Genomic DNA, 72,089 nt, shown 5'->3' with positions numbered 1-72,089 from the left:
TGATCCCACTATGAGACACGCCATATTTTGATGGCCCAGGGTCCTAAGAAGGACAACACTAGAAACTCAGGGTTAGGACTGGCCTAAACTGATCCTATGACACCGAGGCAAACCACTAAAAGCATGAGGCAGAGCAACCATGGGGGCAGAGCAGGGAGTCCCAGAGGGATTAAAAAGGATAGACTCTGGGGCCAAAGCATGGTACCCCATTGGACCTGACTGATGGACACGCCTAAAGATAAAAAAATTATACCTTGATATATTTACAGGTTTTTCTTTATGAAAAATTTTTCTTTTAATTAATTTATTCTTCTATGAGTAATTGTTTTCCTTTTTTGTCATTGCTGTGTTCTCACTCATCGCCTATCTTGCTATGACTTGATTTTTGGTGTATATTATTATCTCTACAGATCTATCTAGCTAAGATAGACTGGATGGATAGTCTGGGGAGAAAACGGGACCAATGGTTCTGGAGTGATACGCGAGAGGTGGAGGAGAGGTTAAGGAGCTGGTGCTAACCAAGCCAGGGACAGGGGAGCAATAACTGATAGAAAATCAGTAGCAAGGAGGCTGTGAGAGGCCTGGTAAGGATTCAGCAAGGGCAAGATACTGAAACCCAAATGAAGGCTGAGCATGAATGTGGGACAAGAGGAAAGTAAAAGGAAAGAAAGGAAAGACCTAGGTGATAAAGGGTATTGATAGCAGTCTAAAGACTGGAATGTACATATGTAAATATATTTATATAAGAGTGTTGGGAAACAGATCTATGTGCATATATTTATAGGTTTCATGTTAAGGCAGCAGTTGGACATTGGGCCTCCACTCAAGCACTTACTCAATGCAAGAACATGTTGTTCTATTAAATTGGCATTCCAGGATGCACACCTTCCCAATACGATTGCTGAAGAAAAATGTGTGCATAAGCAAATGTGGTGGAAGAAAGCAGATGGTACCCGGCTGTCAAAAGATATAGTGTCTGGGGTATTAAAGGCTTGAAGATGAACAAGCAGCCATCTAGCCGAGAAGCATCAGAGCCCACATGGAAGAAGCATACCAATCTGTCTACACACACCATGAGGTGTAGAAGGGATCAGTTATCAGACATCAAAGAACAAAAAATAATATCAGAGGGTGCCCTACTTCCTGACACAATCTTGGGATTCAGTCAAAATGGTGGTGTTTCAGCCTCCTGAATGGTTGCCTGATTTTCTTTTTATTAAGCTGGGAAAGTATTCTCAAAGATTTCTCTTGCTATGTCCACTGTTGTCTTCTTCGTTGTGTCTTGTTCCGGTAGTCCAATTATTCTGATGCTGTTTCTCTTCATGGCATGAGACATGGCGCTCAGGCGTTCTTCAGCTTCTCTGATTGTCTTATTTGACTGTTTTTCCCATTTATCCACTAGGCCACTGGTGCCATTCTCGGCCTCCTCAAGTCTGTTAGGAAAGCCTGTTAATTTGCGGTTGAATTTTGTTATTTCATCCCTTAGATCTTGTATTTCCCTTTGGTATGTTGCCTTTATCTCCTATATAATTTCATCATTTTTCTGGATTGCTTCCCTCATATCCTGTAGGACTCCAATCAGCAATCTGAAAATTTCTTTCTGTGACAGGTCATTGTCTTCTTCTCCTATGCATATTATTCGATTCTTGATTTCTTTTGGCATTGTTTTCTGTTTATCCTGCTTTTTTGTTGAGGATGTTGGGCTGGATGCTGTTTACGTGTTGTTTTAGAGGAGTCTGGCACCATCTTCCAGAGTAGAAGAGCTCTGGGCTCTCTCTTGGGGCACTCATGTGTGTGCTTCTATGAACTACCCGCAGGTAGCTGCAATGGGGATTCAGGCTACCACTGTATCCACCTACGGTTTCACTCTTACCCTAGCTGACCAGTATTTCATTATTTGGAATGTGAGTTGGGCAGTCCCCTCACAGGACGCTGGTCGGGTTGTTGTGGGCTCATGAGGGTGGCATTTCACTTGCTGATCTCTCAGTGGGCTGAAGTGGTGTGCCCCATGGTGCTTGGAGTCCCTTGGGTGGCATGTGGTGTTTCCCTCTGCAACTGGAGTGCCACTGAGGGAATGTGGATGTACCCTCTTTGGTGTAGAGCACTGTAGATGGATGGCAGAATTACCATAGTTGGAGAGATTGCCCTGGAGTTTGGGCATACATTCCTCTAGCAGTATACAGCACCACCAAGAGTGGGCAGGAGTTCGTTCCCCAGTCACTTATAGGGTCTTGGAGTGTAGGCTGGGGCTCCCTCAGCCGTTTGAAGGGGAGATCCCACAGCTCTTTGGCTTATGGTGGAGGTGTAATTTCCCCAGCTATGCATAATGACAACAGGTGGAGGGGAGTGGCCTGGAAGCTGGTAGTGGCTTGAGAAAGGAAAGATAGGGAGAAGTGAAGAAAAAGAGAGAAAGGAGAAAACAAGGACAGGAGCAAATATTTAAAAAATGAACACATACACACAAAGTGCAAAGACAAAACAAAAGTAAAATCAGTCAAAAAATAAAACAACAAAAAAGGAAAACTGAATCTGCTGAGACTGTGGTGGGAAAGAGAGAAGAGGTGTGAGAAGTAGGCAGGAAAAAGAAGAAAAATAAGAGGAGAAAAGAATAAAGAGCTTGCTGAGCCCTATGCTGTGTGTAGCACCGTCTTCTACCATGTGCACCACTGCCACAGGGGACAGGTTGGAGCTCTCCCCACTGGGTGGGTGGAGTTGCCCTAGGCAGAAGGTGGGGAACTGGAAACCAGCAGTGGCTTGCAGAAGGAAAGAGAGGGAGAGGAGAGAAAAAGAAAGGAAGAAAACCGGAAGCAGAGGAAAAAAGAAAGAAGGGAAAATACACACTGTGCTCACTGAGTTTGACCGTGTCCAGAAAGAGAGAAGAGAGAAGAAAAAAAAATAGAGTAAAGAGATAGCTGATCCCGGATCACTTGAACGTGGGGCCGGAGGGGTTTAAACTCTGTCCCAAGGTGGCTGTTTTTTGTGCCTTTTTAGTGCAGGGTCCCACCCATGCTGGTCAGAATTGCCCTAGTTGTCGAGATCACCTTAGAGGCCAGACTGCGCTGTCCTCAGCTGCGTGGAGTGCCGTGGAGGGCTGTCACAGCTGCCTTGTGTGGTGTGCAGCAGTCCCACAGAGGGCAGGCTGGAGTTCCCCTTGCTATTTGGGTTGAGTTTCCCTAGGCAGAGGGTAGTGGCCCAGCCAGCAGTGGCGTATGAAAGAGAGGAAGATAAGAGGAAAAAGAGAAAAAGAAGGAAAATGAAAGAAAAAGGGAAAAAAGAAAACAAAATTGGGCCCATTGAGACCGACTGTGGTGGGAAAGATGGAAGGGCGGGAGAATAAAGAGAGAAGAAAAAAAGCAGTAAGTAAGGAGATAACTGAGGCTTGATCACCTGACTGTGGGGCTGGAGGAGTTCCAACCCTGCCTCAACGTAGCAGGGTGGCGTTCCTGCTTGGTGTAGGGTCCCACAGAAGTTGGGAGGAATTTCCCTTGAAGGCAAGATCACAGCAGAGGCCAGGCAGCAGTTCCCACAGTGGTGTTGAATGCTGGAGTTTACTAGTATGCTGTCTTATGCTGTATGCAGCACTGTGTGAGGGTGGTGGTGTTCCCTCAGCCCTGTGTAGGGCCCCAGGACAGGTAGTACCTCCCCAGCTGTGTGTAGGATCACTGAGAGTAGAGCTGGGTTTGTTGTCCTAGCATGTGTCAGGACCCCTGATGTCCTAATAGTAGCTCAGAGGTGTGTCCCCCCCCCCCCACCAGCTGGAATTAAATTAAGTTATTCTGAAACTGAGGCTTGCTCCAAAGGGTCTTTGTTATGTTGATAGCCTTTGGGCTCTGTAGCTAACTTCTGGCCTTCCTTAGCAAGGGATCCCTCATTATGCTAATGTATGTTAAAGAACTCCTACCAGTTGCCTTGGAGTTAAACAATGAGCCTGGGGTTTGCAGTTCTTACTGCTAGAATCTTTTTCCCTCTCTTTTTTATGGAGTGTCCTGATTTGGGGGCTGTCACGCTGACCCTTAGAGAAGGAGATCCAGCTTATCAGAAAGGTTGTTTTCTTCTCGGCCACCTGGAACTGAGTTTTCCCTCTGGACTATGACTATCCACTTATTTTCTGCCACACCACGACCTGACTCATGCAAATTTCCTTATTTCTTTTCAATTGCTCCAAATGTATGGCTACCTGCTCACCAGGTCCCCAGGCTATGAGCTCAAAGCAGCTAACAGCACGGGAAGCTCTGCTGTGGGTCCTGTGACCAGCTTTCAGAGGGTCTTCTCATGTCTGGGATTATGTCCCCTTTAGGGCATCAGCCTGGGGAAATAGCTACTCCCTGCCAAACTAGGGTGCAGGTAGATGCTCAGCAGGAGCCCAGGAACCCAGCAAGCCGAACCTAGAGGGATTTAGTGCATTCTTGGTTCACCTTGTGATTGGAAATAAAAAAAAGCAGGGTTCAGGACAGACCCTAGTACCCTAATTCTAATTTCAGAACTCTACCTCCCAGTCTCCTTCCCCTTACCTCCCAGTTTTCTGGCCTGGCAGCAAGAGCTCCAGGTGGCTGAATCTAACTAGAAGCCATCTTTTTCCATCCCTCCTTCACTCTTCTCATTGGCGTCTAGTTGATTCCAACTCACAGTGAGCTCATCGGATGGAGTAGGACTGCTGCCTAGGGTTTCCAAGACTGGAAATCTTTATGGAAGCATACTAGTAGTGTTAGGTAGCTTAGCCTAGGGAATTGGGAAGTCCATTTACGCATGCCCAGGAGAGCCAGCAAAGGACAAAAGCTGGATTTCCCCGCGGTTGGGCCCAGATGGGCGTTACACCTGGAGCAGCCCACCTGGGCCAGGTGATTGCAATTCAGCCAATGGGATCGACCTGGGGTCGCTCACCATGCCTCCCCCGGGAACCCTTGAAAAGGCAGGGACAGGAAGGGAGAGGCTCTCTTGGTCTTGGCTTGCTTGGGCGGTCTGGTCATCTTCGTGGGAGGAGAGAGATCCTTGCGTGTCTCGGAGCAGTCTCTGCCAGGCCATATGGTCAAAGGAATCCTATGGGTGCCGCGTAAAACCTGATGCTTCTTTGAACTTTCATTAAATTCACTTGGATCACGAGCCCGGCTTCGGCGTGAAATCTTTCTCGTGCAGAGCCAAGGACTGAGGTAGGGATCTAGGCCGGAGAGAGAGACCTAACAGTAGCTGGTGGGCTTGAACCACTGATCTTTGGTTAACAGCCAAGTGCTTCACCACTGCACCGCTTGGTTTGTAACATAAATAGTGCCAATCTATTTTAAGAGGTCTTAATAATCAAGTGACTCATTAGAGAAATCAGAGGATTTCAATGAACACTTTAAAAAACAGAACTAAAATTCTGGACTTAAAAGTTTAAAGTCACCATGTCCAGAAGTTCCTTTACATAAATTATCCTTCTGTATTATTATCAGAAGTGACTTTCACTGACAGTCACACTAAGTCCATGCACATACTAATGAAAGATTTAACAGTTAAACCAACAAGCTTATTCATGAGACATAATTATTGTCTGAATTATGTGTTAAGTGGTGTGAAACCTAATACTTCCTATAGTGTCTTTTTGGGTTTTTTCTTTGAAACACTACTACTAAGGTAGCACTTCAAGACAGATATTAGGACACACGGTGTTATGTTTTGGGACCAGGATGTGTTAAATAATTGATAATCGAACATTAAAATTTCTGATTGTAAAATGTCAATTGAACAAAATCCAAACATTTATCGTGCATCTCACACACATGATGGAGGGCTATTCAGAGTGGCCACACAAGCGGATGGCAGGCTATCTGCCCCTTAGAAGCTTTCAGTCTGTTGGTATTGAATGCATATGCAGACCTGTGATGTTAGCAAAACCACCCTAGTTGCACTTTTCGGAAATCATTGCACACCTAATGACAAAGTTAGTGGTTTAAACCCACAAACGATGGGGCACAGATAAGGATATGTACTTTGGTAAAGATTTACAGTTTCAGAAGCTATATACAACGTCACCGTGAGGCAGAATTAACTTAATGGCAATGCACTTGGTTTTGATGCTATTAGGAACATCAGGGAAGACTTCACATGAAGACAGTGTGAGCCAGATTTGCATGGAGAGGGCTTTGAAGCATGAAGATGGCGGAAGGGCATTTTACATGGGTTTGATAAGCTTGGTGTTAAATTGGTTGGCCCAGGATGCTCAGCAATTTGGCGGTTGAGGCCTCCTTCATGATGAGAATTTCCAAAATGGTAAAAACTCCATGATGGACTTGCTGTGAGCAGCCAAACATTTGTGGGAAGATTGGAGTGGTATGCAAATTCTTACTCAGGTTGAACCTTGACGCTGTCTCCTTGGGAAGTGTGGCCTACATGACAAGTAAAAGTAAATCTTGTCTGTCTTTCTTTTCTTGTTGCCTGGGTCCTACATCTGGCTTCTTGGGACTTAGGCTGGTGCTCAGCGTGTCAACTGTCTTCTCTGAGTCGTTGTGCCATGCGGTCTGCCAACCTTGGATTCGCCCAACTTTACCTCTATTGGTTTGTTGTATTTCCACTTCCTGCTTCATCTTCCTGCTTCTTGGTTCACTTCCTGCTTCCTGGTGCACCTACCCTGGCAGCTGCCTGAGTTGGGAAGAACCTGCAACTCAGCATCTGACCCATAGCCTTGAGTCAGATTGGGTCTGCCTGCTCTGTGGCTCAGTGAGCTATTCTCTTAATATCTCTACGTATACTTACTATATGTATATCTTATGCATATAGAAGTGTGACTAGGTTTGCATTTCTAGAGAACATAGCCTAATATTGTGGGCAACACTACAGGCAAAGGTTGCAGGTGGGAAAGGTTGCTGTTTCGAGAACAGTAACATTTGTCTCTTCAGCTGGTGCCAAATGGTACATGAGGGATGTCAGTCAAGGAAAGGTGCAATGATACAATGGGAAGCTTGTAGGACCTCACAGTGGAGACCCTAAAGTACAGGCGTCCTTATTTTTCTCAGTCCTAGAAGGATAAAAAGTTAATTCTTGCTGTATTTTCAGAATAAAATAATCATACTGCAATAATAAAGGAACCCTGCTATTTCAACCGCATGAAGCAGTCAAAATCAATGCTAACATGGCAGTCCAATTTGGTTGGTGAGTGGGAGAGGAGTGGTGGCAAGGAGCTGGATCGGGTGGGATTTTGGGTGCAGACTGAGTTTCAAATTCACTACAACTATCAAGGGGGAAGTAGAGAGAGAGCACAGGAGATATTTTAGGACCAAGGAATAAGTGAAACCTGCTTACCTTCCAATGGTCAGAATTAGATGGCAAGAGGCTGATCAATAGTTCATGGGTGGGGACTGGAGGCAAAGGAAAGGTTTGGGGAACACACAACTGTGCTCTGTAAATCTAGAGAATCATTTGATATCTCCCTTCCATCGAGGGAATGCCGGCTCCTCGCAACCCTATGCAAGATGCATACTGATTACCAGTTGGGCTGTAAACTGCCAGGTCAGCAATTTGAAGCCACTATTCAATTGACTAGAAAAAGAGGAGATTTTCTATTCCTATAAAGCAGTGGTTCTCAACCTTCCTAATGCTGCGGCCCTTTAATACAGACCCTCATGTTATGGTGACCCCAACCATACAATTATTTTCCTGGCTACTTCTTCACTGTCATTTTGCTACTGTTTTGAATCGGGCAACCCCTGTGAAAGGGTTGTTCGACCCCCAGGTTGAGAACCGCTGCTGTAAAGCATGCTGGTGTTGGAAAACCATGGGCAGAGTTCTACTCCGTCTTATAGATTCGCTGCGAGCAGGCATCAAGTCGATGGCAGTGCATTTGTTCTGTGGGTTGTCATCAATGTAAGCCGATCATCTGTTGTAAGGGCTGCTAGTACGAGTTGCCATGAGTGTGTCAGAGGAGAACTGAGCTCCGTGAGCTTTCTTATGGCTGCCTTTGGGGAAGTAGATCACCAGATCCTCTCTTTGAGGCGCCTTTCGTTGAACTTGAACCTCTAATATTTAGGCTTCACTTTCCAGGGACTCCATGAAGCAGGCAGTGTGATAACATTCACATATTAGTTTTGTTTCTTTAACACTGGAGAGATAGGTTGGGTATAAATGTTGAGCTCTTCAGATTATTTCCAATTAAGGACCTTACAAGTAATCCTTAAATTATGGGATTTTGAAGAGGGGAACTACTTGAACAGAAATTCGTGCTTTAGGAAAATTAAACTGTCTCCAGGCTGGAAAGTCTTGGGAAAGACAATATCCTGTGGTGGCTCTTGAAGAAATAGAGGGCCTGTAAGGAGTGTAATGTCAGAGGCACTACAATAGACGGAGGTTCATGTTCATCTTTGTATCCACAGTATCTTTCACAGACCCATAATTTGTGCTCACTACCTGCTGTGGCCTGAATCAGTGGTGACTCTGAATGGATGAGGAAAGCAACTCCATTGTGGACAAGAGTTAATATTGCATATAATTGTGGTGAGAGCAAAGAGAGATAGGAGAGAAAAAGAGAAAATTTAATTATACTGTTGAGAATAAGGAAAGAGGTGTCCTTCGGCCCCAGTTTTTCAGAAGGTACTTTGGATGATTTGTTGTTGTGCTTCAGCTGATATACTTTTGTTTTGTTGTTAAAAAAACATTCAAAGCAAACTACCTATAGAGTTCTATGAGTCCGAATGGACTCGATGGCAGTGAGCTGGGTTTGGCTTTATATCTCACACTGTGCTTGCCAATTCAGTGTATTACAGGTGTATGATTTAGTGACATCGTTTGCATCAACCAGCTGCGCGCTCTTTACCCTTAATCACAGTGATTTTTCCCCCAGCACCGTGAATAGAAACTCATTACACTGTAAAAACGGCTCTCTCCCTTTCTGCAACTCTTTGCCATTTCTGTTTTTGCAGTGTCTTTAGCAGATGAGTTCCTGGGTGTCCCAAAAGGTTAAGTGCTCAATGACTAATTGAAAGGTGGATGGTTCAAACTTACCCAGAGGTGCTTCAGAAGTAAGGCCTGGCAATCTGCGTCTGAAGACTCACAGACTTGAAAGTTCTCTGGAATGCAGTTCTGCACAGCAGATTGGGAGTTGGGAATCAGAAATGAATCAACAGCCGCTAACAACACCACACTCTGCTTGAACACATTCTCATCAATTCAATAATTAAACCTTTCATTTTCTTCTCTTATTATAGTGAGGCTCTTTGGGTTGGGAGTAGATTTTATTTTTAATTGTATTTTGCTGTGTTAGTCTGGGTAGACTAGAGAAACAAATTCATAGACACTCCCATGTGTGTATAAGAAAGAGCTTTATATACAAGAGCAATTGAACATTAAGAAAACAGCCCACCCCAGTCTAGTCCAGATCAAGTCCATAAGTCCAGTATTAGCCTATATGTCTGATACCAATCTATAATTTCCTCTTCAGACTCATGAAACATATGCAATGATGCTGAATGCAGAATGATCACAGGTCGCTGCATGGTTGGAAAGTCTTCTGGATCCAGTGGCAGTGTAAGTATCTCAGAGCTGGCAGGGGTCTCCATGTGGCTTCTCCAGCTCTGAGGCTCTGCCTACCATCAGCCTGTCTCCATGTGGCTTGTCAACTGCAATGTCTCCCAGGGAGTGAGCATGTGTCCTGCCTCCAGCGAGCTATTTATGTTCTTAGCATATCCAAATGAAGTCATCAAGCTGGGACCTGATTGACAGGCTAAGCTCCACTCCATTACCTCTCAATACTCAAATTGACAACAGATGATTTAACTACCACATTTGACTATGCTGTCTTATCATATAAAACCCAAATCCACTGCCACGGAGCTGATTCTGACTCACAGTGATTCTATTCCAAGTTTATAAATTTTTGCCAAAAACAGATAGCCTCCTTATTCTCCCTTACAGTGACTGGTGGATTTGAACTCCCAACCTTGCAGTTAGAACTCCCAACCTTGCTGGTGGATTTGAACTCCCAACCCACTATGTCACCTGGACTCCTTTAGCCATATGGGTGCTAAGATTTTTTAATTAAAAGTTTTATTTCAATAGGAAATATCATAATGGGTGCCTTATGTACGCAAATAACCTAGAGAATGTGCAATATCAAATTCTGATACTTCCAAATTGATGACAGGACTTTTGCAGTTGAGCATTATCCTCTTAATTCCAGTTAACAATCAAGAATCAAAGACCATGAATTTTGGGAGAGAGATAAGTCATTTTGAGACAGAAAAAAAATTTGATTACCTGACTTAGAATCTCTTATTGATTTCTAACTCATCATGACATTAAGAAATTTTTTCTTTGTTAAAATCCAGAAGATTATATGAGATAAATGTTACAATAATCCCAGAGCTCAACATAGCAATATAATTAAAAGAAAATATTCTGTTAGTGCAGATTTTACATTTAAATAAAAAATCAAATATAGCATTACAGTTTTTCTATATTTGATGGAACTTTATATTTATAATATTCATTTATTTTACTTCAAGTACTTATAATGTATTAGCATTTTAATTCATATTTTAAAGTTAGTTTTAAACAGAGAAAAGCTTTTTATATACCAAGTAAATGGAATTATAAAAAGTAAATGATTTTGAATTCCTCTTTTATAACTCTCATCATATAAAATTGAGAATCTTTTAATATTATTGTTTAAGTAATTATATACAAAGCAGTAATTGCATTCATAATTAGGGAGTGCTTCTGAGAACTCATTTAAATATTTATTTTACATTTCCTATTTTTCTAATGTACTTTTTATCACTTTGAATGGAAAAACATGGTGGTAGAGAATGTTGTAGAAATCAGACAATGAACTTAAAATTGTACTATGTAGCTAGATAGGTTACAAGATACAATTTTATTTGTGGATTCACAAAATATTTATTGAATGCCTTCTCTATGATAGCACTGTGATGGCTGTGGGGACTTTATGGTGAATTTACGGTTCTCAGATGGATCATAATCTTTTATCTCGAAACACCCGAGATCGAGAATGTTGAGGCTCTATACCTGAGGAGGTTGAACTTGATGGTAAAGTCCTCCAAATATTGTTGGTCAAGGGAACTTTTCAATGTGGAAATGATCATTTCCCCATTTAACCTTAAGGAATTCATTTTTACATTTTATTTTCATGTGTTTTTATAACAATGATTAAACCCTAGCTTCTGTTATGAAATTGCCAGTGGCCAGAGGGTTATCAACTAAATGTCTTTCCTTGCCTTTCTAATTCTTTTGGTTTAGAACTGAAGGAACTTGGGGCGTATTCTCCAAATACCATGCATAGAGGAAATGACCCCATCATACATACCCACTCTTCAGAATCATTATATATTGTTATTGCAACAGTACAGTCAGGTAAGTGTTACGGTGCATGACTGGCATGTTCCTGTGTGATAATAAAATGGTTGACGAATTGCAGGTTCTTAGAGCAGAGAACAGATGCACACAGGCTTTCATGGCAGTTGACTTTCTCCAGGTTGTCAAGGTCTAATGCCACAGACCCCAACCTCACAGACATACTTGAATCGTGAATCCAGCCAAAGATTGATTTCATTCCATTATAATTTCATTTGTTTGCTTCTAATGCCACAGTGATTTTTAAACGGATTAGACAAACATTGCTTATATCAGGAGGGGCAGAACAGCGATTCTGGGAAATGTTAATCAAGTAGCTTGGGCTAGGCTGTATGTGAAGTTTCCCCTGTGGGGATCCCAAATATTTATTGACAAGCTAATACATTGAGAATGACTTCAGTAAAAAGGACCCTATTGAACTTTGCTTGCAGTTACAAACCAACTTAATTGTTGTAAGGAAAGTCTATTTTTCTTGGCATACTGATTAACGCTGCACAGAATGGTTTTTCATTAACACCGGTCTGGAAAGCATGGCATTCGATAATTCACAATGGAAAGCCAAATTGAATATGTTTGCCATAGTTTCACAATTGTCTGCCAAGCCCTGGAGGATGCAGCCATCTTGTTCTACTTGAATTTGCCAAAATGCATTGTGTGGTCTTGTCGCCTGTGCTCTGCTTTGTGCCTTTTAAATGTCCTTCCTTCCTTTGTTTGCTTAGCGAACTCACACACAACATGCAGGCATTGGCTCAAATCGGTGTCAGGACTCAGGACCCATTTCCCTGACTTCATGTCCTTGTCAAGAACTATGAAGAATCAGAGAGTTTTGCTTCCTTGCAAGTGAACCACTTCATCTGCCACAGTTTTGGGATGCTGGCAGAAGACAAAAGGCTCCTGGGTGAGAGATAATTGACTTTATTGCTCCCTGCAAAGCCAACAGTTGTTCTTGCCAGTGCTGGCTGCCTCACAAAATCCCACAGCGGACAACCAGAGGGCATCCTCAGTGACTGCACGTGTAGTGGGTTTGCTCCAAATCTGAGGAAGTCTGAGCTTAGGAGATCCCAGTCTTTTATAATAAATGGCTGCCAGCAAGCTTGCTCAGTTGTACCCCAGAGGATGACATTATCTTTGTAATACTAGACAACAAATATTTTCCTCTGCTCTGGAAGAAGACTGTGTTCATATTTCTCTCTTGCGAGGCTGTACTGGCATCCTTGAAATGAGAAGGGTATTAGAGTTTTTACATATTTTCTGGATGGCTCTCCAAGCTTATTGTGCCAGCAACTGTAGGAAGAAGGTTCATCAAATGGAAAAAGCAGACTTTCACTAAAAGTCTCAAAAGGCTTTGATCCCCCAGGGGACATTTTTGCTTTAATGTTCAGGTGTTAAGCATTCTGGAAGCTTTGATGGCGGTAGCAGGACTTTGCCACCAAGAGCTTCCAGGATTGAGTGGGGCCATAGCAAGAGGAGTGTGGCAGTCAAACATCTCGAGAACTGGCAAGGGCAATGGCGCTCAGTCATTGAGTCAAGGACAGCACAAGGCCTGGCAGGGAGCTGCGATACCAGTGGTAGAGAAGAAAGAGTCTAAGCTACATGGAACAGGATTTCCAAAGAAGATTAAGGGGCTTGCTCCCACAAAAATGCATTGTGGGAAAGGGAGCCTGTCTGAGAAGGACTAGAGATAGGAACATTCTATATTGAGGGAGCTCCATTTTATATTATTAGAATAAAAAATTTAAAAAACCCACATTTTTTTCCCTCCTGTGTATGGTTTGGGTGAAAGTTTTACAGAGCAAATTTGTTTTCTATTTAATCGTGTCTACACATTTTGTGTCAGGATATTAGTTACAATGCCTTCAATGTAACAGCACACTTGTAACAGTGTACAATGTAACAGCACACAATGTAACAACACACATTGTAACAACACACTTCCTCGGTGGCTTCCTCTTTTCAATGCATTTTCCTTTCCTGCTGTCTGAACTTTGTTTTGGGGCAAATGCTGCCCTTTGGTCAGGGATGGCTGATTGTTTTGAGGAGCGCATTCCTGTAAGGGGAAACTGTGTACTTGATAGGCCTGTTTCTCATCCAGGTGAAAGCAGATCTGTAGGAATGGGGTCAGTTCCAAGGTTGGAGGGCATCGGAGGGCAATAGTCTCAGGGGTTCCACAAGTCTTTAACAGACTAGTAAACACAGCCCGCTCTATCATTTGGATTTTGTTCTCTATATTTTTCTCTCACTCTGTTCCGGCATGTAAGATATGAAGGAAGAGTTTTCAGGAGAGGTCAGAGAAGACAATAACTAGGACCTAGAGAGTAAAGACTCTCTGACAGCACTTCTCAAACTTGATTTGGGAACTTCTTGTCGTGGCTCATGGAAAGATGTGGACAGAAATTGGGACGAAGTATTGGGAAAAGTTCATAGCAAATAGTTATTTGACAGAGAATGGTTTATATTTTGTATATGCATTTTTGGCAGTAAATGTTTCAGTAGTTTATTTTTATTGTGTTTGGTGAAAAGTATGTTATGTTAATGATACCTGCTGTGGAAGTAAACAGACACTTCAGTCCAAATTCTTTAGAAAACAACTATAAGTAAGGTATTTTTGGTGCAGACGTGGACTTGGTGTGTAATTTGCATTGCCCCTGCCCTCCTGGCATCCGTGGGGAAAGTGTATTAGAAGAAGTGGCATTAGAGACTGAGGTGTAAGTTTGGCAGTGACGGCACTTGTATCAAAGAGAGACTGTAAGTGACTGAATTGTCACAGATAGCTGAGACAAGATAGATGAGGCAAGGAGTCAAGGGAGGTGAGGGTAATGCCAGTGAGCCCTGGGAGAGCAAAAATGGGTAAGGCCTTGACTACTAACTGAAAGGTTGTGGATTCAAGCCCTCCCAGAGGCCTCAGAACACAGGCTTGCAGATCAGCCTCTGAAGGCCCTGTGGAGTGCATTTCCACGCTGTAACCCTTGGCATTGTCGTGAGTCAGAGTAGAATTGATAGCAATTGGTTCCTGAGTTTAATCCATATCCACGTCGTTATTGGGAACCAGGCACAGTCCATGTACTTTCTGTACTCTACTTTTCCTTTCATCCCCCAACAGCTCGACAAGGTGGTAGCACGATGGCCACGCTTGGTTTACAGAGGAGGGAGCTGACATAGGATATGAAATAAGTTACTATATCACACAACTAGTGAAGGGTAGCCATTATGTTGATAGGCAAGCTCTTAACCACTACAGTACTTGGCCAAACAATGGATGAGCTGGGACCTCAGCAGAACAACGAAGGCAGGTGTACTGATTTTCCCAGTGCAGAAGACGAGAGAGGAAGGGCAGCTTTGGCAAGAGGTTAGGGAAGGTGATTGATTCATCCATGAATACTCCATGCTTGTTGAAGAAAACTGCAAAAATGGATTGAATTTAACTAAAAACGTTTTTATCTGTCTGTCTGTCTGTGTCTGCCTGTCTGTCTGTCTATCTAATCTATCCATCTAGCTATCTTTCCATCCAGACAGAGAGAGGACCATGACAAATAAATTGTAAAAAACTGCTAACCTAAGGCTTAAAGGACTGGATTGATCCAGCCGCTCCATGGTAGTATGGTTCCATGAAGATTAACCCTCCAAAAATGACCCATTGCCATCAAGTCAAATATAATGTACAGTGACCCAACAGAACAGCATGAAACTTCCCCATAGAAGTTTCAAGGTTGCAATTTTTATAGAAGGCGATTGCCACGTCCTTTTCCCACTGAGTGGCGAGTGTGTTCAAAAGGTTGACCTTTATGGAAGCAGCTACAATTTTTTCCACTATATGACCAGGGTTTCTTTGATTACAGTCAAGAAAAACCCATGGAGCAGTTCTACTTTGTAGCACAAGGGGATCCCCAAGAGTTGGGGCTGACTCAATGTCAATTAGTAACAGCATCAACATCAACAACATGACATGACAAAGACTTGCTAAGTGCTTCAGCACAGTTTTTCACTATAGCCCATTAGGTGGTCAGGTTCAATAGGAATGTGCAAAGGAAAAAGAAAATTTGAAAGTGACCATCATGCTTCTATTATCCCAGATGATAAGGAGCGTATAAAGAGAGAAATTCCAAAAGAGGAGGGGGTGGAGAACAACATGTGCTGACTGCTTACCGCACACCAGGCACTCACAGTACATGGTTTTGTTTCCATTGTAAACTTATCAGTTATTTGCTGTCATTTTTATTGCAAAAGAGAGGAAATCACACTCAGAGAGGCTAAGTAGTTGACCCAAACCTTATATTTACTGAAAGAACTCGGGTTCAAACCCAGAGATGACTCTGTTTTTATTGTGGTGTTCTGTCTATAATAGGGCTAATTTTATATACTTAAATTTCAAATTCAGTCAGGATAGCATGCAGAAAGAGTAGGACAAGCGATGAGTTAAAATGGTGTGGGTGTGGGGTGGGCTGTTCCCAGGGATGGCCATCAGCCCGCAAGCAGCTTCTAAAGGTCCTCCTCCAATGACTCTGGACTTCGGCAGATGGCACACTTTGACCAATGGAGAAGTACTAAGCATGACACGGGCAGATTTGAAATTTCAAAATATGTGCTTTGGAATTTGTGGCCCTGCTGTTCTTGGAAGCCTGGTCTGCTTGAAATGTTGATGAGCCATATAGCTGTCTGGACAGTAAGCAACATGTGCTTTGGTCTCAGCTGGCAGCCAGCTAATCCCCACAAGCAGAGTTCTTTTACTGACCATCAGCTGTCTGTGAGCATGAGGGTACATAGGCCAGTGTGACAGAAGAGTTGCCTAGCTAACGTCCTCAGAAACGTTTGACCTACAGAATCATGAGTGAATGGTTGTTTTTTGCTTGTTTTATTAAGTCTCTCTGATTTGGAGGTGATTTATCATAAAACATAAAATCACTGAAGCAGAAAGTCATTGCATAAATGGGAGAGTTGCAGAGTTGAGAGTGAATGAAATCATTAAAGGAGAAAAGAATTGAGATAAAAATGATTCATTTTATTAATCTTTGTTGTAGGATTTTAGTTATTTTAAAACACTCCAAACTCAAAGAAATATATAGTTTAAATATAGTTTAATATATAGTTTAATATAATTTAAATATAGTTTAAATATATAGTTGCAAATATAGTTTAAAGGACTTCTCTCTCTTGATTAATTTGATGTTCACTATTCCAAAATATAACCATGGATTTCAGGAAATTAACATTAACTCAATACCTCAATTTAATCACCAGACACAGTTAAAAGTTTGACAGTTATCCCAAGAATTCCCTTTAGAGAAATAAGATCCACGTTGAAATTCGAGGCTGCCTTTGGTTGCTTTGTCTCTGGACTCCTCTAAACTCTGGAACCCCTTTAAAATCTATCTTTAAAATTTGTAAGCTTAACTCTTTTTTTTAAAAACAATTTATTGGGGCTCATACAATTCTTATCACAGTTCATACATATACATACATCAATTGTATAAAGCACATCTGTACAGTCTTTGCCCTAATCATTTTTTTCTCTTTTCTTCTTTTACATTTTATTAGGGACTCAAACAACTCTTACCACAATCCATACATATACATACATCAATTGTATAAAGCACATCCATACATTCCCTGCCCCAATCATTCTCAAGGCATTTGCTCTCCACTTAAGCCCCTTGCATCAGGTCCTCTTTTCCCCCCCTCCTCCTCCCTCCCCATTCCCCCCTCCCTCATATGCCCTTGGTAATTTATACATCGTTGTTTTGTCATATCTTGCCCTATCCGGAGTCTCCCTTCCCCCCTTCTCTGCTGTCCCTCTCCCAGGGAAGAGGTCACATGTGGATCCTTGTAATCAGTTCCCCCTTTCCAACCCACTCACCCTCCACTCTCCCAGCATCGTCCCTCACACCCTTGGTCCTGAAGGTATCATCCACTCTGGATTCCCTGTACCTCCAACCCTCATATGCACCAGTGTACAGCCTCTGTCCTATCCAGCCCTGCAAGGTAGAATTCGGATCATGGTAGTTGTGGGGAGGAAGCATCCAGGATCCGGGGTAAAGCTGTGTTCTTCATCGATACTACCTCACACCCTAATTAACCCATCTCCTCTCCTAAACCCCTCTATGAGGGGATCTCCATTGGTCGACACTTGGGCCGTGGGTCTCCACTCTGCACTTCCCCCTTCATTTAATATGATATATATATACATATATATACATACATATATACATATACACATATATACACATGCATACACACACTTATATCTTTTTTTTTTTTTTGCATGATGCCTTATACCTGGTACCTTGGCACCTCGTGATCGTACTGGCCGGTGTGCTTCTTCCATGTGGGCTTTTTTGCTTCTGAGCTAGATGGCCGCTTGTTCACCTTCAAGCCTTTAAGACCCCAGACACTATCTCTTTTGATAGCCGGGCACCATCAGCTTTCTTCACCACATTTGCTTATGCATCCATTTGTCTTCAGCGATCCTTTCATGGAGGTGTGCAGTCAATGATATGATTTTTTGTTCTTTGATGCCTGGTAACTGATCCCTTTGGGACCACTCGATCACACAGGCTGGTGTGTTCTTCCATGTGGACTTTGTTGCTTCTGAGCTAGGTGGCCGCTTGTTTATCTTCAAGCCTTTAAGACCCCAGTCACTATCTCTTTTGATAGCCGCGCACCATCAGCTTTCTTCACCACATTTACTTGTTCACCCACTTTGGCTCCAGCCGTTGTGTCGGGAGAGTGAGCATCATAGAGTTCCAATTTAATGAAAGAAGGTATTCATGCATTGAGGGAGTGTTTGAGTAGAGGCCCAAAGTCCTTCCGCCACCTTAATACTTGACCTATAAATATAGACACATAGATCTATTTCCCCATCCTCCTATATATATTTGCATGTACATGTCTTTGTTTAGACCTCCATGAATGCCCTTTGACTCCTAGCTCTTTCCTCCATCTCCCTTGACTTTCCTCCTGCCCTACTACCAAGCTTCGTCGCCACCTGGGCTAGAGTATACCTCTTCTCTAAGCAACCTTACCCTTGATTGTTTCCCACCAGGCCTGCCACTCCCCCTTCTCTACCATTTGGGGTCCCATGTTTTTCCCTTGTCCCTGGGTTTGTTAACACCACTTCCTTACCCCTCTACCCCCCCCACCCAAGCTTAACTCTTTTGAAGATTAAGACTAATTATTTTATAGTGTGTCCCTCTGTGTGAATTATCTCATGTTTTCTTGTTAAATTATGCAATGTTGGAAATATTATGAAAATGATGCTGTCTTCTTTTCATTGAATCTTATAAGTTAAAGAGTGATCAAGATTTATCCCATTACTGACATATTCATTTTGATGAATTGACTCCCTTACAAACATGCGGATGGCCTCTCCAGATTTGACTTTGTTTATGGATACAGATTCACAAGGTTCCAAATGGAAATTTGAGTTTAGCCTGTCAATCAGGTTGCATCATGATCAGAGGTTGACCAAGATAAATGGCTTTTTGAGACCGCCTTCTCTCTATCTCTGCTTTCCCTACCTGTTGGTGAGATACATGGAGACCTGCTGGAGACTTGCCAGACCCCTGGAAAAGCGTCCACTGTCATTGGGTCCAATGTGGGATTCAAAAAGGCTTTTCCCCACGTTTTCTTCCCCAAATATATGTCAAACATAAGATACCACTTGCTAGCACACGGTGGGTCAGATGCTTGGAGATATTCTCCCTGAAGGCATTCAACCCTTTATAGCAGCGATTCTCAACCTGTGGGTGGCGAACTCTTTGGGGGTCAAACAACCCCTTCACAGGAATCTCTTAAGACCACTGGAAAACATATTTCTGATGGTCTTAGGAACTGAGACACCACTCCTCTATCCACTCCAAGCGGGTCCGCACACATGAAGATATGCCTACATACAAGTACCCGGCATGATGACATCATTGTGCCAATCCCATCACAGACCGCCCCCTCCCCTCTCCCCCACCCACAAATATGGGTGTAGGTGACAGGGTTGGTATCATGATTACTTATGTGGACCAGTCACACGTGTAGAGAGCAGCTTCTGTGGAGAGAGCAGCTACTGTGTAGAAAGCAGCTTCTGTGTTGAAAGCAGCTACTCTGTTAAAAGCAGCAGTATTGGAGGTAAAACGACATTTTGTGAATTATAATTACTTGGTAAATGTAAAATCATGTACAGTAAAATTATCAACTAATGCATAAAATATCTGTACCATGGCAATTTAATCTGGATGCTGCTTGGTCTTTTTATATTTAGCTGTGGTTGATGTGAATACTGCTCCCTTGTGATAGTAACAGGTATGTAAAAAAAAACCACCGAGAATGGTAAACCACAGGAAACTTTAATGAACTGTATCGACTGAATTATGCCATGTATCATCTTTTGTATTATTAAAGCTATTGTTATATATTATTTTCATTAGCAAACCATCCCATGACAATGGATCATGTATAGAAGAACTTTAAGAAAAGAAAATATAGTGAGAATTTTTCTCAGTATGGTTTTACCTCAATAATTACAGCAGGAATTGAGAAACTGCAATGTGTTATTCGCTGAGAAGTTCCATCAGCTGAATCTATGAAGCCGAACAAACTTAAATGCCATTTTGATAGCAAGTATCTGAGCTTTGCTGACAAGGATACCAACAATTTTAGAAGCAAAGCTGATGGACTCAAGAAAGAGTCCAAATTTGACATTGGTGGCAAGTGCCACAAACAAAATGTAGCAGCTGTTGAAGTTTCATATTTGGTGGCACTCAGAATCACCAGAGCTTTGAAACCTCACACCATTGCTGAGGATTTACTGTTGCCAGCGGCCAAAGACATTCTTCAAACAAGTTATGATTGGAGACGAATTTGTTACAAAATTGAGTGCAATTTCCTTATCTAATGACACTGTCTGCAGATGAATAGCTGCCATGTCTGCTGATATTCTTGATCAGGAAATCCAGGAAATTAAATCTGCTCCACTTCCAATACTTAGCATCCAACTTGATGAACCTACAGACATTGAAGACTGTTCACAGTTTACTGGTTTGTGTGAGGTATATTAAGGATGGCGACTTTAAAGATGAGTTTCTTTTTTGCAAAACTTTGAAACAACAACTGCTGTATGTGATGTATTTGACACAGTTGGTTCATTTCTGAAAGCGCATAAGCTCTCTTTGGAAAAGGTTTGTGGTGTTTGCACAGATGGTGCTCCACCTATGCTAGGATGTCGATCTGGATTTCAACGTTTTGTACTGAATGAGTCACCAAAAGTCATTGGAACTCACTGTATGATTCATCAGCAAATATTAACAACGAAGACACGGCCACAAGTGTTACAAGAAGTAATGAAAAGCGTCATAAATTCTGTCAATTTTGTAAAGGTGAGCACTTTAAACAGTAGACAGCTTTTGCAACTGTACAATGAGTTAGATGTGCTGAATAATGCACTGCCATTTCACACTGAAGTGAGATGGTTCTTGAGAGGAAAAGTTTTAAAACGTGTTTTTAAAATTTTTAAAAATACTTTTATTGTGGGCTCTTACATCTCTTATCACAATGTGTCAAGCTCATTTGCACATATACTGCCACCATCATTTTCAAAGCAGTCTCTTCCCACTTGAGGCCCTGATATCAGCTCCCCATTACATCTCCCTCCCTCCCCCATCCTCACTTCCTCACGAACACTTGATAAGTTAGAGATTATTTTTCCATATCTTATTTCGTCCTCCTTTGCCCCTTACCCACTTTTCCATATTTCATCCCACTGGGAGGGGGTTCCAGGTTGATTCTTGTAGTTGATTCCCCCTTTCTACCCCCCTCCCTCCCCTAATCCTCCTGGTATCTCTACTCTCATTGTTGGCCCTGAGGGGTTTAACTATCCTGGATTCCCTGTGCTGTGGGCTCTTATCTGTAGCAGTGTGCATGCTCTGGTCTATTCCGATTTGTAAGGTAGAATTGAGGTCATGATAGTGGGGTGAAGGAAGAACCAAAGAGCTAGAGGAAAGTTGTGTGTTTCATCGGTGCTATACTGCACCCTGACTGGCTCATCTCTTCCCTGTAACCTCTCTGTGAGGGGATGTCCAATTGTCTACAGATGGGCATTGGAACTCCACTTCATGCCTAGTCCCCATTCACCTTAGATATGGTTTTATTCTGGGTCTTACTAAAACGTGTTTTTTGAGTTTTGTGTTGAACTCAAAACGTTTTTTATTCAGAAAGCAAGACCACAGTTTGAAGCACTTTTCAGTGATAAAAGTGAACTTCAGAAAATAGATTACTTGGTTGACGTCTTTGCCAACTTGAATGAGTTAAATTTATCACCTCAAGGACTAAATGCAACATGTCTCAATTTGTCTGTAAAGGTCCAATCATTCCAAATGAAATTTCAGCTTTGGCTACAAAAATTGGATGAAAATAAAGTTTGCATGTTGCCTACCTTATCTGCTTTCTTTGAGGAACATGACGTTGAACCAGACAAAAGGATCATGATAATAATTTCTGTGAAAGAACACTTGCACATGCTTGCTTATGAAATTTCATCATATTGTCTAAATCTACCTGACACCCCATTTGCACTTGCCAGAAGCCCATTCACAGTCACAATGAAGATGTTTCTGAGACAGCACAGGAGGCGGTCATTGAATTTATTAACAGCGACGCAGCAAGAGCTGATTTCTCTACAATGTCAGTTACAAAATTCTGGATCAAGTGTTTGCAGTCATATTCTGTGCTGTCTGAGACAGTGTTGTGCCTTCTTCTTCAATTTCCAATAACACATCTCTGTGAAACAGGGCTTTCCAACTTGTTGGTTATCAAGTCTAAATACAGAAGTAGACTTGTGGAAGATGATCTTCATTGAGCTCTTGCGAAGACTGCTCCGCATACTGTCGCAAAATATAGCAATGTAATTTACTGTTATTATATTAAGACTGTTACCTATGCTACACTATGCTTCAAGACAAAATTTCATTTATTTGTAATTAAAAATAAATATTTCACAATATATAGTTACATATTATTTTTGTGATTAATCACTATGCTCTACTAATGTTCAATTTGTAACAATGACAATGTTTCCTGCATATCAGATATATATATTATGATTCATAGCAGTAGCAAAATTACAGTTATGAAATAACAACCAAAATAATGTTATGGTTGGGGGTCACCATCACATGATTAACTGTATTAAAGGGTTGTGGCATTAGGAAGATTGAGAACCACTGATTTAGAGTAATCAGTCTATTGTCTGTCAGTTCACACCTCACTGGGAGTGTTTCCCTGGAAGCCCAGAGTAAAGATCAAGCCAGCTCAAGGAAAACTAAGGTTAGACTGCTATTTTGAGTCTAGTGTCCGCCCACCTTGTCTCATGTGTACCCCTAGTCCCATCTCTTCCTATTCTGTGTACACCCCTAGATTGTCCCCGTCCCATTGCTATATTGCCTATGGTACAACCCCTTCCTGTGACATACATGGTTACCTGGATTCAGGAGGGCTTGCACTCCCCTAAGTATATATAGACCTTGGTCAGAAATAAAGAGTATACCCTCTCTCCACCATCCTCCTCCTCCTGCTCTCTGCATGGACCTGGCTGCTGAGATCATGACTGTCTAGGAGGTAAGCTTGCTACAATAAAATGTGTCTTACTCCTTTATTTTACCTTCACTCCTATCTTCTATGACTTTACTATGGTCTTTATATATTATAACTGTACAATTGCACCTATGGGACCCATGAATGTTAGAGGCTCATCTACTCTAACAGTTCACAAAACAGTTTACCCACCAGTCTGTGATCCTCCAGAATTTTACATCATTGCATGTCGCTGCATGTGTCTGAAGAGGGACTTATTAGTATCAGACTTATGGCTTAGTATCACACTTCTGGACTTGTTCAGCACTTTGCTGGGATGTTTGGTTTATATACAATTACTTCTTGATCTAAAGCTCTTTCTTATACATGTATGAGTGTCTGTGGATTTATTTCTCTAGATAAGCCTGTACAATAGATTATGGTACCTTGGGAGTGGGGTACTAGAGAAACAAATGCTGAAGATGGAGCGTGGATGCTTGTTTGACCTCTGCCATATGGTGATTTTTCTTTGGCAAGCCAGAGTTCAGATAAGGCCACACACTAATTTTTTCTGGAAACAACATGAGAAGTGAAAGCTTTGATACCTAGAAGTTGTCTTTGATTAATCCTGTCTAAAATAGCAAAAATGAATGCCATACATGTAAATTTTGAGCTCAGGGGGAAAATGACCCCTTGAACTTCTTTGATACCAGGCTGATTAGTCAAAATGTCTGACAGAAAGCCCAGCCATGACTTGAAGCAATGCAGCCAGAGGCCTAAGGTCGTATTGAGTATCAGTGGGGTAGTTTAGATAAGAAAGGATTGAATTTGATTTTCAAGTGCTTAGGATCGGATTCTACAAGGTTCATACTGATTTCTTCTGCCTATTGTTATTGATATAATGGCTGATAGAAATGATTAATCGGAAGTATGGAAATAGAGATTTTGTAAGCCTACTTCCTTCAGCCATTAAAATTGGAAACTTAAACGGGTATGGGACATGCTTGCAAAGAAGGTTCTGAAAACATAAGCCCCATCCAGTGCTTTCAGTGCTCATGGTATTTGCATTCAAAAAGATCTGCTGACAGGCAATATTTGTTATTGACAGGCTGAAAAAAAAAGAAATTTGGCTTTTTTGAATTTTTTATTAATGGTTGGTGTTTAAAGCTATAAAAATTCGGAGTCATGAAGAAACTCTCCTCTATAGGACTTAACATTAAAGGGAGCATGAGGGAAGCCTGAAATATTTGCTAGGTGACCACCTGGATCCACCTGTTGATTGGAAGTGGGAGAAATGCAGTAATAGAGTGGTTGAGTCTGGCCACTGACATCCATTGGCCTGGTTCACAGGGACTAGAGGAGAAGATGAGAGTGGGTTGGCTGGTCTAAAGTTTGAGCCATGGCATGACCTAGTCCATTGGGGTGGGGGGGGAGGGGCTAGTGTTGTGGAGAATTTGTGATGGGGTCCATGATGGAAAGGTAAGGTAGCCATTGGACATCCTGGTGAGGCTAAGCAAGGCAGTGGTTCAAAGTGAGTTGATCAGAACCTGGACAAGATAAGATTTTTGAGCCTGTGAATTGGTCCAGATTGCTGCTGACTTTATGGACGGCCTGTCTTGATTAAACCTAGCTTTTGGATGAAGACTCATAAGGTTCAAATGGAATGAAAATTCTTCACCTCGAAAAACATGCCTGTCTCCTCAGAGAACTAGGTTGATACAAGTGAGAAGTATAGATATTGGAGAGCCCAAATTGAGGGGATACAGGCATAAAATGGCTGACTTGCATTCATAGAGCTATTTTGATAGGATCATGCTGGAGGTGTTCACATAACTAATTGTTAGGCATAGAATATTTTTTGTTTCATTCACTTATAAAATATTATATTTAAATGAGGATGGTGCACTCTGAGTTGTATGAATTTTAGTTTTATCCTGTTAGGCACAAATAAGATTTTACTATTATCTTCATTTAAAAAATTATGTATACCAGCTAAATGCTGTTAGGTGTAAGCACAATTATGGCTAAGGAACTGTGTTTAAGTGCCAATTTGGCAAGGGGTGGACTATGGTAGTTAGGGTATTTTGTGCCAAAATGGCTCACATAGGATCATGTGGGTGAAGTTTAGCCTGTCAACAGGTTGCAGCTTGATTGGAGGGCAACCAAGATATATAGCTCTCTGAGGCTGGCCTCTCTCTCTGCTTCATCCTCCTGCTGGCAAGCCACATGGAGACCTGAACCACGAGACTTTTTACCCACTGGCTGGTGATCCTCCTGAATTTTACATGTATTGTATGTGGCTGCGCAACACTGAAGAGGGACTTACTTATGGGCTGGTATTAGACTTAATGGACTTGATTTGAACTGGGTCATTACTTCTTGATCTAAAGCTCTCTCTTATATAAGTGTTTGTGGATTTATTTCTCTAGTCAACCCAGTCTAACATACCTCCCAATACAGCTTGGGCTTTGATACCAAATTGTGGGCCTCTATGGTCATCTTTCTCTCTCCTCACTCAACTGAAGACACCCACCTTACTCTGCCCCAGCTAATTGCTTTAGGATTGACTTGGTTAGGAATGAATGGGGAAAGGAAATTAGATTTTCTGAAAACAGAAAATTACAGAATGGTGACAATAGAAACTGGAAAAGAAAATCTAAAAAGTAAGCCTTCTGCAGAGTGGAGACCCAAGGCCCAAGTGTCGGTCACTGAAGATCCTCTCATAGAGGGGTTTAGGAGAGGAGATGGGTCAGTCAGGGTGCGAGGTAGTACCGATGAAGAACACAGCTTTCCCCCAGATCCTGGATGCTTCCTCCCCCTAACTACCATGATCTGAATTCTACCTGCAGGGCTGGATAGGGCAGAGGTTGTACACTGGTACATATGGGGGCTGGAGGCACAGGGAATCCAGGGTGGATGATACCTTCAGGACCAAGGGTATGAGGGGCGATGCTGGGAGAGTGTAGGGTGAGTGGGTTGGAAAGGGGGAACTGATTACAAGGATCTATATGTGACCTCCTCCCTGGGAGAGGGATGGCAGAGAAGGGGGGGCAGGGAGACTCGGGATAGGGCAAGATATGACAAAATAACAATGTATAAATTACCAAGGGCACATGAAGGAAGGGGGAGCGGGGAGGGAGGGGAAAAAAAGAGGACCTGATGCAAAGGGCTTAAGTGGAGAGGAAATAATCTGAGAATGAATGGGGCAGGGAATGTATGGATGTGCTTTATACAATTGATGTATGTATATGTATGGATTATGATAAGAGTTGTATGAGCCCCTAATGAAATGTTTAAAAAAAAAGAAAAAAAAAGTGAGCCTTCAATTTCAGCTATCTATATGTGAACACCCAGCAGATTCTTACAAATCAATTCTTATAAGTTGAGCTCTTTCTAATTTCTATCTCCACCCCACTAAACAAAGGAGACCCCCCAAAAAACAACAGCATTTCAGTGATGAGTAGAAAGTTAAGCTATTTTGCTAGATGCTTGAAAAACAAAACAAAACAAAACAAAACTGCCACTATCACCACCACCAACAAAGTAGCACTCTTTAATTGTCAGGAAACAGTGGTTTTTTTGGCTTTGTTTTTTTGTGACTGCTTCATGAATTAAATGTCTTCCCTGAAATGGAGGCAGAGAAATGCCATTGATCAGACAAGTAGGAATTGCATTTCCCTTCAAGAATATCTGATAGTGGTTATCATCTCTTTGGCTTTTGTCCTGTGATTTATCTGAATGAATATTACCTTATCAATACTTTGTTGGTATACTTTGCAGGTACTTGCAGGTGTTTCATCAAACATCATTATACTTATGACATCCCTATAGTAAATACAAACCACTTTTATTATCAAGTACCCACAAAGGGTTTAGTAATGTTATAGAGTCTCTGATTGAGTACGGAAAATATTCTCCTGGTTTTCTTATGTGTTCAAGGGAGAACCAACAGAGAGAATGTACTTGGTCCCAAACACAGTTTACAACATGATTCTGTGTCCACTCAAGAATTATCTGTTGATTTCAATAAACGATATGGGCCTTTATTATCTGGAGGGAGTTCTATGCAATTCAAAAATAGCAGTGTGCGTGTGTATGTGTCTGTGTGTGTGTGTCTGTGTGTGTGTAAAAGAGAGAGTGAGAGAGAGAGAGAGAAGAGAGAAAGAGAGAGAGAGAGAGAGAGAGAGAGAGAGAGAGAGAGAGAGAGAGAGAAAGAGAAAGAGAGAGAGAATGAGTAAAATAGAGGGGAAATCTGTTGACTTGTATTTTCCCATTGGTGTTTACCTAACAGCACTTCATTGTGCTCATTATGTTATTACCACTCCCCAAATTCCTTCCATTTAAACTTTGTCTTCTGTATTTCACCTCAATTTAAGGAAAAGCAGAAGAGCTTGTGATAATTTATTTTTAGTTAATGCTTACATTTAAAAATGTATTCTGCTTTTCTTTGGGTATATCATGATTAGGTCTTAGTAATCACATTTAGAAAAATTACAGTGATAGATATTAGTGGTGTATTTAGTCACTGACTCTTTTTTATCATTTTTTAGTCTTCTTCAATATATTCTGATGACTGTCGCTATCCTGAAACGGTAACCCACAGAAAACCAATAGCATCACAAATAAGGGGGTTAAGGTTATTTTGTTATATATATATATTATATACAAATTTTGTATATATATATATATATATATATATATATATATATATATATATATATGAGAGAGATACAGCGTGAAGGACTATAACAGCTAAATTAATCCACACAGCAGTACAGAGGGATCAGTTCAACTCATTTCCAATGGACAGTTAATACACTCCTTCAACTCACGAGGGCTGCTGAGCCCAAAGTCAAGGATGCAGACTGCCGAGTCTTCACTAGGGCAATGCGGGCAGTCAGTCACCTACAGTCAGCAGCTCAGGAGCTTAGTGAAGCAGGTCAGGATGGGATATTGAACTCAAGGAATCCAAGATAACAGGATTCGCCAGCCTCAAGCTCAAGCGGTACATCCACCAGCAGCATGGTGAAGCAGGTCTTGAAGGAACCTCAAGCACTAATGACATGATCCACTGATTGACTGTCCCACAGGTAGTGTAGCTTACAAATTGAGTCAGACAACTAGCTAAAGTAGCCACACCCCAGCCTGATAAAGAGGGAGCAAGAGAGAGAGGGGTGGGGCTTGCTGAGCCATTTATCTCTGTGCCCTCCAATCAAACTGTGACCTGATTAATCCTATGTGTTCCTATTGGCAAGGTTGGCACCATAAAAACCTGTCACAGTGATCTTTACATTTTGCTGAATTTATTTCCAGGAAGGAGGAAGAAATCCTATTAATGTAGAGTATGTGACACCTGACAGTACTTTTTCTATTTCTGATCATGGTTGATGGCCAGACTATATTTCCTCCTAGAATCCATGTGAGCATCATTTTTTTTTTCATTTATTCCCATCAAACACCTGACTTGACCAGAGGAGGAAAGTTCGTGCCCAGACTTTCCAGTGAACAATCAAATCCAAGTTGCTATTGTTTCAGCTGAATAACATTCCAAGACTGGGTTTTTAAAGTGTGTTTTTTTCTTCCTGTATTAAAAATGGAGGTGTGTTGAGGTGGGCAAAAATACAGTGTACACATTCCTTGCGCAACTATATAGGTAAGGTTCCTCCTTCCACTCTTGCAAGGAAGAAATGAACAGTAAATAGAAAAAGGGAAGAACTCTACTGAGAATATCAGGTGGCTCCATTCCCCCCCCCCCCACTATTTTATATTGCTCTAGAGAACTGCTACTCAAACTTAAATGCACACATAGATGGCCTACAATTCTTGTTAAACTGTAGCTTCTTATTCAGTAACTTTGGGATGAGGTCTGAAATTCTGCATCTCTAGCAATCTCCTAGGAGATGCTGATGTTGCAGATAACCTTTAGTGTGAGTATTCTCAAAGTGCGGTCCCTGGGCCAACAGAGTCAATATCACCTGGGAACTTTTTATGAATGCAAATTCTGGGATTGCACTCCAGAAAGCTTGCGGTGGGCAAAATGACTCCCCAAAGACTTCCATGCGCAATCTCTAGATCCTGTAATGATATTATATTATAGGACCAAAGAGATTGTGCAGATGTACTTAAGCTTTACAATAAGGTTTTTATTCTGGATTATCTGGATGCCCAATCCAATCACAATGGGTCCTTAAAACAAAGACCATTCCCCCACCCTGGCCAGAATCAGAGAGATGTGGCAGTAGGGCACGTTGAAACCTCAGAGTGTGAGAGGGACTTGCCATTGCTAGGAGAGTCCACATGGGAAATTGGGAAGAAATGCAAACATCCTCACAAAGGAACGAATGGTTCCACTGGACAACCAGAGACCTCAGTCTGACAGTGAAAATGAACTGAATTTGGCCAACAACTGAATTGACCTTAGAAGCAGATCCTTCCCCAGAGTCTCCTGAAAGGAAAACCATCTTGCTCACACCTTAATTTCAGCCTCTGCCAGGCATAAGCGGATCCTGTTTCACTGAACCAAATATAAGTTAGTTCCTTTGATGCATTCTCTGGTTGTGCCCAATTTTTAGATAGCAAGAGCCTGAGCACATGCAAAGTAGACCCTATAGTTTACAACAAGAAGCAGACTGCACATAAGTGATGAGCAGTACCTACCAGGTGACCAGGTGAGGATGATGATGCTTCCATACACACCCCACTTTGTGTAATGGGTGAGGGACTTCAGTGGGACAACTATAGGATATTCAACTTTACTCTGCCTTCTGGAAATGGTGCCAGTAGATATCACGAACTCTTCCACACAAGGCTTCCATGTGGCATCCTAATTGAGGGCCACATTGGGCACCTGCCATCTATTGAACTACCTCTATCGAGGTAGGTCCACATAGGTGAGCTATATGCTTCTGTTACAAACACTGCCCTTTAGCACCATATCTGAGGAAATGAAGAAAAAATAGAAGCCTCTGTGACCTTTACACAGACATTAATCCCATGTGACCATCTCTGGAAGATGGAGTTAGATATCTTGATGCCAATTCTGACATGGTGTCTTTACTGCCTTGCTGACAATTGCTTAGGATTGGTGAGGGTAGGGTTTGGGTGTGGTTTTCCAAAAGCCAAAACATACAAGCAGCAGGGAGGAAGAGGGGTGTGTGTGATATGGCAGGTAGGCTTGTACAAAGGACAGCCTCTAAGCGCAGGAGCCATCTGAGCTGTGCGATATGTGGACTTCCCTGCAAAACGGTGACATAACACATTTGTGTCTTGTAAACCACTAAGTTTGTAGTGGTTTGTTATAGTAGAAAATGAATACATTGTCTGAATCAGAAACTCTGGTGATCGATTTTGTAAGTGTAGCAGATCTTTCGGCTGCCTGCTGTAGAAAGATTGAGCTTGGGAGTCTGACAGAAGTGGAATGAATTCTACCTCCTCATAGTTGTCGCAGCTTTGGCTTAGCTAGTTTCTAACATCCCAAATGCTTAATTTCTTATTTGTAAGATGGGGTTGATAACACAACTGCTTGATGTGACTCTTGCATCAGCATGTCTGCTAGAATATTTTATTAAACACTCTGTTTTAAAAGGTCCTCAAATATGCCTCCCCCCTTGCCTTTGTTCCATTCTTCCTTCTGATTTCCCTCCATAGACACACCAAGGATTCTGATCTCAGCTTCCCAAGGTTAGAACTTGGGACATGGCCTTGATCCTTACCAAATATGGATGACTGAAAAAGAAAAACAGAATTAGGAAGGTCTACTGGTCTAATTTATAAGCATTTGCCTTGCTAAGTTTAATTGTACACTTCAAAAAGACACCAATGAGCATGTTTCCCCTTGTTTTTAGAAAAAAAAACCCCCACAAAATCAAAACCAATATTATCCAAATCCAGATGTACAGTATTTGGTTCTAATATGACCTTTTAATCATAGCCAGGGGATAAGTTAGTTCTTTAGTTCATGCCATCTTTACAGTGGGACCTCAAGAGCCGAAATATGTTTGTATTCTGTGGGTTCTTAAGAATGTGCTGTACTAATTTTAAATTGCTAGTCTATTGGAGTGTTTTAAAGCTCATTAATTTTTAACATTTCAAATGCATTTTCTTTCATTTGTGTCCACCTCTGAACTGAAAATATTTACTAATTCTTTCCCTTTTATCCTCTCTGCGTGGTGAGATGCTTCTTCGGATGATTATATATTCGTCTCTCTGATCTCTACAGCTTTTCCTTTCTGACCATCAATCATGGTGGCATGACATTTGTTGATTGGGTGTATTTTGCAAATGATGCAGTTTGCAAAGTCCCAGGTTCATAGCCATTTCCCACTGCTGTCTACACGAGACTAAAACTCTCAATCAATCAACACTTCTAGATTAATTTTTCCCTCTCTGTGAAATAAAAAAGTGAATTAAGAGTTAAATTAGGCTTCATGGCTTATGTATTTATTAATCAATCAACCTTGCACATAATACTAAATTAATGTTTATGGTACAATATCCACATATCCGATTTCTGTGTCTGCCAGCCGGAAAATAGTGCTTTGCTGCACCAAGATTATATCTGCTATGAACACATTCATAATGAGCTGCAGCCCAGGACACAATGAACCCCATTTCAAAATGACCTGAATAATCTCTCAGAGAAAATTAAATGGGTAAAGGATCATGAATAAGAGGTAAGTATATGTTTAAAAAGCATTAAGATGGCATCTATTCTTTACGGTGCAACTAACATGAAACTGCACCTGGGTAATTTTAGGAAAGTCTGATGGGGAGTTTCTATGACTTGCAGATTTGTTTCCTGAACCATACAATTAACCCCCAACTCCCATGTCTACTTCACATTTCTTATTATTATGCATATTGACTGTCTTTAATACTCAGCTTAAGGACAGAGATTTCATCTCTATTTTATGTCTAATAAGGTTTGAGTTTCCCCAGTAATGGGATATGGAGTGGAGACTGTCTACTTGTGATCCGGGGACTAGAAGCTTGGCATCTCCTGGGGGCTTTGACGAACTCCCAGGAGGATCTCAGACCTTCCAAACCAGAAACTCCATTTTAACAATATCCCAGGCAAGTCAGAGGAATGTGTGAAATATACTGTAGTAAAACTAAGACTATCTGGGGTGGGTGGCGGCATGCAGGATATGAGAGCATGAAGGGCAATATTGAACAGAAATAAGCTATTTAGCTGCTTACCACCTACGGTGAAGGCTTTGTGGAAATCTCTGGTACTGTCTTTATTTCCCCTTTCTTTTTTTTTCAGTCTGGTGGTCAGGGAATACATGTGTGGAATGGTTGAGTAGATTTGAGAGTGTAGTTTGTATCATTATAAACTAGTAAAACAAGTCTATGTGGCTTGTATTCCAATTTAGCGTCTTCAAATTTTTAGCATGCCCTCGCATGAGGAACTAAATGGAGTAGTGGAAAAACCAAAGTGTGTTTTTTTTTATGACTAGACAGAAACCTACTGGCTTCTGATAATTTAACGTAGTAAATTATTTTTAACATATAAAAAACCCTATGCAAAATCGCAATGCTTGACACATATGGATTATAAAAAATGGTGAACAGGATGCTTGAAGTTCACCAACCAGAACAAAGGAAGTATTGGTCTTTTGATTCTTCATTTTTACTTATTATTCACAGGTCCACCATCTACCTAACCCATTTCTATTGCCATTTTAATTAATAAATGTTTATAAATTTATCGATCGATCTTTCATCTATCAGCGATCTCTCTGTCACCTGTGTTTATCTATCTATAACATTTAAAATATATCTTTCTACTTGCATTCCCTTTCTGTCTTTTAATCAGTAATCATCTTCTCTTTGTCTGGGAAGTTACCTCTACCATCCCTACTCCCTTTTCCACTTATGCAAAAGAAAACCTGGGGACAAATCAAGGTAACTTGGGGAAGTAGGTTTCAAACAGCTAACTGGCAGGTATGGGCCATATGGTATCGGTAGCCCATGAGGACCTTTTGGTTCGCAGTTTAACCTCATCCAGCCGCTCTTTGGGAAAAAGACCCTCCATGCCGATCTACTTCCATACAGACTTTAGCCAAGAAAACACTCTGGGACAATTCTAGAAGGCATGTAAAAACAATACATTCTCTCTGGCTTCCTGGGCGGGTAGCTGTCTTGTCTTCTAGCAGCTTTCCAGGGACCATCTTCTCCCTTCCAACATGTGCTCAAGGATCGCCTAGGAAGTGAAATAAGCCGTGCTCTAGTTTGGATCTTGCCATGCACATTTCTCTCATAGCCCGCTTCCGCGCCGCCTTTCCCCCACCCCCCCGCCCCTCACATACCTCTGGAACAGCGTTGGGCAAGCCTGTAAGTACAATGCTGGTGTGGAGGGTAAGACACCGTTTAAGCTCTTGCAATTCCCACTTTCTCTGAGGGTCTGAGGAGGAATGAGAACAAATCATACCTTATGTTTCTGTTTTGACAGGAAAGGTACTTGAGCCCTGGTGTCTTCAGGTAATTGGTATCAAGGATCCTGACATTGAGAGAAAGAGATTTTTGATACGGAAACTGATCCCTCAGTATAAACTCAAATTACTCCCTACTGAGTCAAACTGCTCATTTATCTTCTATGTGACAAAAATCTGCTTCAGCATATGGCTTCCTCTTCTTGATAGGGGAAGAAAAGCCATTTTAATTGCTAGTTAAAACTTCTGGGTTACTTTAATTTGCAAACTCTTTATTAACTGTGATCTATTCCATTTAAAGTAGCAATAAACGAGATTTGGTGTTGGCCTCCCCTTATTAAATGTCGCAGGCACTATGAGAAGGCTTGAGATCACCCTTTTGAGACTCGGAGCTGTTTACGTTTAAGGCACTTGAAGAGGAGGGAATAGGGAGTGCTTGCACGTAGTAGGATTTTTAAGAAATGGTGAAGATTCACAGGAGTACAGGTGTACCTCTCAGTTCCGTCTGTACCCTTGTTGACACAGATGGGGGTTAGGACCTAATAGCCCATCCTTAAATCTCGCCAATTGAAACATAGGGAGTTGCAATTCATTAAAATTTCTGTTTTAGATAGTGAGAGCTCTGCTTCTGCTCGCTGAATTCCTTATCCCCCATTTGCTCGGAGGAAGGCAGGCAGGAGCAGCAGCTCCTTCAAACAGCGTGCCTATGGAGAAAAAGAGGTTGAATGACAGGTTTTAGCCTGTGGGATGTAAGGTCTATTGAGCCGTTTTAGAAAAGAGACAGCACACTTTGTTGGCAAGAATATGGTGCTAGGATGCTTGAAACCTATATTCGTATTTCAATTCCTCTCTTGCATTGTGTCCTGGAGCAAGCCACATCTCTCCAGAACTCAATGACTTTACCTGCAAAGTGCAAGGTTGGAGATGAAAATATTTGCTTAGATTTCATTCTCAAACTCTCAGCATTCCTTTTCTTTAAATTTGGAATCTTACTTGGCTGATGGCAATGACTTGAATGTCTAGCATTAGCAGAGATCTAAGTAGAAGTGGGGGAAAGGGTTTCTTCTATTGGATGGGGGAGGCATACATATCTCTGAAGGCATGCATTCTGCAAATTCTGAACGGAGTGTCTCATTTTGGTTTTAATTCTTATTTGCTGTTTAACCCTGACAGCCTCCTTTTCTGTGCAAGTGCCTGCAGTTTCATGAAGAATATTCCTGGGTTTTACTCATTCAATAGTTATAGGCAAACACATTCTTTAAAAAAAGCTACAGGAATCTTAAATGTGTTGTGTCAATATGTGGCCTAAGTTACCAGAAGAAGTAGAACACAGCTTGCTTCTTTTTGATGAAATGGAGACATTCTTTGAACTTCAGACATTGGTCTGACATCTTTGATACTCACATGCCCTCAAGGTCATGGAGGCGCTCAAGTCCATTCACCTCAATCATCACAGGAGCGTCAACGTGTTTTATTTCTGTGGTTGTGTGCCTCTCTGCCAGTTGTCACTTTATGCTGTTGGTTACCAGGGGGATACAGATGACTAAACTTAACATCAATGTCTTAAATTTGTACAGCATCCTAAACCTTTGGTCTCTGACTTGAAGGTGACCTCATTCTTTTTCTTCAGAGCAAAGTACACAGACTACTTGACAAACATTCTGTTTGCAACTTTAGACCTTTTAAACAGACTTACTTGACAGTTGGCAATGACACGAAAGTTTAGAGTAGATAGCAATCTAAGTAGAAATTAGGGGTGAGTTTCTTATATCTGGTGACATGCAAATGGAGGAGGAACTCAACTATAAATGCATGCTAATACAGAAGACTAAGTAAACAAGTACTGCTATAATTTATAGAACCCTTTTTCAAACACACGGGAGCACCGTTTGTGCAGTGGTTACATGTTAGGCAGCGATCCATATGGTGAGCAGGAGAAAGACTGGGATTTTTATTTCTGTACACAGTTACAATCCAGGAAACCCACAGGGGGTTGCTATGAGTCAGCGTTGACTTCATGGCAGTGAGTTTATTAAACATAAACATAAAAATGCGAAGCCATTGTTTGTCCATGCACCCTGTATGTAGGTCTGTAGTGTTGTGAAGACAGAGTCTCTGTCTCTTTAAGCCATCCCCAAAGAATTCTGGGCTCTTCAATTTACACCATGTCAAAATAACAGTTTTGATATCCTAAAGGAACTCAAATCACATTGGCTTTAAATACTCTTTGAGTTTTGAGGAAAAAACACCCCAAAAAACAAAACAAACACCCGAAAACGAAGAGCAAGAACTGGTCAGTGGAGTGGATGGGGCCAGGCTTCCCAATGAAATTCTCATAGGACATTCCTTGGTATCCTGGAAGAATGAGTGGGTACATTGTCATAATGGGGAAAAAAAAACCACAGGCACAACATTCCTAGCCTTGTTTCCATGCAATGCAATTTTAAATTTTCTTAAAACATTTTCTGAGAATCTGAGAAGCCCTCATGAGTGTCCTGTGTCCTTGAGAACAATGAGCAAGATTACTCCTTTGGAATCCCCCTGCCCTCCCCCCCACCGCTTTAAAAAAACAGGTGCCATAACTTTCTGAACTGACTTCTTTGAACCAAATCGACACAAGAGATCTATAGTCACTGTTTTGATTGGTTCTTGCTCCCTGGATCATGTTGGTAAGTCTAAAACTATTCCTCGATGATAACACCTTCAATAAAAGTATCTTCATTTGCTTTGATCTCGTTTAAAAAATTGAATTGGGATAAGATGTTTGAGCTAGGTTGTTTCCACTTAACACTTTCTGGCAAACATAAAGCTGTCTGTCAAATATGTTGATTGAAAATTGAAAATGTGTGATACCAATTTGAGTAGCTGTCACAGCGATGACGACTCCATGGTGTTCTTCCACCAGTTTCCATGACGTCATCAATCAAGGTTGACTACCTTCCCTCTCTTTGCTCAGGTTTGCGGTCTTCCTGCCCTTCTCAGAATGCTTTATTCACCTGAAAACTGTTCTTTTCTGTGTAGCAGAATTGCTGTAAATTTGTTCTAAATCTTCAATAATTGGAGAAGAGATCCTTTTGAGTTTTGTTCGTAATTTGATATTAGCCTTGATCTCTAAATATTTTTTTTCCAAAAATATTTTTTTCCTGTGGCACAAGAAATATCCTTTCATGAAGGCACCCTAGTGAGACTAAGGCAAGTGTCTTACTGAGAGGACCTGTCTGCAGTTATCCACTGATCAGGAGACCATGTTTCAATATGTTTTATTTGGAATAAACCCACACATGTGTGAACTGGAACATCAGTACCAGTATAGCGGGGGAGGTATTGGATCTCCAGGGCACAGAAGTGGCATTACATTTTATTGTGAAGTAGAGAAGACTACTCTCCCATTTCTGTCTCATTATCTCTCCACTCAGATTTTTACTATTTAAAAAATTTTGTTGTGATTTCTTTTGGTATGGGGTTAGGTATGTTTATTTGAACAGTGCTACCTCTTTCTACTAGGTTTGAGTATTTGAAAACCAAGAACTAAGTCCATTGCCATCAAGTCTCTTCCAAGCCATTGTGACCCAATAAGATATCGTAGAACTGACTCAGAGGGGCTCCATGGCTGGAATCTTTCTTACAGGAGACTGCCACTCTTTTCTCCCACAGAGTGACTGGTAGTTGAAACCACTGTCTTCAGTAAGCAGCCAAGCATGTGAACCACTGTGCTCCCAGGGCTTGCTATGGTGGAGGAAAAGAGTAAACTCATGACATGAATTAAAATGCTTGATGTTAACAGAAGATTTTTGATTATGTTTTCACTCTTTGTTTCCTCAGAGGAAAGGAGTAGCAGCAGATTGAATGTATATGAATTTTATGTACACACACACACACACACACATACACACACACATACACACACACACACACTCACACACACACTCACACACACACACTCACACTCACACACACACTCACACACACACACACTCACACACACTCACACACACACACACGCACACACACACTCACACACACACACACACACTCACACACACACACACTCACACACACACACACACTCACACACACACACGCACACACACACTCACACACACACACTCACACACACACACAGACACACACACATACACACACACACACTCACACACACACTCACACACACACACTCACACACACACTCACACACACACACTCACACACACACACACTCACACACACACACTCACACACACACACGCACACACACACTCACACACACACACTCACACACACACACTCACACACACACACTCACACACACACACACACACCAGTTGTCACATAGAGCATGTTTTCTTCTTTCTCTCTCACATACAGTTGAAAAGTCAAAGTCAAGCTCTTGTTGCCTTTGCATTCCTCAATGGCTGTTGAGAAACTCATGTTTTCATTTTGCAGAATAGACGTTATACAATTTCAAAAGCAAAGCAAAAACATTCGTTGAAAAGATGTGCGCAAGTGTTTGTGTGAATGTAGGTTCTGCTTTGCAAAGATGTTCTTAAATGGCGCAGATAAACCCAACACATTGCCCATGATACACTTAGCCACATAGCCTTGAGCTATACTCAGTATGACCTTCCCAAATCCAATAAACAGTAGCTGTATGACTATTTTATTACATGCTGAGATGTTTACAATCCTAAGTGGTTACCTTGAACTTTAGCCCCCTTTTGGCTTGTGAAGTTATGAATCAATGAACTTGAGGTGATGTATATAGAGAAAGGCTGCTGTAGCCTGCTCCCCAAGTAGTTTGCCTTTGCACTATGTACTAAACAGAAGCAAAAACTTATTTTACAAGGTGGGTAGTGTTCTGATGTAACTAGTGGAGAAGAAAAGACAGGATAGAAGAATAAATGTCAAAGAATTATGTTTCAAGAAGGCATTTTGAATTCTTGTAAAAACGATAGATTTTCTTAGAATAATCAACTCTTTGAGATTAAAACAGCAGCATTTCCCCAAGGACAAAGTTCAAAGGAGTCAGGGAAGGAGGTGTAATGGAAACCGGAAATACAGGGAGGAAGTGGGACAAGTGATGTTTCATCGTGGGGATTGCAATCAATGATGCATACAAATCCTTGTATCAAAAATTGTCCTACTCTATTAACTTTTACTTATTTCAAAATACAATGTTTAAAAAATGGACCGTGAAAGCATCCTAGAAAAAAAAATTAGGGTTTTGTGACATAAATCAATGAAGGAGCAAATTAATCAGTTAATCTATCACTAAGAGTATTTGAGCACCTATAAAAAGTCCAGGATGATGTGATTTTTCTTAGATGAACTATCATCTCTGTATTCGGAATTAGCTACCACACCCAATCCACTGCCTTTGAGCTGATTCTGACTTATCGACTCATCGTAACTCTGTATAGGATTGCTGAGGTTTTGTGTCTCTTCACTGGTACAGGCGACATCGTTTTTTCTCCCATGGTATGGCTGGTGGGTGTGGTCTTCTTGGCCAGGAGCCCAACGCTTACCCGACAGCACCCCTAGGGGTCCTATCAGCTACCGTAAGTGTTGCAAATACACGAAGACAAACCATACCTAGACATTTCTGCTTTTAAGGAAGACAGAAGTGCATATATGCACCTTCAATACGATGTATTCAACAGAGTCATAGACATAGACATGTTTTCACTCATTTGCTTATTCGTTTAACTTCTGCTATGTTACAGTCATCATTGAGCTGGGACCTGAAGACAGCAATGCTGAATGAGACCCAACTAGTTGTTGCTCTTACAGAACATATATTTTCTTGGGAGAGATGGCATTAAATAAATATGTACAAGAATAATCACATAAGTAAAAGTTTGATAAATACTATGAAGGAAAAGCAAGCGGGTCTGTGAGAATGAGAGGCAAAGGCCCTCAGACAATGCAGCAATACTGGTGCCAAATATCCATGCGGTAATGTGTTCAGCTAGAAGTGGGGCCCTCGGGTCAGAAAGTCTATTAAGGTTCACCGAAGCTCTCGTTTGTTACTAGAAACAACTGGAGTTGGAAATGAGCTGTCACGGGAGCCAGGAGATCATGTCCTTATTCTTGGCTAGATGCTATTGACCTGCTGACATCATTGAACATTTCTAGGTCTCAGTTTTCTCATCTATACGCTGGAAACATTGGATGGTATTTAATCTTCCGGTAAGCTAATCTTTCAGCAAAACCTCATGTAATTGTACATCACTCTTCCTAGCAGGAGCAGTAAATCCCACCTATGCAAAAAGGGCCAGTTTCCACATTGAGAAAAGACCTGAGCATATGTGCACATGCTTCACAAAGCCTAGAGCACTCTACAGCACAGAAGGAATTTTACGAGACTGATTGATTTGCGTGTTCTCTGATCACATCTGTAAGGACCTGGAAACGGGTACGGGTTCACCAGAGGTGCCTCTGTTCCAAAAGGCATCTTCTTAGATGATTCAGAGTCCTGCCCACTTTTTAAAGATTTGTGCCTCACACCTTTACACATTTTATTTAAAAAAAAAAAGGGCTATCCCAGGAGTGTTCGTTTCTAGGGTTGCCATACTGAATGACCACAAATTGGATGGTTTGGCACAATGGACATTTATTGACTCCCACGTTTGGAATAAAAAAAGGCTAACATTAAGGTATTGGCTATCATGACCCTAATTCTCCCTTACAAAATCTGACTAGCTCGGAGCATGTACATGGGTACAGATAAAAACTGGAAACACAGGGAATACAGGACAGATAAACTCCTCAGGACCAATATTGAGAGCAGACATGCCAGGAGGGGAAGGGGCAGCATCAAGAAGAAAGGGAGAACCAATCACAATGACCTACTTATAACCCCCTCCCAGTGGGATGGACAGCAGATAAGTGGATAAAGGGAGACATTGGTCAGTGCAAGACATGAAATTATAAATTTGTAAATTATTAAGGGTTCATGAGGAAGAGAGGAGGATGGAGGGGAAAAATGAGGAGCTGATACCAATGGCTCAAGTAGTAAGGAAATGTCTTGAAAATGATGATGACAACAAATGTACAACTGTGCCTGACGCAATGGATGGATGTATCGATTGTGATAAGGGTTGTACGAATCCACAATAAAGTGATTTATTATAAAAAATTAAGGTATTGGCAGGGCCACACACTCTCCAGAAGCTTCGGAAAAGGGTCCTTCCTCGCCTCTCCCTATCATCTGATGGTGGCTTGTTCTACCTGGCCTTCCTTGACTTACCGCTTTATTACTCCAATTCCTGTCTCTCTTTTCACATAAGAGCTATCTGCCTTCTCTGTCTATAGATACGTTGTTTAACTGTCAGAAGAACACCAGTCATATTGTACACAGGCCCCCCACCCCCTAATCTAATATGATTTTATCTTAATTTGGTAATAACTGCAAAGATCAGGTCACAGCCACAGGTTCTTGTGGGCATGAATTTTGAGTAGCACCACAAGGCTGCTAGTTCGAATGGCTATGAGAACGGACTTGATGACAAAGAGATCTTAATTTTTTTTTTACCAGCCTACAGAGAGAGCAGAAAGAAGCAGAAAGAGAAAGAAGCAAAATTAGTGAATAAAAATTCAAGGGCTGGTTGATGACTGGGCCCTGGGCCAAGTATTCAAATATTCAAGTTCTAGTCTAGGTTTTTACTCTTTCCAGCTTTGACGACACTGTGTCATGCCCCCTTACCAACCGGCAGATAGAAAGGTGCAAGTTGTCCCAAACTACATTTTCAGCCCTCGATATTCTCCCTTCCCCATCAAATCGTGTATAAGACTGCAGCATGTTTATGCGATCAAAGGGGAGACACACTGGCTGAAGGACTATTTGAAGGCCTGCACTACCTGGACTTTCCTCATTCATAACTCAATCAAATCTGAGTCAGGAAACTGGGATCCTGGAAATTCAGTTTGCGAGCCACTCGACTATGACAAGAGGTATCTGTTGGTATCACCATGCCTTGGTCCATTGAGCCACCTTACTGTCACCAATACACTGTGACATTAAAAATGTTTTTCTTTATGAACTTACTATATAAAAGGACATTGGCAAGTTGAAGAGTGTTTCGATCTTGAATAGTTTCTAAATTCTAAAGTGTTTTGTGTTTTAAAGTTGTTGTGAAATTCCCTACCTCCCTGTTCCATATTCCAACCATGTTACTCTAAGTGCATGCTGGCTGGTATTTAGAGCAATCTGGATGGTTAATGATGATCCACAGTGGCTATTTCATCCTGCGTTAGGTAAGACACTGCACAGACTGTGGAACACTTGATTTATGCAAATATGACCTTACGCAGATTGTTCTATGAGGCCCAGAATAGCATCTTAGAGATGGAAATTTTCATTGTGGGCAGAGACACAAAGTCATGTGGCGTGTGGCTGATTACTGAGAAGCCAGGACGCTGGGCAGGCAGCAGCCACCACCAGGGCAAGACCTTTAGACTTTGGTTTCATGTGGTCCGTTTGCCTTTGTGTGTGTGCTATGACTGTATGTGTTATTTCAGTAGCATTTGGTTTATTGCAACTTTCATGGAGTTTTCTGACTGAATTAGAACCAGGAGTAAAGGCCGTCTCTGGATCACAAATGAGTTTATTTCCTAAATCAATCTTTCAGTGTAATTTGTATGTAAATTGGAGTGGTTAGGCCTGGTTTGTCATGTCCAACATCAGTTAGTCAGTTGCTCATCTTGCATTTGACTGACTGACTTTAGATATGAACGATACCTCTCCGTACACTATACACTAGATAGTGTACTTTTTTATAGAATGGGAAGTATTTTCTTACATAAATATATCCAGGTACACAAAACATCTTGAATATAATAATATAGTCATAATGATGGCAATGTCCCGGTGCACACTGCAGCCATATACCACCCATTTGTTATTAGGGACCATTGTGTGTATTTTGATTTCTTTCAATATCATATGCTTTCCAGGGGTTGGTTTTAACTGGATAAGTCGGAAGTTCATAGCGTAGGGACAACCTGTGATAGTAAATGGGGTAGACTGTTATACGGGAAATAAAAGTGTAAAGAAGTTTAAAACCACCAAAGCTTTGTGTGTAGGTTTAATTAGGCCGTCTCAAGAGATCAAATAGCACATTACATCCAGCAAATGGGTTGCACAAAAACTACTTAAAGTGTTAAGGACCAAAGCTTTCTCACTTTGAGGACTAAGGTAGGCTGGACGCATGCTTCAGTATTGTTTCAAAGGCATGTGAAATCTTGGGCATTCTAAGAAAGACCTGAGAATAATTATGGTGCTGTTGGAGGAACACCGCAGTCCATGGTAATTTCAACACTCGTCAAATTTAAAATTCAAAGTTGTCAGCTCTTCTCTGGTAGAGCCCTAGTAGCTCTGTCAGGTAAGTGTGGGACTTGTAACTGCATGGTCGGTGGCTTGAATCCAGCATCTGAGAAAGGCGAAAGATGAGGCTGTTCGATTTTCTGAAGATTCACAATTTTCGAAACTTTATACAGGGATGCTATGGGTCAGAATGGACTTGAATGGACCAGAAGGACCAATAAATCTGTTCTGGAGAAATTAAGTTATAATGCTCCTCAGGAGTGAGGTTGGCAAGGTGTCCTTTGTATGTCTTAACCGGAGAGACCTGTCCCTAGAGGACTAGCTCGGTAAGCAGCAGGCCAGTGCAGAAGAGGATACTCTCGGCGGTGAGGTGACTGGCACACTGGCTGCAACAATAGGCTCCCGCATGCCTAACACCCTGGTGAGAATGGCACAGGGTCGGGCAGCGGAACCTTTCGTTGTGCATGGGGTTGCTGTGAGTTGCAGCAGATTGGACAGTACTGAAAACAATAACGTTTCAACAATGAAAAACATTTTTAGCAAACGTACATGCATAAATGCACACATAAAAAGTTCGGGACATGGCAGAACACGCGACAACCCGAGTTCTGGACTTAGGAAGATAGTCTTTGGCATTCTGTCTCCTATTTAGGGATGTGCCCTTTGTCAAACTCTGTAGCGCCCCCCAGAGTCCCATTCTCATTGGTAAAATGGCTACAAGGACGATTGTTCTAAAGAGTAAGTGAGGTGATACAGGTAAAGAACGGAACATTCTGCCTGGAACTTACAGAAAGCTATACGTCACAATTGAATTTCATCTTCCATCCATATTGTTGGTCATTTTCAACTTTTAGGTAGTTCATTGGTTATATTCCCCCTTTTCTTTTTTTAAGATTAGTAAAGCAGCATTTAAATGGAACATTTACCTCTTATATAGACGAAGGATATAGTTCTAAAACAAATGCTATGCATGCAAATAATTCAAACAAAAAGATGTCTAGGGAAGATGAACCAGGTATCTTTCAGTTGATTCCAATTTATGATGACACCATGGTGTTCTGGGGGATTTCCAATGGCTGATCTTTCAGAAGTAGATCCCAACCTCTTCTTCCCAAGGTGCCTCTGGGTGGATTAGAACTGTCAACCTTTCAGTGAGGAACCTGTTTCTCATGCATAGCTATGGTTAGTCATGAATAGTCTAATAGATGAAATTTGCTTCAGTGTTCAAAGGGTAAAACTGAGAAGTGGTAAGGCTAATGCAGTTATAACCAAACCAGACCAAACCAAAACAAGCCAAGCCAAACCAAGCCAAGCCAAATTCAACCCACTGCAAAGGAGTCAATTCCAATTTAGCAATTCTCCATATGTTTCTGAGGTTGTGAATCCCATGAGAGGAGATAACCGCCTCTTTCTCCCATAGAGTGGTTGGTGGGTTTGGACTGCTGACTGTGTCGTTAGCAGCTTTCCGGGTTCTTTGGTGCAGTTATATAAAGGAGGATGATTTAAAAGAATAGCACACATTATCATACAATGTCCTGAATAATTATAAGGAGTATATGTTATTGCAAATAACAATGTTTATTTTGAGTGAACTGTTTTAGGGACTTGCCTAAGAAAGAATATTTTAAAGGTAGAAAAACATTGGTGCTTAAGCCCAGACAAGCTAGTCATGCATTTGTTTTTCTTAAGGCTGAATGTGTTAACTAGAGTAGCACTCATGTTTGCTTGCCGTTTAGATTATCCACATGTACTTGAAAGCCTTAGTAATCCTCCTAAGGTAAGAGAAGTTCTCAGGTACAAATGCCTGACTTGTGTGTGACCTGTAGTTAGAGCCAACCCCTGTAAGCTAGCATCTTAAAAATGTGAAGTACACGCAAAGGTTTGTAATAACAAATGGGTGCTACTTTGCTATGTGCACAAAAACATTATTATTACTGTGTTATGTTCAAAATGTTGTAATGTACCTGGGAGCTAAATATTTTTATGCATATATAATGTACATATTAAGACACACGTTTGACTGATAGTATATACCAACCATACTGAATATACAAGTTTAACTTAATGACAGATTTAGGAATGACATTTATTTAGAATCTAACGTACATTGGATAATGATTGGCAGAATGATGGCTATGGAACTGGTGTGAGAAAGGCGTGTGGAAGGAGGTCAGTGTTATTAATCTTACTACTGGGCTCGAAGAGATTGTTTTCCTCTTTTGAGGTCTTTGGAGACAGAGTAACTCTCAGTCCTCATGGTTTCATGCTGTCCGACGTGTTCTTTTCATGACGTGTTTCTTTTGTATTGCCTGACTTCAGATGCCTATGGATTCCCCCAGTTTGACTGCTTACAGTCCTGCTGGGATCATGTTCACGTGGAGTGCTGCCCATCTTGTCAGTTATCATCAGGTAGATCCCAATTCATGGTGACTCCAAGTGCACTGGGAGGCCTTGGGTTTGCTGAAAGAAGGATTCCTTTATTTACCTTTTTGTCAAATAAATCTGTGTTTTAATGTAGAAGTTGGGGAGGTGAGACCTCTGAAGTTGTAAAGTGATATGGGCTAAAGGCTAGTCCTTAATCAATCACATGGACCTTCCACCTGCCTCCTTGGACCACCTTGGTTTTAAATCTCTCAGCCTAGTAGAAAGATTTCACAAATAATCTGTGACTGGCTGGTGGAAAAAAAAAGATTTGGGTCATATACGGACATTTACCCAGAGAATCAATTTAGGATTAAATACGATAGAGTTGGTCCATAATACCAACAGCATTCATTTGTTGACCATTTCCTGTATGTTGGGCCCTGTGTCCAACGGCATATTCATTAAATACCTACCGTGGCCCTTAGAGGTAGGCATTATAGTCTTCTTCATGCGGATGAGTACCAATACCTTAAAGTGTGGAGAATGACTAGAAATTTAACAAGACCGTGGAGATTGAGTGGTGACGGCGTCATCAGATAACTACTACTTTGCTTTCTAGAGTGCCCCGAGATTCCCAGTGGACCTATAAGTAGATCGCCATAATCATAACCTGAACAGAATGTTCTCATAGAACACCATCTGATTTTAGTCTTACTGCTTGGGTTAATTGGTTATTTTAGAGATTTCTATATTTTAAGTAGACACCCCTTGATAAAGTGTTTTTCAACATGAATTTCATTTACCCAGACATATTCCTGCTTCTTAAGCATGCTTCCTTGCTCAAGTTCAACCGCTTCAATCTGATTTATTGCTGAACATGAATAAGCGACCTCTTGCTGAAGTAAGAATTTTGACTTTGTTCCTTGAGCAGTGCCCTGGGATGCCCTGGGAGACACGGTGGAGACGCGTTCTGCAGTGCGGGAGAGGCTTCGTTTCTAGTTCTGAGTAGTTTCAGTTGGAGTTTCTCTTTCCCTTGTGGTTCTCCCTCTCTCCATTCGATAAGACCCGCTGCTCTTGAGTCAGTGCAGACGCATAGCAATGCTCCTGGACAATGTAGAGCTTCTCCATCGGGTATCCGAGGTGGTCAATCTTTCATGAAGCAGACTGTGACCTTCCCCAATGGAGGAGCGGCACCCGGATTCAATCTGCCAACCTTCACGGAGCATCTGACCATGTCACTACAGTGCCACCAGTGCTCCTCATTTCTATTGGTAATGAAGTTCAATACCACTGGAAGCAGCTGTGGTCAGGTCACAATAGTGAGCAGCCCTTCCCGAGGCGCCACCACCTGCCAAAGCACCCAACCCCCTCAGCCCACCCCCGCCAGGGGATGGGGTTTTGCTCCCAGTGACCAGACTCCATGAAGAAGTCAGTGCTTTTCTAGTAGAGATGTGCAGTCGTCTGCTCCCTTCCAGCAGTAGGTCAACAAAATGTTTCTTTGTCTGTGATTTAAGTCAGCAGTTATTTAGAGTCACCTGTAAAAATCAGTCCAAGCCTCATCCTCAAAATTCGCCCTCCATTTGGGTTCCTGGAATCAGCTCATTTTCCTTTTTTCCCTCCCCCTGAGGGCAACGAATGTATAAGGGTGCTTTACTCAATTGATGTATGTATGGATTGTGATAAGAGTTGTATGAGCCCCAATAAAATGATTTATTAAAAAAATTAAATAAAGGATAGGTAAATCTAAAAAAATTCTAGAATTAATTGATACTTTAATTTATATATTCTAATACTATCCTTCTGGTTAAGTGTTTCATTTTGTAATACATTTATTTAAATTATTCAAATAATAAAATTAGTTTTAAAGTTACAAAAAAAAATCAGCCCAAGCCTATTTACTGTCATGCAGTTTAGGCAGCGTGTGAGTGCTTTACAAAAATCATTCTGAACTCTGTGACTCTGAGGAAAACCCAAACACAGATGTTCTGGGTCAGCTCAGAGACGGGAGGTTTCTGGAGAACGTGTTTCCAACAGTTGGCTCAGGTATAGGCACACCTTTTAATTACACTGCACTGACGATGGGTCCACATTTCAAGGTTTATCTCAAGTGTGTTACCTTAAGCCCTGTCATCACGCGAAGGGCGATCACTGACCTTGAAAGAAGAGGAGTTAATCATGAATGGCAATTCAGCAGTTGGCCGTGTCACTAAATAACCGAGGAGAGAGAGAGAGAGAGAGAGAGAGAGAGAGAGAGAGAGAGAGATAGATCATGGTGTAAAAAATGTGAGACTAATGATTTTGCTTCCTCCTGCTTTCTGCTTTTTTTCCACCGTGGGATAGGTGTGCCCCGAGCCACGTACATTTCTTCTCAGCTCCTCTTGGCTTATATTTAGGACGTCTGTTTCTGACCATTTCTCTCCCTGTGTGAAGGGAGCTGGCTGGCTGGGGCGGAAAGGCCCCAGCAGGGATGCTTGTGCTTAGTGACAGCAAATGAGCACTCCTGGAAAAAGTTTAATCTGTATCCTGCGCCAGAGAATGAGGCCTTAGTTGTGTCACAGAACCTCTATAGTGCTTTTGACTTTGCCGGAAGCTTGTGACAGGATAGCCCCTGTTTTGTTTTATTTTCTGATCCCCCTGCTCCCCACCTTTAAACAACCTGTCCTGAGTTTCTCTAGGATGTACAAAGCATCCTTAACCTAGAAAGATCATGATCTCATGTTGTTTTTCTCCTCTTCATCCCAGTGCTACTCCCTGTGGTGAAGAACAGATTACGTCAAAGGATGGATGAAGTGTCATTCTCGAGGAAGGCGCAAGCCCCCTCCCTCCCCACCCGCCCACCTTCTCCATTTCTCCTGAGAGTCTTAGGCTGCTGAGGCCAAAATGCACCTGTATGCCATGCGGATTTCTCCCAGGCAATGGCAACATATTGTCCGTCTCTGCTCCTCAGTCCACTAAAAACTCCCTATGAAATCTCACTCAATTCTGACCTCACCTCTCTGACAGGGCATCTGTGAAGAGAGACTTACTTGTAAGAATTCCTGCCAAGTATGCTACAGAATGTAAAGTGGTGTATGAATATGTAATAGCATTCATTATCAGTTGATGTCCCTGTCTTCGCCAAGAATCATTTCATTCAGTGTAGAGTGGATGAGGGGCAATTTGAAATGGCCTGAGGTAAGTGGCATTTCATATATTGCCAATCAAATTAACCTTGAACCTTTTGCTGTTACTTAGAATCCTTGTTCCTTTACTTCTTTCGCCGTCACTGAAAATGATGATGATGTGTATAAAATCACTCTTTGTTTTATAATATTGCACTTCAGCCTCTTCTCCCTCCCCAGGGACAAGAGAGATGACAGTCCGTGTGTCAATCACACTGATTGAGACTTTTATTGGGGGGGGGGAAATGCGACTCTGTCACTGAAACTGGAAGACACGGGGATTATGTCGGCTTCTTCCAGACTCCCCTTCCCTTGAGCGTCTGATCTGCCAAGGCAGCTGGATCTTCACAAGGAAGTGTCATCCTGAGATCAGAGCTACGCAACACATATGGCTACCATTCGACCAGCGTGCGGATCTGAGCTTCCCCATACCCTGCTTCCCTCAGGGAGGGGGCACTGGAATCATGATAAAACATAGATCTCTGCGGAGCATCTGGTTGGGTTTAAATTTCATCTGCGCAGTAAGCAGCCATTATGCGGATGTGTGCAGATATAGACGCTTTGTTTAGTCTCTGCCTTAAGTTAATGAGTAATCGTGCGTATTTTCAATGACATTACAGCCACACTTAAACCCACACAAACACTAAGCGTGTGTGCATTTTCTTTTCTTGAGTCTGATCCCTCCAGATTTAATAGGCATATAGGAAATCTACCAGTTTTCCGTAGGACATTATGGATCTTGTCTCCAAATAGTCAAGAAGCTGGGTTCAATGGCTGCTGTATTCTCATCACATTCTGTGTTTTCCAGCTCAGGGAGTTTGGGTTGTCTACCTTCATCTAATGTTCTCACCGAGACTGTCCCCCCTTTCCTCCTCAACCTCTCTGCCATTTTATAATCTTATCACAGAACGTAGGATCCCATTCCAATACTGTTGGCCGTCATTTTTCCTGCGGTGGGGCTCCGACAACAGAGCTCTCGTACTTCTCTCGAGCACAGTGGATTTGCACGGTCCCACTCATTATCTCTTAGTGTGGATGACAACTGTCTCTCTCTTGTTTTGCCTATTTTTTCCAAAATTTAACATCAATTCCGGCAAGTTTTAATAATTTATGCACTTTCTATATTGTGCCTGAAGGATTCAAAGAGGGCTACAAAGGGTTTGCAGCAAAAGAAAAGAAAGAAACGAACAATAGATGTGGAAAATAAAGACAAAGAATTGTTCTTACATTGTGACCAAGCCACAGAAGCAAACTCACTGCCATCAAATTCATGCCGACCCACCAGGACCGGATAGTTTCTGAGAATGTTCATTGTTAGCCGGAGGAGAAAATCCTCCCATCTTTCTCGCGCAGAGCGGATGGTATTTTTCCAAGTGCTGACGGTGAAGGTCATAGCCCAGGGCACAAGCACTATGCCACCAGGCCACCTTCCTAATTTGACAGTACACCTGTCAAAGTTTCTTCCATGCACAGTTGGGTTTTGGCAAGCCCACCGATGCAAGTATTCCCCAAATCTCTGTAGTTAGCTCAATTTTCTAAAACTTCTCAGGGTGTAGGTAGTGTACTCTTAGCATCTCTGTTAATATTGATCAATGTTCAACCCAACTTATGAATATTACAGCGCAAATCAAGATAATATGTGTTCGATAGGATCTGTCTCCAGGGAGGTTGAGCGAAGTGGGAGAAAGCAAGAGAAACTTGATTTCGGTTCTGGAGAAAATGATGCAGGGATTGGTAAAGAAGAGTCAGTGTTGAATTTGGGGATGGTTAAGGCAAATGTATAAAGCTAACACAAGAGAAGGTATGTGTGAGTGAGTGTGTGTGTGTGTGTGTGTGTGTGTGTGTGTGTGAGAGAGAGAGAGAGAGAGAGAGAGAGAGAGAGAGAGAGAGAGAGAGAAAGAGAGAGAGAACTGGGAAGTGTTTTATTTTGTTGTGCTTGGGATCTCCTTGAATTGGGGCCAACTTGGCAGCAGCTAGACAAGAATCAGGGTAAAAGTTAGGATTATGGTTCAAAGTGGGTCATTTTGGAGAGTGAAAGAGGACACTCTTGATTATTATTCAGGAGAGCAGACACAAGCCAGGACCATGCAAGGAAAAACAGACTCGGGGGGGAGGGGCCCAAAAAATCTGTGCAAAAAATGGAATGAAAAAGTCACGGAAAATGAAAAGATAATGAAAACCTATAACCAAGAGATGGTCATGATGACCCGTGTGTAACAATAATCAATCAATCAATAGTAATAAGAAAACCAACGTGGAGCTGATGTTTTGCCCATCCATTCAAGAATATTTGGGATTAAACTTTAATTGCTGCCTAAGAAAGGCTGCTTTCTCTTAACACAGAATTACTCCTGGTCTGCTCTGTGTTATTTCACATGTAGGGGAGGAGGTGCTTTCCGGATCTCCATAGGAATGCCCCACTGGCCCTTGGAGTTCTCACTCATTCCTCTGCCACTGCCTGCTCCCAGCTGACTCCCTTCTGGGTGACAGTTGCAGGAGTGTCTCTCTACTGTCCTTTTCCTCCACATTTCCATTTCAAGGAAGTTGCATTATGACAAGCATTGCTTTAATCCACAGCTGGGTGGTCGATGACCTTCTTCTGTCAGTTAAAATTCAGTAGGGCTGGGGGTGATGCTGATTAGGCTCATCAAGATGCTGCCTAAGGACAGGCCTCTTTCATGACCCAGAACAAAAATTAATAGCAACAGTGCATTAGAGTCCATTAGTTTGGTTTGGATAGAATATGCTGCTGGAAGAGTGGCAATTTGAATATCAGATATGTCCAATAAAACAAAATAAACCTTTCTCCCCCTTTTCTCTAAAGCTTTGTCCACAGTGACAGGAAGATGGAGTTATTTATTTAGAAAATTCAGGCTGAAAACTCTTACGACCAAGTTCTAAAATTAGACTGTCTTGAATCACTTATGTGGATGGCTAACATTGATTGCATTCCCTGAGATATTGCCTAAATCTTTATTTCATTTAGCGAGTGAGGGAAATAACGCAGAGCTTCTCTGTAATCTAATGATTGGCAGCATGACTAATGCTACTGACAGGGCTTCCAGCGTCTTAAATTTCTACCCTCATTTTGGGAACCGTCATCAAAAATCCAAGGATGGACTGGGGAAACAAAGAATATGATATTTTTTGTAACTTACTGGAATTTAAAACTGAAAAGCAGTTATCTGAACACCTGGGAGCAAGCGAGGTGATGCCAGACGTCCCATTGCTTTGTTGTTGTTGCTGGGGTTGCTTAGGAAAGGGGAGACAGCTGAGTTGATGTTCTGCATGTGAAGGCTACATAATAGTTTACAGATAAACAGCACATTAGCGGTTTTACAGTAGATAATAATCTGTAAATGGATACAGCTTTATTATAAAAACAATTATCCCTGTACAAAATGTTTTCATAGGTTTATTGTGGTTGCTTCGGATCAAGGATCAGATCTGGTTGCATAAGAGAGAGGGATGACTTGTCTGCATGGGCTATTGCCCTATTACTTCCTGACACTGGCCTTCACTAACTTCTAAATATTGGTTAATAATAGACACCTTAGAAATATGTCAGAAGGCTGAGAGAGAAGGGCGTTGACAGCATTTCCTTGTACCAGGGGTAAGACAAGAGCGGGCAGGAAGAATCCTCCCTTTTTACATAATTGTGTCTGAGCAGCTCTAGCAAAGCACAGCAATTTTGGTGCTTTCATTTTTAACAGCCAAATTCTCAGAAGGTTTCAGTTCATTATCAGTTTTCACATTTTCCATCGCTCAGAGGAAACAAGGAGCCTGGATATTAGATACTAAGATACTAGTATTAAAAAATGGCAATTTATGTTTCATGATGTTGTTCTCGAGTCTTGGTTAATATTGTTCAAAGCAAAGTGGGGAGAGCTGCAATCAGAAGGATGGAAATGGTCTAAAGCCGTGGTTCTCAACTTTCCTCATGCCGCGACCCTTTATACAGTTCCTCATGCTGTGGTGACCCCGCAACCATAAGATTGTTTTCGTTGCTACTTCATCACTGTCATTTTGCTACTGTTATGAATCAGGCGACCCCTGGGAAAGGGTCATTCGACCCCCAAAGGGGTCACAGCCACAGCTTGAGAACCACTGGTCTAATGGGTGCCCTCAGTTTGAGCAAAGGAAACACCTCTGCGTTTAATTGGAAGGAATACTGGCAAGTCTTTTGTCACTTGGTCAGGATCACAAGTCGGGCCTTGAGTTCTGCCCCCCCCCTCACCCCCCACCCCTCCAATTTCAATCGTGTAGCTCTTTTGGATAAGGACTGACTCCTGAAATGGGAATACTTAATTCTTCATAAATTTAGTCCTGTTAATTGTTTTACTCTGAGAAAACCCTGCTTTTTATAAAATATGAGGGAAATAAATACTTCTGATATTGATTGTTGCTTATGTACAGAGCAAAAAAATTGGAATTTCAAATAAGGGAAGGCTCTTTATTTTTGAAAATTTTCTACCAGCTTCAATTTACCTTTGCTTTTTATATACCTAATGCCTGTGAAGAGGGAATTCTGGCGCTGTGGTGCTTATGCAATGGCTGCATTCCACATGGTTGGCAGTTCGAAACCACCAGCAGCTTCATGGGAGAAAAATTGGGCGTTCTACTCCTGTAAACAGTTACATTCTCAGAAACCCACGGGGGGGTCATTATGAGTCAGGATCGCCTCAATGGCAGCGAGTGAGAATTCCGGTGAGGAGTTAATAAGAGGGACATTTTGGAACCAGTTCCTCAAGGAGCGCCACCTCCAATAGGTGGGCAACTCGTACAAGTCATTCCCGCCACTAGAGGAAATTCCACGAGGGAGGCGCAGACCCAACTCTCTCTGCTTTTAGACTCGATTTCCATCTACACTGACGAGGAGTGGTTTGTGTTGGGGGTTCAAATTCACGCGATTTGGAAATGGATCATTTCCGTGTCAGTGCATTATTCCTCTTTTAGTTGTTAGACTCTACATAGCAGCTATGGAGAGGAATGCATTTTTAGATATTGGTGCAACAGTTCATTGACTCTGCTTGTGTTGTAGACGCTGCTGCCCCCGGAGCTTTTACTGGGGTAGTGAGCTGAGCTGTGAGCATGATGCCCGACAGCAGTTCTTTCTGAATCTGTCTCTTACCTGTAGGAAGAGCCTGGTGTTTTTGCCATATAAAATCCCACGGAAGCGGAAATCTTCATGGCACACTTTTATCCCTTCTCTGTACTTACCAGCATCTTCATTCATTTGGAATGACGTTGTTCTTCCAGAAGCAGTTCATGCGTTTCATTGGCTGAACTTACATGTCCAGATCCTTCCACATAGAATAAAACAATGTCCGGGCCTTTATTATATGCGGAAGGATCCATTCCCACCACCCAGGTGATCTAGAGCATGGCAAAGCCAGCCACATAGCCAGTCAGAATTCCACATCTGACAGCTTTGTTCTGTGGGACAGTCCATGATACCAGATGATATGAAGCCTTTTATTTTCTAGGTGTTTATATGGATGCATATGTCACCAGGTCAGCACGTCACTGGTGTCCTAATGTTCTTCCCAGTTTAGCTGCACACTCACACAATGTGTGCACTGCTATAATTTTGTGCCTTGCAGTCTCTCACTGGGGTTGTAAGTGTTGTGCCCAAGACTCGGTGGGTTCTTAATGGATTTCCTGTACAGAGTATTACTTTGATGAAACTGATTATTTTACCTTGTCTGTATTCCCTTCACACAAGTACCTTTTCTTGCATGTGTGTGTGTGTGTGTGTGTGTGTTTCTAAAACTTAGCCACAGTTTACAGCAAAGTCTGTAATTTTCAACATCAACATCTGAGCTGAATTTTTGACCCTATGCAATAGCTGGATGGAAGCTTTGGTGACTTTAAGTTTCTACAATATCAATTTACATGTAGAATGATCACAATCACATCAATGTCTTCTTTTGAAAATATTTGTGAGCTCGAGTATTTGGTTATTTCTCTGCATTATAAGTGACACATATCGTCCATTCAGATGGGCTTCTCAATATCTTAGATGATTCTTGGGGTGTACAACAAGGTTTAGCAGTACAATAATATATTTTTAAAATATGTATTTCAAATAGCTTTATACTGTTGTCACTGTTCACCATCACTGGGGTGTTTAGGAGCTATCAGAACATTCATCTTGGTCTTAGAACATCAGCTGCTAAAAATTAGAAGTGAGTGGATTGTGACTGGACACATCTGGGCACTTGGGCCATTGCACAGAGAACCTGTCTAGGTCACCGGAAATGATGAACAACAGTTAGGTTCTGAGTGGAGTAGGGGGCTTTCCAAGGCAAATTTTAATTTTAGATGTGAAAAGAGTTGATTTGGAGAGATGTGGAGTAGTTTCTCAAGGGTACCTGACATAAAAACAAACAAACAAACAAACAAACAAACATACGGCCCTCTTCTCAAAACGACATTCCTCCCCTTGTCTGACTACATCCAACAACCCAAGCCCAAATCAAACCAAATTGAGAAACCTGCACTTTTCAGCTATTTTCCTTTTTCTTCAGGATCTTTTGTTCCTCTCTCAAGCCATCAGCTTCCAAAGCAGTAGAAAAATAGGCAGACAAATACCCTTTAACTTGTGTCCTGTTTCTTGTCAATTTATTAATTGATTTTACTCAAAAGAGATATAAATAAGGAGTGTAGTTGATGAACAAAACATTTAAATGATATCAGAAACATTTGGATTTCTTTCAAGGGTAAACACTTAAAAATCCATCTTCAAAATATAAATATTTTGAGGGGGCAATGGTCATTCAGTGGTTTAATTCTTGCCCTCCATGGTTGATATAGTTTATTGTGCCAACCTGGCTGATAAACACATGTGGGGTTAATTGAAGGGTAAGAGACATATATGGCTCGGTGAATTTCACCTTTCTAGTTCTCGGGTCTCTTGCTTTGTGATGGTCGGACCAGGGTGGAGCTGCATTAGCCAGTTCTCTGCTTCAATTGGCAAGGCTCATTTCCTGCAATACACCCCTGAGGAGAAGCCACATGGACCCACCCCAATGCAGCCCTGGGTGCTGGAGCACCTGTGTGGAGACACCTGCCAGTGCCGAGATGCTTACATGTTCACGGATTTGGCTTTCCTTCTGCACTCAGCATCATTGCATGTGTTTTGTGAGATGGAGGAGGACTTTGTGGATTGGTGTCAGACATATGGGTCAATGGTGGACTTGTGGGCTTGGGCAGCACTGGGTTGGGATGTTTTCTTGATGTGCACTTAGCCTGTATATAAAACTCTCTCATACATGAGTTTCTGTGGATTTGTTTCTTTAAAGTTCCCAGACTAACACAGTGGTAGACACCTGGGTTCAACCCCAGCTAGTCCTACTTACTGCTACTCTCCATCTCTCACTGGAGGGTTGGATGTTGCTATGAAGCCAAGCAGATTTCATTGATCCTTCCAGATGAAGACAAGAAAGAATGGGCTGGTGATCTATTTTCAAAAACTAGCCATTGAAAATCCTATGGCTCACAACTCTCTGCTCTTATTGTGCATGAAGTCATAATGCGAAAGGGGCTAATAGCAGCTAACAATAGCACATATTTTGGGGTGTGTTGATGCTATAAGCCACCCCCCTTCCCTACACACTCTGCCTTAACAAAAAAAACCTCTAGAGGTAGCAGAGAAAGCGTTATAGAGAATTTTCTCAGAAAGAAAGAAAAAAGAAGAGGGTACCTGGCTGTGAATTTGGCAGGCAAGCATGTTCATACCTATTGTCAAAGGTGAATGGAGATGTACTTTGTGTTATTAGGATCATTGATAGATAATAGAGGAAACTGGAACGTTTCTTAAGCAAAAGCATATTCCTCTATGTTTATTGATATAGCGATACCATTGATGTGATGTCTGAGTGAGAAGGTGGACGTTGCATGCTGAGGATTGAGGAAGTCTCCACTTGTTGGTAGTTGAAAACAAAATTCCTGAAACAAAATTTATAACTTTTGCCCATGGTTGTTGGATGAGTCATAATAAGGTGCAATAGCAGCAGAAATCCTTGCAAACTAGAGGGATATGATTTATATAATATATAAAAGGGAAAAGACTACTCCCAGTATCATGGAGGAGAAACAACAAAGATTGAAGCCAGGCAGATACAGTATTGGTGAAGGCATTGGGAAGGTTTAGGGAAGGATGTCAAGGCCCTATTCATCACTAAGTATCTCACCTATGCCAAAAAAGAGCCCTGGTGACTTAATGGTTATGCGTTGGGCTGATAACCACAAGGTCAGCAGTTTGAAACCACCAGCCAGTCTGTGGAAAAAAGATGATGGGGCTTTCTACTCCCGCAAAGAGTTACAGTCTCAGAAACTGGCAGGGATAGTTCGACCTTGTCCTATAGGGTCACCAGGAGTCAGAACTCACTGTCGGTAGTGAGTTTAGTTTTTCTTTTTGGCGCCAAATGGTACAAGTAGTTAGTAGAAAGTAAATATTTGTAGAGTGATAGATTGCATATCTATTGTAGCAATCAGGGAGGGCTAGAGACATCTGATACCAGATTGGAAGAGAGAGCAACAGTGTCAAATAGGTGCAGCACACAAAGTAGAAAAAGGAGTCGTGATTTGAAGGCTGCCAATGTGATGGATTTAACCACATTCTCCCAGAAGCCTGGGTAGAAAACAGCCAGTCATCTGAGAAGAGAAGCACGTTTTAGCACGCGTGTTTCCTTCTAGTGTGTCCTAGAACCCATTTAGATTCTTTGCCCTTCAGTATTCCAGATCAAGAGGTACTTGGAAGATTCATTTCCTATGTTGCTGTAACCTCTAGCACAGTGCTCATGTTCCAAGAAATGTTTAATATTTAACATGCTGATGAATTCCTTAATCACTTTCAATATCAGAATCTTGGGGTTTATCAGATAAGCTTTATTTATTTATTTTAAGTGTATGACAGGTGATGTTTTAAAATCCAATCAGAGAGTGTCCATCTCAGGTGATGTTGTCCTCAGCGCTGATTCAGGATCTTTTACCAAATTCATATGCCCTATCCTTTGCCCAGGAAGGAAGTTGGAAAAATCTTTCAAGGTGAATATTGATTCCCTCTCTCGGCCTGAAATTCTGAGATTTGTTTTCTGATAATGTATACTTGGAAGGTGATCTCTTTCTTATTGATTATATGATATTGAGGAGACTGGTTGAGGGCATTTTCAGCCTCCTGAAAAACAAACTCAAAAGCAAAACCCATAAATTCTAGGTTTTCACAAACAATCCAAGTAATGTACAAACATGTCTCACCACACACTCCCGAGCCTTCTTACACCTTGACTGGCTCTCGTTTTGCCAAGGAGGAGATTGAGCATGGAGTCAGAGAGGGAGTAAAGCTCAAGAGCTTTAATTCACATTTTTTGGGTAAGAAAAAATAGTGCAGAACTTAAACATTTTTTTCATGTCCGTTTTAATGCAACTATATAAACACAGAATGATTGGAATGCTTGTGTCAAATATGAGAATCTCCTGCTCAGAGTCTCTGAGTCTCTTAACTTCTTGTAGGCACAGGAGGTTCTAGGACCAGCCTCTGATTATTATGGAGATTCTATATATTTTCTTTATTCCGAAATTTATATTCTTCTAAATGCTGCATGATCACCACAGTATCATAGGTGCTTTTATCTCCTTTGGGCATGGGTTAGTCCCTGTGGTAAATGTCCAGAAGACATGCTAGACATTGCTTTTATCTTTGGTGGTGAGTTCTGAACTACATTTAGCTACTTGAGAAAATGGCTAGGCTACCACCACAGCAAACTGTCTCTGATTAGACTTGGTCTAGAGCACTGTATGATATACCCACATGATCGTTGGGGCTTCTATCAACACTAGTTCATTTAAGGAGATGGAGAGGCTACAGTGAGAGAAAAGAGGTTTCTTTACACCAAATACTTATACTTGCGTGAAGACTTTTTACTTATTAGTTGATATGTAGCAAATGATAATAGATTTTTTGATTGGCATTCTAGATATATCATAGAGGAGTTGGCGGGGCCCTACTTATTCTCTTCCATGTACGTCAAGACTAGGCTTGCAGGAGTTTGGTGACTCTGACCCTTATCTTTTAGGCAAGTTATGACCTGGTGAAGCTTCCCTAGGGAGGGGCCTTGTTCGATCTGGGAGCCAGTTCATTCCCAGGCTTTTAACCAATTCAAAGCAGTTGCAGCGTGGATGATGCTGTGAAACTAAAACAGACCAGGATTTGTAAGCCGTTGGTGTACCCGAATGGAAAACGGAACAGGAAAAATTGCAAGTTGAATGCTTGGAATGGGACTCTCAGAAGAGGTGTCGGGAGTGTTTTCAAGGAGCCAGTTATGTGACACTGGATTATTCCCAGCACTGCAGAGAGGGAGCCATATTCAAAGCAACAGGGTCAGCCACCAGCTCTACGTCAGGCACCATTAATTCTAATTCTGTGGGTCAAGGGATTTCGTTGCTGTGAAATGCATATGTCTCTCTTGTTTTTTTAAGGAATGAGATTACATTTGTAACAGGGAGAAGACCTGTCATTTTTGTGTGTGTTTCAGTTATTGTTCTGGTACAATCACATTTCACACATTCAGGTTCATTCTGTTTCAAACTGGGGGAAATTTTTTTGTGGCCCGTTCTTTGCTCTCAAAACCAAATGAAACCTATTGCCATTGAGTCAATTTTGACTCATAGAGGCCTGGCCAAATAAAGATAATTAATCACAGTTTATACTCTAAAGCGCTGAGTACATAATAGGAACATCCAAAAGCAATTTGGAGAGTGAAATGAGACTGAAGCAGCTGGCACGAAGGAACACTTTTGGCATCTGTTTTGGGGATGGGAAGCAAACCAAGTGGAAAGCAGCTTGAAGTTCTTTTTTGCCTAATATGAAAGATGCTGAACAAGAGTCCCCCCTGCATTCTGGAAGTAGCTGCAATGTTGACAGATTGCTCAAAAGTGTCTAGGAAATAAAGAATGATAAAAATTGGGGACTAGGGCTTACTTATTTTAAGAGAAAATAGCCTCTGATCTTCTAAAACAGAAATTAACCTTTAACCAAAGCAAACTTTGTATTTGGGAAGGTCAGTGCGATACAATGAATTATTGACTCTTCTCGCCACGGTTTCAGTTAATCCCACCAAATGACCTTCATTTCCCAGTTCAGTCTGGGTAAAAAGGTGGGGGAAGATACAGTTTAGATTCCACGATTGAGCTGGAGTGATTGTTGACAAAGTTAATAGTGATTTCCATCCTGGGTATAAAATGAGCCATCTCCAAAACAGGAAATGGGGATGCCAGCAAGTGGGAAGAGCCGGATGTGAAGCCTATCCTTTGGACCCTGAAATACTTCTGAATTGAACCTCCCTGATCCAAGCAAGCGCTTTTACATCAGAGGAGTGGCAGAGGAGCAGCAATAGCACCATGAAGAGCCAGAGCTAGAGACAGAGGTTCAGTTCTAAGTCCACAGAGCAAGCAAAGCTGAATGTTTGGGCAAGAGTCTGGCTTGTGAAGTGGGGTGCCTCTGGAGACTCACTTGGGGGAGCTGGATTTGCCGCTCCATGGAGAAAGAGTTGAATGCCTTAGGGCTGAGGCTCATGGTGTAGTGAGTGGCATGCCCTTTGGGCATTTATAGCACTCCGCTGAAGCTCTGTCAGATTGCCTGCACAGGGCAGAGGCCAAGCCAAGAGACTGAGAGCCAGGGAGAGGTCTTCCTGCTTGCAGCCGCGGCAGCAAAGAGACTATCCTGAAGACCAGCTGTACCTGAGTATTTCCCATCTGAATTGTAACCTGCTACCTCCCCTAAGAAGTCCATCATTTTAGCCATTGTGAGTTCTGTGTGGCCATTTCAATGAATTATAGAACCCAGCTGAACATAAATCAGAGAGTGCTTTGGAAAGGGCAGTGAGAGGCTGGGCGCATGTATGACGGAGTTTTGTTGGTACTGAGGTTTGGAGTCAGAGTGGATCAGGCCTAGCACTCATGCCATTTCCTCTCTCAGGTGTTTACACTTTTCCTGGGCCTGTGTGGGGTAAGGAATTTGTGTGACATTTCCTGGGTACTGGGACAGCTTCCTCAGGCTTCATTAGATATCTAGGGCCACAAGTTCACACATTTGGAAACAGTTTTGAGAAAACCATGTTACCAAGTCCTATTCGTAATTGGATTTATATTTCTAGGGCAGAGTTAGACAGAAATCAGCTTCTAAAGATGGAAAACATAGATACAATGCTAGACAAACTTTGAAAAAGGTTCACTCTCCTATACATTTGATTTTGATAGCATTCCCTAATTGGACACCAGTGTTATCACGAATACTCTTGAGGTTGTAGGAAGAAACATTATGAAAGTCTTCAACAGGTAATGGAAGTCTTCCTCTGCTGGCTCACTCTGGCTCATCTCTGCCTGTGTTTCATTTGGACTCAGCTGCTGTACAATTCTAAAGGAATAAAAGTTAACATTTAGAAAATTGATCATAACACAAATAGTCCCTTTCCAAAGAAATGCAAATTTGGGGTGAAATGGGATGGACAGTGATTCCTGTTACATGGCCAATTTTGAAGGATTTGTAAATTGAGCTCCCCATCTCTTCTTGCCGTGGTCAGGCACCACGGAGGTGACACTAATGCGCACCACGAAGCACCTCCCTCCTGGCCCCACCCTCACCAAGTCTTCCTGTGCTTGGCCCCACGTTTCGTCCACCGTGTCCATCCATCTTGGTGAGGGTTTTCCACTTTTTCGCTGCCCCTTGCTTTCCCAAGCATGATGTCCTTCTCCAGAGATTGGGCACTCCCTACAGCATGTCCAAAGTACATGAGACTGAGTCCGCTAACGAGCACTGTCATCAGACTTCTCCCAAGACCTATTAGTTTGTCCTTTTAATAGTCCATAATACTTTCAATATTCTTTGCCAGCATTATAATTCAAAGACTTCCCTTATCTGATTAAAAGAGTGGGATACACTTAATATATAGTCCTCTATATAACATATTTATAATATGACAATAATATATAATTCTATAATGAACAGCATTATTCTTTAAGATAGACCTTGAAATTGCTTTTTTGACAATGAATGTGACACCATTCTTCTTGATTGTGTCATTCCTGATAGAAAATCCTATGATTTTATGATTAAAAATGGCCAATATCCATTCTTCTCAGGTCGCTGCTGCCTCACATCTCAGTCTTTATGTGTTCCATTTCAGTTTTGACTCCTAATATTCCTAGATTCATACTGTGTATGTTCCAAGTTCTGATTGTGATTAGATTTTTGCAGCTGTTTCTTCCCACCCCCAGTTGTGTCACGCCAGCAAATGAAGATTCTTAAGGCGCCCCTCCCAGAGATGTCCTGCATTCTCATCACCATGACCACTCCCCTTTGAGGAAAGCAGCTTGTCATCAGGCACATTTTCAGTGCCTTCTGACCCAAGGGCCCATCCTCTGGCACTGTCTCAGACAATGTCTGCGTCCATCCTTTAGGCCTTCAGTATCCGATAGTGTGTCCATGCTATGCAGGAGGTTTTCAGCAACTGTTTTCTCTGAAGTGGGCCACCAATTCCTTCTTCATGGTCTGTTTTTAGTCTAGAAGGTCCACGGAAATCTATTCATTTTGGGCGACCCTGCTGGAAGTCCAAATACCAGTGACGTAGCTTCCAGCATCACAACAACATGTAAGCCACCACAGTAGGATAACTGACAGACCAATAGCACCATGATAAATGGAGAAAAGGTTAAAGTTGTCAAGGATTTTGTCTTGTTTGGATCCACAGTCAATGCCCATGGAAACAGTAGTCAAGAGATCAAAAGACACATTGCATTAGGCAAATCTGCTGCACAAGACCTCTTTAGAGTATTGAAAAGCAAGGACGTTACATTGAGGACTAAGGTGCATCTGACCCAAGCCATGACCTTTTCCACTGTGTCAAATGCCTGTGGCAGTTGGACACTGAATAAGAAAGACTGAAGAAGAATCAATGCATTTGAATTATGGCTCTGGGGAAGAATAATGAAAATACCATGGAGTCGTAAAAGGACAAATAAATCTGTCTGGGAAGAAGTATGGCCAGAGTGCCCCTTAGAGGGAAGGATGGGGAGACTTCACCTCATGTACTTTGGACATGTTGTCAGGAGAGACCAGTCCCTGGAGGACATCATGCTTGGTAAAGTAGAGGGACAACGAGAAAGAGAAAGGCCCTTAATGAGATGGAGGGACACGGTGCCTGCCACAATGGCCTCCGTTTGTGCAGGGTGGGGCGGTGTTAGTTCTGTGGTGCACAGGGTCTCTATGGGTTGGCACTGACTTGATGGCACCTGAGGACAATAACAACATCTTTTCATCATAGCCACTCTGGTGAGTGTACAGAATCTCACGGTGGTTGCATGTGCGATTTTCTAATGACTAATGATGACGTTCTGGGCTCTTGGCTGGGATGCTAACTGCAAGGGTTGTGTTTCAAACACACCAGCTGCTCTGTCAGAGAGAGGACTCTCTGGTGCTGTAAAAGGGTACAGCCTCAGAAGCCCTATACAGGGTCACTGTGAGTCAGAACTGACTCCAGGAAGAGGGTTTGATTTGCTTTCAGATGGGTTATTATGATAACGTGCAGTACTAACCCAGTAGTAGTACTAATGTAGTACTAAACTGCTAACTTAGTGTGGGTAGTACTGAACTGCTAACTAAACTTGAGCCTGTCGGAGAAAGATCCAGTGATTAGCTTCCAACAAGATTGTAGCCTAGAAAATGTTATGGAACAGTTCTACTTTGCACATGTCATTACTATGGGTTTAAAATCAACTCAATGCATATAACAATGATTAATGATATTTATTATATCTTATACACTTATTAGCCATTGCATGTCTGGTTTATGAAAGGTCTATTATTTTTTCCCCGCTGAGCTATCTTCTTGATTTTTAGTTGTAAGTGTTCTTTATGTGAAATAAATATGAGTTCTTTTTATATATTTTTAAACATCTTCTCCAATTTTGTGATCGGACACTTAATAACCTTGATGATATTGTTTGAAGCATATAACAGCTAGATTAGATTTAGGTTACATGATTCCATGAAATGTTACATTTAGATATTGAATTGATTTTGTGTTGATTTTTTGTGTGTGGTGTGAGGGGTGGAGGATTTTAAATAGTCATTTCTCACATAGATATCTAATTTTCCTAGCACAATTTGTTGGAAGTACTATAATTCCCCTATTGAATTGCTTTCACACCTTTATCCAAAATAAGGTTACCATAAATGTAAGGGTGCCTTGAGGGATTCTTAGTTGTCTCAATTAAACTATACAATCGTATAGGATTATGAGTCGTTAATAACCATATCCAAGAGGTCTGGCACTTTTCGTCTTGACTAGACACTGACATCTTTTGTATTTTAGTTTTATTTCTTAATAATGGAAAGGAAAGACATTTAGAATGTTCTTCCCTCATGGAAACACTCCTAATATTTTCTAGTTTTCTTATTAAGACAATGCATATGCCAATTTTAAAAGGAGAAAGATATAGAGAAGTACTACTAGAAGACATTCTGATTCAGTTTCAGTGACATGATAAAGGATTGATGAAATAGTTGGGGAGCTTCCCTCCACAGTTCAAATAGCCATTATTCTGCAAGCTCTTCGCTGGTTTAGATTGAGAATGAAACCATTGGGTCTTTAGATTTTCCTCTTTCATTGTGCATTCATTTTTCATTATGCTCACGTTCTTACACAAGTTTTGAATAACTCACTAAAGACAAATACACAAAATTTGAAATGTCATATCCAAGAATAAACATTTTATTATGTCAAAGTCATAAGAATAAACATATTTCTGTCTCAATTGAGCCATCCCATGTAATACTTTGAAACAATGAAGAGCTAGCTAAGAGATAATGAAAAGTGTATTATAATTGATATTGTGCATATTACATTGTACATAAAATTTAATGCATGGCTAAAATATAAACTTGATTAATAAGCATTTTAAGTCTCTTCACACTTACTTTCATATTGCTTTCTACTCTGAGATAACTTTACGTTAAAAGAATGGATCTTAGTTGATACTGCTAAAGCTTAGCATTATCACATATAATTTAATGTTAAACTATTTACTGTGAATTGGGTGAAGGTTTACAGAGAATATGAGCTTTCCATCTAACAAACAAGCACCCCATATATAACTAAATTGTGCTATGCCCCAACAATATCCTGCTATATTAGATTTTACAACTATCTTCATGGGGGATATTGATGTATACATTTTTTTTCTTAGTGACATATTTGACTGGGTTTGGTATCAAGGGTATGCTTGCTTCATAAAATAAAATTTAGAGTATTCCTCTGGTTCTTATATTCTAGAATAATTTTAGTAGAATTGCTGTCAGTTCTTTTCTAAATGTTTCATATATTTTTCTAGTGGAGGTGTCTGGATCAGGGTTCTTTTATAATGGACTGTTTCATTTCTTCTTTTATGTGAATATGTTCAGTATTTCTCCTCTCTGTCTGGATTTTTTTTTTCAGTAGTGTGGTTTCCAAAAATTTATGTTTTTCTTCTTGCTCCTTAAATTTGTTGGAATATAGTTTATTTTAGTAGTATTCTGTGCTAATAATTTATAAGAATTAATACCAACAGATGAATACATTAAAAAACTCTGGTACATACATACAATGGAATACTCCGCACCCCTGAAAAGCAGCGATGAATGCATGAAGTGCATCGCCTCATAGGAAGAACTGGAGGAAATTATGCTAAGCAATGTAAGTCAAGCACAAAAGGACAAGTACAACATGAGTCCACTGAGGTAAACTTAAAAATGCAAAAGGGGCATAGGGAAAAAGAAACTCCATACAAACATTACTGGGGTGAGGTCAAGGTAGTATGGCAGGGGCCAGACCAAATTCAGGGATACATATGGTAGCCAACTAAAAAGGAATGGGGGGGCTGGGGAGACATAAGTAGCAAGAGAGCAGAGCACTAACCCACCCGAGTGAGGGTTGTTGTTTATATATCCACAGGGAAAGAGAGACCAGACTTCACCTTGGTGCACCAAAATGTGAACGCAACATACCAACATGAAGCAGGGAACCAGTAGAGAGGTCTGCGGGGCTGGCCCCAATCCCTTCTATGTGGACAGCTCCCCTCCCTCCAGAAGAATTCACTTCAGAGGACAGCACTGAAGCTACAGCTCAGGGAGAGGGACATGATCAGAACACACAGGAGAAATGAAGGGAGAGGAAGAGAGAGTCGAACATGTCCTGGCCCACCAAGCCCTGAGGAAAATATTCCTGCTCAGAGCAGCCAAAGCACAGAGAAGACCACAGAGCCAGCCTATTTGGAGACATGACATCCCTCACTGATACATTGAGCTACAGGGGACAATACTGGAGTCGCAGTGCAGGAATTGTGTCCAATCTGACCCGACCACACTGAGGCAAACCACTAAGGGTGTGCAATAGAACAGAAAGGAGAGCAGAGAAGAAAATCCCCAGAGAATAAAAAAAATAGGTTTTGGGGCCATGGCATGGCCCCCCATCAGACCTGATCGGAAAACACTCCTAAAGGTCAACAAACAGACCTAGAACTATTTATAGGCTTTTCTTCTTTTTATAATTGCTTTTTATTGTTTTTTTTGTTGCTTTATTTCTCTCTCTCTTGTTTCTATGCATATTATTATCTCTGCATGTCTATCTAGATAAGATAGGCTGGATAAACAATCTGGATGAGAAAACAATGGGACCAAGGTTCCAGGGTGGGGGGACATTGGAGAGGGGGAAGTAGGGGAAAGGAAGCCAGTGTTAACAAACCCAGGGATAAGGGAACAGCAAGTGATCTAAAATCTATGGTGAGGCGGGTGTAGGACGCCTGGTAGGGCTTGATCAAGGGCAATGTAACTGAGAGGAATTACTGAAATCCAAATGAAGGCTGACCATGATAGTGGGCCAAGAGGAAAGTAAAAGGAAATAGAGGAAAGAACTAGGAGGCAATGGGCATTTACAGAGGTCTAAATACAGGTATGTACATAGATAAATATATTTATATAGGATAATGGGGAAACAGATCTATGTGCATTTATTTATAGGTTTAGTATTGAGGTAGCAGATGGACATTGGGCCTCTACTCAAGTACTCCCTCAATGCAAGAACACTGTTCTATTTACTTGGCATTCCATGATGCTCACCTTCCTGGCACGATTGCTGAAGACAAAGCAGGTGCATAAGAAAATATGGTGAAGAATGCAAATGATGCCTGGCTATCAAAAGATATAACATCTGGGGTCTTAAAGGCTTGAAGATAAACAAGCAGCCATCTAGCTGAGAAAAACAAAGCCCACATGGATGAAGCACGCCAGCCCGTGTGATCATGAGGTATCCATAGGATCAGGTACCAGGCATCAAAGACCCAGAACAAAAATTCAGATCATTGTGAATGAGGGGGAGTGTGGAGTGGAGATTCAAAGCCCATCTGTAGGCAATTGGACATCCCTTAGAACCAGTCAGGGTGCAGTATAGCACTGATGAAACATACAACTTTCCTCTTGTTCTTTAATGCCTCCTCCCCCCCACACACACACACTATCACGACCCTGAATTTGCTTTAAAAATATGGCTAGATCAGAGCATACACATGGGTATAGATAAGAGCTGGAAACACAGGGAATCCAGGACAGATAACCCTTCAGGACCAATATTGAGAGTGGCTATATACCACGAGGGTTTAGGGGAAGGTGGGAGGAGATAGGGGGAACCGATCACAATGATCTACATACAACCCCCTCCCAGGGGGATGGACAACAGAAAGTGGGTGAAGGGAGACATCGGCCAGTGTAAGATAGAAAAAAAATAATATTAATTTATACATTATCAAGGTTTCATGAGGGAGGGAGGAGGAGGAATGGAATAAAAATGAGAAGATGATACCAAGGGCTCAAGTAGAAAGAAAATGTTTTGAGAATGAGGATGGCAACAAATGTACAGACTGTGTTGGAAAAAATGGATGGGCGTATTGATTGTGATAAGAGTTGTTGGAGCTCCCAATAAAATGATCAAGAATAAATAAAAACTAATCAATACCAAACTAGTCTCCCAAATTCGAGGTTGTGGAGTGGCGATGCCATCTTCATGACCATTCTTGTTTGAATTCATTACTGTAGCCACTTTGTCAAAGTGAATAGGGCTGTCAGGGAAGGTCACGTTGAGGAGAATTGGTGAAAACTGAGATGAAGTGAGAGTTCCAGCTGGGTAATTTTCTGGGAGAAGAGAAACATTTAGGTTGAGCAAAGAAAGTAAGAAATGACACTGACTAGTTAGGCTATGGATGTCTTTTCATGGCTTTGTAGGTCTTGAACTTTATTCCAAGAGTGATAGGAAGACACAGAGGATTTTGTATGCAAAAGCATTACATAACATGATCTGTACTTTAAAAAGTTCTAGTTGCTGTGTATCATTTTTTCCCTGAAGGTGGACAGGAGTGGTGTGGGAGATCACAAAAGTAGTTAGGAAACCACTTTGCAAGTTGAAAGGAAACGGCATCTGAGAGTAGAATGGCAGGGGTGGAAGTGATAAGAAAAGCTGCCCTTTGGGTGGATTTTGTGGGTAAAGTCAACGATCTGATGGACTGCATATGAGTTAAGCGAATATGGTAGTAGGTTTTTAGTCTAAGCAATTGTAGGGATGATGGAATTATTTACTGAGATATGAAAGATGAGGAAAGAACATATTTGGTCAGGAGTGGAAAGGTGAGGAACTCCTGTTGAATACGTAATTTGAGATGGTGATCTTAATGATACGTTGGGGAGGAACACATTTTAAGATTTGTCTATAAGATTTTTGAGGAATTACTCACGGTGGAATTCTTTTGCCATTAAATTATTTATATTGGATAAGTCTAAAATGTTCTTGCTACTTTAAGGATGAACATTTATTTTACTCTGTCAAATTATAGACTGATTTATTAGAAATTTCACCTTGAGTATATGCCACCTACTTGCTTAAAAAAACTTCATCTGGCTTTCTGGGTCAGTGCTTTCCATGAAGAATGTGCAGATTTGAAATTTGTCTGTTTCATCTAAGTATAGCATGATTCTCTATATCTTCCTGGAAAAAATATTTGAAATCAGTGATAGAGATACACTCACTCCTCAGCTATTTACATGGCGCAGTTCCAAAATCAGAATTATATTAAATTGGGATGATCATATCAGATCACAAAATAGAAGATAACTACATCATTACATAACCCCACATCATTATGTAATTGCCAAATTACATGATTACATAATTGAGAAAACCGCTGAGAATCAGGTCTTAACAAAGTTGACACGAAACCTTAAACATCATAAACAGTGTTACTCTACCTTGCACCTCAGCATTCGTAACTGTCAGCATTGGTTACTGATATTGCACAAAATTATCAGATAGCAGATTTTAAAATTATTTTTGTAAATGTGACATGTCAAATAATGAGATATTTGACAAGTGAGGTGTAGGGGTATATGACTTCTGTTGCATGTACTTAAGTTTCATATTGTGGATATTGGTTTTGGACTAAACAACATGAACCCAAACAAACCCATATTTTTATTCAACAGGCTAAGTAATTATGCCTGATGGAAATGTAAAAAATATGTTTTGAAAATTCTTTCTGATGTTTTAAAATGAATTTATGCAAGTGCATCTACCATTTAAAAGAGTGGATAACTTCTTTCCTCCTTTAGCAGACATGAAGACATATATATCAGCTTTTATTATCTGAGAGAGCCCTGAATAGATAGATAACAGCTATTTCGAGCTAATTATCATCAGAAGGAAGGGCCACGGGCCACTATTCAAAAGGCAAAGATACTATTTGGGTGCACATTCTCCAACATTTAATTGATCTGCAAATACAATTCATGAAACTTTTCATGTACTGAAGTATGCCCTTTATAGCTTGTTTTGGATGATGCTTCGCTTGACTCAAAGGCAGGTGTATGGATGTGCTGTTGGTCTTTTTCTTTGAACAAGGTGAGTTACACTTTGCATTAAAGCCTCACTTTTTCTAGGCTGCAATGTTGGGCTCGTGAGCACAATAACATGTGGAGTTTTTTTTGAATATTTGTTTTTATGATTCACAAAATGCTTTGCGGTGCCTGTTGGTCCTGTCTAGTTACATATTGGCTCGTGTCAGGGTTTGGTTTTATTGTTGAACATACATTTTCATGAAGGCCCACAGTTTTCAGAAGGGTTGCTAACTTTATCTTGAGCACGGTTGTTAGGGTACCTGGGCTAGTGAATGGAAGGACATAGCTCATTAGCTTGCCTAGTGTAGAAAACGTTCCAAGTATCACATTTCCCCCCCAAAATGTTTCTTGATTTCTCAGAAGATGGAAAATGACCCCAGGTCAAGTCTGCCCTCATCGCAAAACCTGCAGATCTTCAATTCTATTAATTCTAAACACATCTTTCTCTGAAATTCTTTTGCCTTATTTATTGATATGGATTTTACTTTGCATTTGGTTGCTATGTTTGGGAAGTAGGAAGGTAATGTGAGTCTATTTTCCCTCACCTCTAAGTTTCATAGGAGAATAGATTGACTTTTCTCATTTTTCATGATAAATGTGTTTACTAAATTGGTAAGTTAAACTGGTTTCTTGTTTATGTTTTAATTTTCATTCCTCTAAAGTTGTTTTCCAAGTATCTACAAATTATTATAGGTCCTTGTTTATGGAACATCTACCCACTGGGATATCATTGTCTTCCACATCACATAACCTCTTCACATAGCAAAGACATTGAAGACATCGTCTTTGGAGTGACATGAATAAAGTATTTTTTTCACTTATTTATCACCTGATAGGCTTGTATTTGGAGAAACAAAAGGTTTACATTTTTATGTACTCAAATATATTCATGTTTTTTTTGTTGTTTCTTTTATTGCTTTTATGGTATTTATCTTTTCATGCAATTTTTAAAACTATGTACTCCCTGAGGGGGTTTGGACACGGTAGTATAATTTTATATTATGCTTGTTCCAGACACAGGTCTAGTGTAGTGCCTAAGGCACAAAAAATTCTCAATCAACATTCATTGATATATTGATAAGTTATATCTGATTAATCTGTGGAGCTTATATTTCTCAAAAAATTGCACTGAAAATTTTTATCAGAAATGCATAGTATTCATTTGCATCTGCATTTCCATTTGGACACTTAAAAAGAATTTACACCCCCCCACCCACCCACAGAAGCAATCATCCTTTGGGGTCCATATTACAGAAAACACTGTTACATCAACATTCTTAGTTGAACTGGAGAACTCTTTATCATATCTCTCAATTTTCCTGGCTTCCCCCAATCACATTTCACTTGTGTTGAGGCTCTTGGGTCTTCCTTTAACACATGCAGCACGTGGCCGAGGGAGAGGAAAGGAGTACACTGTAACACGGTTTCACATCTAGCGAATATATTCCTATGGAATTTTTTGTGCATGGCTGTTGAATGAAACAGTTGAATGAGTTAGGGTTACATTTGGGTCCCAGATGACTGGCACCTAGAGATGAGAGAAATTCTACAGTCAGATGGAAGAATAGAATCAAGTCTTAATAGAATTATAATTCTCTGATGCACATGGGGCAGGGCAGGATAGGAAGAAACCCTGTGCTATGAATCTAGAGTACAGTTAGATTTTAAAAAACCCATTTTTTTCATATGGTTGTATTGTAACAAAAATGCCCCAATCCATACACACGGGATGGATGCAGTATGTAGACCTCAAGCCGCAGGTCTGACTTTGTAGCTAAAAAACAGATCAGGCCTGGGACACGGGTGTCTTGAGTTTCTTCTTCTTTCTTTTCTTTCTCATTTTGGGTTTTTTTTTTAAACATTTTATTAGGGGCTCAAACACCTCTATCACCATACATACGTCAGTTTTATAAAGCACATTTGTACTTTTATTTCCCTATTCATTCTCAAAGCATTTGCTCTCCACTTAAGCCCTTTTCATTAGGTCCTCTTTTTTTCCCCTCCCTCCCCGCTTCCCCCTCCTTCATGAGCCCTTGATAATTTATAGATTATTATTTTGTCATATCTTGCCCTATCCGGTGTCTCCCTTCACCCCTTCTCTGTTGTTCATCCCCCAGGGAGGAGGTCACATGTAGATCCTTGTAATCAATTCCCCCTTTCCAATCCATTCACCCTCTACTCTCACAGTATCGCCCCTCACACCCCTGGTGCTGAAGGTATCATCCACCCTGGATTCCCTGTGCCTCCAGCTCCTATATGCACGAGTGTACAACCTCTGCTCTATCCAGACTTGCAAGGTAGAATTCGGATCATGGTAGTTGGTGGGGAGGAAGCATTTAGGAACTGGGGGAAAGCTGTATTCTCCATCGGTGCTACATCGCACCCTGACTGACTCATCTCCTCCCCTAGACCCCTCTGCAAGGGGATCTCCAGTGGCCGACAAATGGGTTTTGGGTCTCCACTCTGCACTTCCCCCTTCATTCACTATGGTATTTTTTTTTTGGATGATGCCTTATAACTGATCCCTTTGGCACCTCGTGACCACACAGGCTGGTGTGCTTCTTCCATGTGGGCTTTGTTGCTTCTGAGCTAGATGGCCGCTTGTTCACCTTCAAACCTTTAAGACCCCAGACACTATCCCTTTTGATAGCCGGGCACCATCAGTTCATACACCGGTTTGTCCTCAGCGATTATATCATGGAGGTGTGCAGCCAATGATATGATTTTTTGTTCTTTGATGCCTGATAACTGATCCCTTCGGGACCAAGTGATCACACAGGCTGTTATGTTCTTCCATGTGGGCTTTGTTGCTTCTGAGCTAGATGGCCGTTTGTTAATCTTCAAGCCTTTAAGACCCCAGACACTATCTCTTTTGATAGCCGAGCATCATCAGCTTTCTTCACCGCATTTGCTTGTTCACCCGCTTTGGCTTCAGCAGTTGTGTCGGG

This window comes from Tenrec ecaudatus, chromosome 11, assembly GCF_050624435.1.
Source record: "Tenrec ecaudatus isolate mTenEca1 chromosome 11, mTenEca1.hap1, whole genome shotgun sequence".
In the NCBI taxonomy this organism is placed as follows: domain Eukaryota; kingdom Metazoa; phylum Chordata; class Mammalia; order Afrosoricida; family Tenrecidae; genus Tenrec; species Tenrec ecaudatus.
The sequence above is the reverse complement of the archived record's forward strand: the minus strand, read 5'-3'. Positions refer to the sequence as shown.